This window comes from Haliaeetus leucocephalus, unplaced genomic scaffold (genome assembly GCF_000737465.1).
Source record: "Haliaeetus leucocephalus isolate CR32 unplaced genomic scaffold, Haliaeetus_leucocephalus-4.0 Scaffold536, whole genome shotgun sequence".
Classification (NCBI taxonomy): domain Eukaryota; kingdom Metazoa; phylum Chordata; class Aves; order Accipitriformes; family Accipitridae; genus Haliaeetus; species Haliaeetus leucocephalus.
The window spans coordinates 6,595,967-6,661,337 of NW_010972972.1; the positions used below are offsets into that span (position 1 = coordinate 6,595,967).

General features: G+C 45.9%; 3 protein-coding genes across 7 annotated transcripts in view; 2 read left to right on the plus strand and 1 right to left on the minus strand.

The window, feature by feature from the left end:
- Positions 1–3,784: 3,784 nt before the first annotated feature.
- KCNE3 (potassium voltage-gated channel, Isk-related family, member 3) lies at positions 3,785–4,093 on the plus strand. The gene has a single exon (XM_010576663.1). The coding sequence runs from the start codon at positions 3,785–3,787 to the stop codon at positions 4,091–4,093; it is 309 nt and encodes a 102-aa protein (XP_010574965.1).
- Positions 4,094–15,222: 11,129 nt separating this feature from the next.
- PGM2L1 (phosphoglucomutase 2-like 1) lies at positions 15,223–56,477 on the plus strand. Of its 5 annotated transcripts, XM_010576665.1 has the most exons (16): positions 15,224–15,296; positions 15,396–15,611; positions 23,749–23,886; positions 29,547–29,714; positions 36,784–36,890; positions 39,095–39,179; positions 40,164–40,247; positions 41,857–42,050; positions 42,984–43,173; positions 43,411–43,508; positions 44,315–44,495; positions 46,099–46,192; positions 47,392–47,521; positions 48,869–49,058; positions 49,588–49,721; positions 52,037–56,477. In XM_010576665.1, the coding sequence occupies exons 2-16, from the start codon at positions 15,501–15,503 to the stop codon at positions 52,137–52,139; spliced, it is 2,007 nt and encodes a 668-aa protein (XP_010574967.1). In that variant the 5' UTR covers positions 15,224–15,296; positions 15,396–15,500; the 3' UTR covers positions 52,140–56,477. The 5 variants fall into 5 exon arrangements, with proteins under 5 accessions (XP_010574966.1, XP_010574970.1, XP_010574967.1 ...); XM_010576664.1 differs by having other exon boundaries at positions 15,223–15,611; XM_010576666.1 differs by lacking the exons at positions 15,224–15,296; positions 15,396–15,611 and adding an exon at positions 23,634–23,648.
- Positions 56,478–65,102: 8,625 nt separating this feature from the next.
- The window catches only part of TPBGL (trophoblast glycoprotein-like), a gene marked incomplete at its 5' end in the record, with an annotated part of 839 nt that continues 570 nt past the window's right edge, over positions 65,103–65,371 (minus strand). The window contains one exon of the mRNA XM_010576759.1: positions 65,103–65,357. Within this exon, the coding sequence (XP_010575061.1) occupies positions 65,103–65,357 (255 nt within the window). The remainder of the gene's footprint in view (positions 65,358–65,371) is intronic.

Sequence of the window (65,371 nt, forward strand, 5' to 3'; positions counted from 1 at the left end):
GTGCTGTTCCCCTTCGGGCCAGGCAGACCCCGCACCTCAGCCCCACATCCCGCACCCCTTCCTGGAGTCCTGCACCCCCAGACGGGCTCTGCAGCCTGGGCTCGGAGCGGGGATCCTGCAGCCCGGACCCCCCTTTGCACACACTTGAAACCCCGGCGGTGGGAGGTGCTGGGGGACGCAGGGCTGCGGTGGAGGGAGCTGGAGATGCTGCACCCCACCTGCCCCGAATTCGGGGAGTCTGCCTGTGGGTTAGGGGTTTTCCCTGGCAGAAGCGGGGAGCACGGCATGCAGTGGGGTTTATAGTGGCCTGAGCAGCACAGCCACTAAATATCTCACGCCGGGACATCCCTGGGGATGGGTGCTGATGGGTGGATGCTTTGGCCCCCCTAGGGGTGCACTGCGGGAACCACATCACCTCCCACGGGCTGGCACTGAACTGCTGCACCGACCTCACCTGGTTCGACCACATCGTCCCCTGCGGGCTGGAAGGGAAAGGTGTCACCTCGCTGAGCCGTGAGCTGGGGCGGCACATCACCGTCGACCACGTCCTCGAGCCCTTCCTCGATTCCTTCCAGGAGGTGTTCGACTGCACCTTGGTCTTTTCGGAAGACCCTGGGGACTAGGAGAACCAACGGCACCTCCGCTGGGTGTTTCGGCAAATCCTTGGTGTGGCTGACGAACAGCAAAGACAAGAGCTCTCGTGCCTTTGCCTATAGATGGTGTGTGAACAGTGACACAGAGGTTCGGGCTGTTGCTTAAGCATCCATACCGCCATCGGGGTGGCTTTCCCCAGCCCCGCGGGTCTCCATCCCTTGGCTGAGACCTCCAAGGGTACCAGTACCACGTCCCCGTCGCTCGCTGGGGAAATGGCCAAACAGGCACTTTTGTGTGGTTTTTTTCTACCTCCCCCCGCCAAAATCTGAAATTTGGGTGAATGCTCGCACACCCTTTGGACAAGAGGAAGAGGGATCATTGCTGCGTAAAAAGAGGCAGGTTTTCTATAAAGAGAGTTGCTGGGAACTTTGGCTGCTGATCCTTTGCTTGTTTATTTACCCCCAGACTTTATGAATAACGACCTTTTTCTCGCCCTGTGCCCAGAGAAATCCTCGCACTGCAAAAATCCTCACCATGGTGTCAGGGCGGGTGGAAAATTGCTGATAAGAGGCTGTAAACGGTGGTTGAAAGGCCACCAGTGCGATGCCGACACGGTGGGAAAGCGGGAGGAGGAGGGGAAGGGGTTGGGGTGCCCGAGGAGAGGAGCTGCAGCCATCCCAGACCCCGTGGGACCACGCAGCGTGGGATTGAGTGTCCGGGCTGGGCAATGATGACCTGCTTCTGCTGGGTCCGTGGTGCTGGAGGAGATGTCACGGGTCTGTGCAGGCGGCATCAGCTCCTCTGAAATGGCTGTCCTGGCCGTGCAGCATCCGTGTGGGCTCGCAGCAACCGTCCCGGGTGAAGGGACATGGCCACCCTGGGGTCCCGATGGCAGTGGGGTCCGTGCCCATCAATGCAAACCTATAGGTAGACACATATAAACTTGATTTTAATCAACAGGTTTCTCAAGGGGTAAGAAGCCAACCCGAGGCTGAGCTCCCCAGAGCTGCCTGCCACCCCTCGGGGATGCTTGCGGCTCTCCCGTTGCATGGGCAGGAGGGGCAGCACCCAGTCTGGGCTCCCCGAAACCTTGCCCTGTTGGTGCGTGGCACGTCCACAGCCATTTCTGAGTCACCCCGGTTGCTGGCAGACCCGAAGCCTGTGTCGGAGTCACTGACCATGGGCGGTTGGGAGCAGCCCCACAGGCAGACAGATGCTTTGGGGTCAGGAGAAATGGAAAATGGCAAATAAAGTCCCCACGCCCTGCTCAGAGCAGGACCTGACCCCCACCTGCAGCTCCCCCCCCACTGCTCCAGGCCTTCTTTCTGCCCCACAAGCTTTGGGGTACCTCTGCCGCTGCGCAGTGCTGGTGGGTCCCCATGAGCCACCCATGGGTGCCTGCCCGTGGGCACCCACCCCACAGCCCCCAGGGGTTTTGTGCTGGGAGCAATGGGGCTGGAAGGGCCATGGTGGGGGGGGCTTTGGGGGGGGAAATCCTATTTCATGGAGCCAGCTCAGCTCTGGGAAGGGATGGTGAGCAGGGACGAAGGCACCCCAGGCAGGCTTGGTGCTTGGTGCGAGGGCTTGGGGACAGCAGGGACGGACGGAGGAGGGACAGGAAAGCATGACCGGCAGCGTGTGCCAAGAGGGAAACGCAGGGTCCGGCTCTCCTGACCCCATAAGGCCTCTAGTATCCGGCCAGGGCGAGGGGGCTGTGGTGGGACCTGTGGGGTTGGGCACAGGCTGGTGGCCCGTGTCGGGGCTGGGTGGCTTTGGCAGGTGGCTCTGCCCCGGGAAGGGGAGGAGGCTGTGCGGCACTCCCAGCCCAGCCGGCATCCCTCGCCACCGCCCCGCGATGCTCCAGTCCCGGCTCAGCCTGGCAGCAGCACAGGCAGGGAGGGCACCCCGGGTGAGTGCGATCCCCCCTTCCCACCTCCCCAGTCCTCCCTTTCCCTCTCTGTTCCTATCCCCCCCCAACGCGAGGTTCCCCCCATGCCGCAGCCCATCTGTGCATCCCCTCCTGGATAAATCCAGATCTTGCCCTAAATCTCCCAAATTCAGCCTCCTCCTGCTTCAAACTTGTCTCTAAGTCGGGAAGACAGCCGGGTCCGAGTCCATCCCTGTGGGCTCATGGCTGCTCAGCCCCTTCCTCCTCCTTGCTGCTGGGGTCTCGTCCTGGGAAATGCACCTTGGGTTTGGGGTGACCTTTTTTGGGGGGGGGGGGGGTCAGCTGCCGGGGCATGAGGCAGAGCTGCCAGTGCTGCAGGCACGGGGTGCTCGGGAGCAGGGGGGGACGGGGTGGCTACCCTGGGGGATTTAACACTGGACAACAGTGGTTTGTGGGGCCGGTGTGTCCCGAAGGATGGCACACGTGGGGGACCGTGTTCCCGTGTCCCTTCCCGGCCAGCACCTGCTCCAAGGCCCTGGCAAGACACGAGGGTATGTGAGGGCACATGGGGGTCCAGGGTGGGCTGGCAGAGGGGCACTGTGAGGGGGGTCAGAGGGGGTCTGGGACCCATGGGGAGAAAGTCCCCAGGGGGGTTTTAGGGCAGTGACCCCTTGGGATGGGTCCACAGGGGTGTGTGGGGAGCTGCGCCCCTCTGCCAGGGCAGTTGCGGCTCCTGGCCCTGGGCTAGGACCAACGGGGAGAAAAGGGGGTCCCTGCTCACCTGGGGGGGACCTGGCCTGGAGCGAGTGGGGTTGATGCATGGCAGGATCAGTCCCGGAGCTGTTATTTAGGGTGGGGGACCCCAGACAGCCCCCCCAGGGTCCCTTGGGTGCTGGCTCTGCACCTGGAAGGGTGCAAGATGCAGGTGGTGCCCACCATCACCATGCATCCCTGTGGGGAGCAGGCTTTGAACAAAACCATCCTGGCACCCTGGGACAGCTGTGTCCCCGCATTGTCCCCAGCCCCAGGGAAGAGATGGGGGCAGGCAGCTGCCCCGAAGGTCTGGGTGCTTTATTCCCTCCATGGAGGAGTGAAATGTGGGGAGAAGTCTGCCACGAATGCAAAGGGTTTGGGTACCCCTGCTCCTACCCTTGCTGTGTGGCAGAGGAGACACTTCAAGGATCATTGTGGGGTCATCGCTGGGTCCGGCGGGACATCCCTGGCATTGTCCCGGAGGCACTGCTACCACGAGGGCAGCCCCAGCTGAGCCTCCTTGTCCTTCCCCACAGCCTGGAGGAGGACATGGAGGAGGACAACCGGACAGAGACCTGGCACCGAAGCCTCCAGGCAGTGCTTAATGCCTTGAACCAGACACTGCATGGGGTCATCCTCTGTCCCACTGACCGCCCCGCCACCATCGCACGCAACGCCAGCACCCACACCAGCCATCCCGGCCGCAATGACAACGCCTACATGTACATCCTCTTCGTCATGACGCTTTTTGCCGTCACGGTGGGGAGCCTCATCCTGGGCTACACCCGCTCCCGCAAAGTGGACAAGCGCAGCGACCCGTACCACGTCTACATCAAGAACAGGGTCTCCATGATCTGAGCCCGGTCCCGACACCTTGGTCCCCGGGAGCTGGTGGGTTTGGGGTCACGTCGCTGCTGCGCATCCCACTGCTTGCAGGATGGGGCAGAGCTGCTGGCCAGCCTGGCCCCAAAACTGCTGGGAAACTGCCCCCCCACCCCCCGTACTCCCATGGAGGTGCTCAGCCCCAGTGTGAGCAGCGTGGGGACATCCTAGCTGGGCCACAGCTCCCGTCTGGCAGGAGCTGGCAGGGTGCGACCCGTGGGCAGGTCCCGGTTCCGCACACCCACCTCGGCTGAGCCCTGTGGGGGATGGGGATGGCAGAGGCAGCTTCTTTCCCACCGTGGCCTGCCAAGGCTGGCAGGGGTCTTCAAGGAGAAAAATTTACCATTTCCCTGCTCAGATCAGCCAGCGTTGACCTCCGTGGGCTCCCAGCAGCTTCGTGACATGGACTAGTGGGCTTTTCTGGTGCTAAAACCCTGTAATTTTTGAGCTGGGCTGGGCCCCGCTTTTCTGGCGGGGAATTAAAGGAGGTGGTGGTTTCCAGTGGGGTTGCGTTTGCTTCTTCTCCAAGCAAAGTGCTCTCTTGGTGCCGGGGGCAACCTGTAGGGCACCCCTGCATGCTGGTGCCCTGCCCTGGCTGCCAGAGCCCAGGGGATGCGGTGAGGGCTAAACCTGCTCCCTGTGTGCTGCCGAGGTGGCATCAAGGGCAACTCCTTGGTGACATCGCAGCCTTCATCCCAGGACACGAGATGCTTCCTCCCCGCTGCCATCCAGGGAGCATCGCTTGAGCCACGGGCACACGCTGCGAGCATGGCCCAAGCCTGGCCGGAGGCATCTGGCTCTGCATGTCCCCAAAGGTCTCTCCGGGCTCCGGACGGTGATGCCGGAGTTTTTCCTGCTTCCTTCCTGCTGTCGGCTGTAGCTTTGGCCTTTTGTACCGCAGGTCCCAAATGTGTTTTCCACGGGGCAAGGGCGCAGCGGCGGACGGGAAGGGGATGTTCTCGGGTGCTGCTGGGGTCCTTGGCTTCAGCTCTGCTGTTAAGCTGGCTGGGTTTGGGACTGGCCTGTGGCGTGGCTGGTGTCCAGGACAGTAAACGTCCCCGTCTTTCAAAACAGGCTGTGGGGCAGCATCGGTGACCCAGTCCCTCGCACGTCTTAACCTGTTAATAATGGCATAATTAATATCTTTAATTGCAGCTAGATTAGCTGGCCCATAGGGGCCTTTCCGCCTGCATTCAGAGGTTAAACAAGGCTGCGATGCCTGAGCCCAAACAGTGACGCCAAACCCTAATCCAAAAAATAATACTGGATGTGAGCTTGTTTGGGGTAGGGCTGGAAACCTTGGCACCGGAGGCACTAGGATGGCAGCAGCTCAGCGACCAATTCCTGATTTCCCATGCCCTCGGCTTGGGCACAGAACCCAAGGCAAGGAGTTTTGGGGAGCCCTCGGGGGCTGCCTGCTTTGGGGCTGAGCCCGCTGTCAGTTCTGAGCCGGGCATGAGGTGCCGGTTGGGCTTTCTGGGAACATGGGAGCAAATGCCACCAACGTCCCCCGGCACTCTGCCCAAGCAGGAAGTAGCTCAAGAGGCTTCACTGTGTTTGTCTTGTGGTTGCAGCGCTGGGAAAGGAAAATAAACCCTTTATCTGCAAATAATTCAGGGGAATTGGGCCAGGTGGGGACAGCCGAGACAGCAACAATCCGCCGGGTTGGTTTGTGCAAGCACATACCATGCTTGGGTTTTCTCCACTTTCGCGGTGTTTGTCCTCCTCTAATTCCGGCTCCTCCGGGGGGATGAGCTGCAGAGCAGCCACTCACACCAGGGCCAGGATGGGGGTGATGGGAAGGGTGCTGAATGGTGAGTGTGGTACCCCAAACCTCCCCGGTGATGTGGTCTTGCCTCTCCTGATGGCCACTGGTCCTCCTGGGACAGGGGGTGGCTGGGGTGGATCTGGTGACCCCAGAGTCTCTTCTGCTGCTGTGACCCTTGGGAACAACTCTGTTACAGGGTGGCATGTCATAAAAATTGAAAAAAATGCTGCTTTTCTCTAATCCAGACAACCCTAAAGGGCAAAAAACCCCTCCTGCAAGATGTAGCTGCTGCAGTGATCATGATTCACCTGATTTCTGATCTGTCACCAGCTCCTCCTGTCTGTCCCTGCAGTTAAATTCGGACCAGAGCCCGCGGCAGGGCTGGGGGGATGCCCTGGGTGCCCCCAGCTCTGGGGCCTCTCTGGCTGGATGCCACCAGGCTGGGTGACAAGGTGCCAGTGCCACCTTGTGGCAGCTGCCTCGGGGTGCCCCCGCCACGGGCATCTGCTCCTTCCCCTTGGCACCCTGGGTTCTCCGGGGCCACAGCAGCCAGGCTTGTCCCTTCAGGACCCACAGCTCCAGGCTGGATGGTGTCCCCTTGGGACTCAACGTCTCTGGGTCAGCTTGATGAGCTCAGCCTCCCAAAATGGGTTTGCTTCAGCTGCTGGAGGAAGGGTTTCGAGACTGATTAGGTACTCATCCCAGAGTTCAGAGATTCCTCGTCAAAGCCGATGGGGCTCTGGCCTCGGTCCCTGTGCTGCAGCCCCAGGAGCAGATGATTTCTGGGTAACACTCATGTGGTTTGTTTTAACAGCAAGGAGATGCACTCAGGTGCACAGAGAGAAGAGCTGGGGAAGCACTGGCTTTGGCTGAATCACTAAACCCAACCATGCAAATCATAGCTGACTACATTTGGGTTTTAAGCAATGAAGCTAGAAAAAAAATAGAGTTCATGCGAGGCCAATTTATTTAAGATTTTTTTCCTTGGCACGCAGCAATGAATCACGGGTGAGACAATGTCTGTAGCAGTTTGCCCGGTACTTGGAAAAGGATCTTGAAATGTTGTGTGTATGGGAAGTTCAGGCTGACCTTGGCTGGGAGGATTGTCAGAGCAATGGGAATTGTGGAGGTCTGTTCCTGGACCTGCTTCGATGCTGGGCATTTCGATAAGAACTGTGCAAGGTGAAACGGTAGCAGTGCAGTGACTGATAGCAATGGTATCGCCGAGCAATGCCAGCAGGTATCAGTGAATGTTTAGCTAACAGCATGAGGTGCCTCCAGCAGTTTGTACTATACTGGTTTTGACTATGTGGCACAGCAGGACTGAGGTGTGGGAAGGTGTGTTCAAGGGGAGCTGCTTCTCCAAGACAGCAGTCAGTGCTCGGTGGGAATCGGGTGCTGCTGATGGGGCAGGCATGCAGGAGAGTAGTGGGCTGCTGGTCTGGGAAGGGCACGCTGCTCTCCTATCAGGTGTGCTGAGCCAGGCTCACACAAACGAATGCTTATTTGCAGCCTGTGGTAGACAGGGGTCATGATGGGGAAAGTTAATCTTGGGAAACATTAAAAAAAAAGGGGGGGGAGGGAAGGGGAAAGCACTCCCAGTTCATGGCAGGGCAGAGAAATGCTGGACGAGCATCCCCTGCACTGCAGCAGATGGATGCAGGACAAGCATCTTCCATGTTGCAGCGGGGGGTTCCCTGGTACATTCCTGGGGTAACTTCCCCAGGTCCCTCTTGCCCTCCCTGTCAGCTGTTCTTGCTGGTTATGCCAGTTGTGCTGGCTGGAGCACGCTGTGATCTGCGGCAGATGCTGCAGCACGATTTGGCTGATAGGTTTGGTGCATAGATACTGCTGGGTGATGTTTATTTGCTAATTAAATGACTGCTAGCTACTAAGGAGTCTTAATGAGCTCTATTTGTCCTATGTATAGAGTACAACTAAATGCTACAAAGCAAGGGGTGGACAAAGCTGGGGAGAGGATTAAGGGCAGTTCGTGTATCAGTGGCAATCGCTACCCACAAGAAATTGGACAAGAAGCTGTAACGGTGTCCTGGCTGCGCAGGTGCAAGGCTGTGGGGCTCAGTGCTGCAGGTGTTGGATGGAAACTCTGCGGCACAGCTCACAGCATCCTACGGAAACACGACTGGTTTCAAGCAGTGACATTACTTATTCATTATTACCTATCTTCCTCTGGAGGGAGAGTAGAGGTGATGTCCTCCTGCGAGGTAACACAATCAGCCCTGCTGAGAGATGGGGTTGGCCATTCCCTGTGCTATCTTAAAAGGATTTTCTGGGAGGTCATGAGGTCATTATTACGGGAAGGGGGCTGCTCCTGGACACACAAGCTTTTGCTTCAGGTCAGAAACCCTCACTGTCCGAAACACATCCATTTCTTCTAAATACATCAGTTCCTCTGACTAGAGACACAGCCTGTTCCTACAACCTGCCTTGCTGACAGCCCTGCGGCATCACAGCTGGAGCAATACCCTTGTTCAGAGGGACGAGAGAAACAAAAGTGACTTAAACCAAAGAACCTGACCTGTTTGGAAGCTCTGCAGGAATTGCCATGCAGGGTCAGTCGCTTGGAAGTCCTCCGTGGGCCTTTTCCTCTGTTTTCTATCATCCTGCTGCAATGGATGTCTGTCTGAGTCGCCTCTCTCACACCGGGCTGGTGTCAGATGCTTTACATAAAGATGTGGGAAACCAAATAAATTACGTGCAGGCATGAAAAACATTTATTCTGCCCCTCTCAATTTTCTGCCTGTCTGAGCTAGCCCCCTCCAGCCCCTCTGTGAGGTCGAGTTTGCGTGCTGCTGGCAGTGCGGGATGCATCTCTGCACCCGTTCCTGACGGCTTTTCTCCAGGGAATGCTCAGCACAAAACCCACCTCTGACACGTCCCTCTTCCCTAAAGCCGCTCTGATGTTTCCTGCTGCAGTGTTTTTCACTCATAGCCCTCCGTAAAGCAGCGCTGGGCACCTAATCCAGACAAGTCTTGCCCGCTCTTGCCTAACCCAGATAAGTCATTTTACAAGCTTTTTTTTTTAAAGCATACAGTGGAAAAATGCAGTGTTCAGGAGACTTTGGTGTTCTGAGCCTCTGTGCAGAGCACCATCTCCTTTCCCTGGCATCTGGTACCATGGTGACCTGCATGTGCGATGGCACAGCTGCTCGTGCACTCCCAAATTGGCACCGAGAGCTGCCAAATTAATTAGCGGAGGAGCCCTCAGCAGGCAGAATCTGGGTTTGGGGGCTACATTGGACCCTCTCTACATGAGACATGGCCCTGGCCTCCTTTGCACCGCAGCTGTTCCAGCAACGCAGGTCTGTCTGTCTCCCCTTTTCCTGCTCATTTTTTTCCTTTTCCTCCACTGTTCTCATACAGGTGAGGGGAAAGGGAGACCTGGGGTCAGTCCAGCTGAAGGATGATCTGCACATGCTGGCAATAAGCTATAGCAATGTTATCAAAGGTCTGGTCATAAAATAACTGTTGGGACTGTGCAATCATGGGACAGTTCAGTTCAGCCTGACTGCCCTAGGGGTACCTACAAAACCTGCACCATGTGGTAAGAAAAAGCAGCATTTCTTAATAAAGATCAAAGCATCATTTATTTTTCCTGACAATCAGAAAATCCCAGACACCCAGGATCTCATGTACTCTCCTTGCAGAAAGTTTTCGGCACAAATTTTCTCAGCTCTACACAACTTACCTTGTACTTTGGGATTGAGGGGATAAATTGGGGTGAAAAGCCTGGTCCATACTTCTTTCTTGTTCTCTCACCAGAGGAAATGGACCCATCACATCTCTTTTCTGCAGATGGATGCGGCTGGTGGACAACTGCTCAGCAGAACACGCGTGTGGGCTATTAATACCTAGAGGGGAGGATTAAAAATAACCAGGTCTGTGTTTGGTTTCTGGTTTGCAAAGGACAGGCATTGATATACGAGGGGACTGGTGACCGAAGCCAGCTTCCCTGGGGTGCTGAGGCCCCAGCAAGCGGGAAGCGCTGAAATTTCCCCCAGTGAAATAGCAGCCCTGGAAGGAGCCCATGCCCCAATCTAACGGAGGATGTGGAGAGCTGAATCAGTGCTTACTCCAGAGGGGTGCTGGGGATGGGGATGCTCACTGTGGCTTTCCCACACCTACTCCTGGTACACTAACCCACTCTCCTACTCGGCCTCAGCAAATACCATCACCCCTACACGCAGTAGTTGATTAAGACCTAGATTAAATGCTTAGTCACCAGAGCCTATAAAATGGTTTTTATCAGCTAGGACAAAAGATTAGGGTGGGAAGAGGTGATGAGCCTGAGTTCCTCTCCGCTTGCTCGCTCAGGGCTGCTGCCTCGGACACATGCCCGCTGGCAGAATTGGACTTGTAGTGTGTTTTTGGCTCCAAGCTGCCTGTTACGAAAGATCTCATCAGCAGCATTTGCCAGCTGTGGTGGGGCCCGCAAACTGGAAAGCTGAGACTGTGGCAATGGTGAGGAGAGCTGCTCTTTGCCCTCTCTTTGGGCTGAGAGTGGGGGTTTTTCCAGCAGCTCTGAGTTACATGTTACATACTGCTTTTAAAGCATAGGTATTTAGGGTGTTATGCTCCCGAGGAAGCCAAGGAGTGTGTTGTCAGTGCAGGGGGGTGCAGGATCAGGCCTTCCCAGGGCTGACATCGTAAAGCGCCAAGCCAGCGGCAGCTGCAGAATTTGAAAGCCATTTCCTAATCCTGGTAGTCCCTGCTGCATCCTTCCCACCTTGCCAGTGTGCTCCCTTTCTTCGTGCTCTGCCTGCAGAGCGCCTGCGCTTCTTCAGGACAAAGCACTTCATCTGCGTTGACCCCAGATCAGATTAAAAATGGCATTCAGGCCCAAAAAGGCAACCGCCCCTCCCCATGCAGCATGTTATCAACTGGCAGGGATGTCATTACTGGATGCGTTTAGAGTTGCACTGCCTTTCTGGCAACACACTACTCTGAGAGAGGGAAATGAAGGGAGTCGCTGTGTTATTACCAGGTAACCCAAGAGGCACAGAAGAACAGGGTGTTCAGGATACATAGATAATAAAACAAAAGTTGTGCTGTGGAGCGAGGGCGTGCATAGTGCCTTCTGAGAGGCTCGGCAGTGAGCTGCAAGGATGCACTGGGTTCATCCAGCATGGCCCTGGCTCACTGCAGAAACCAGGGGCAGAAAACCAACCTGGAATATCATGGGAGCCCTGGGCCGTTTGCAGGCAATCCGGAATAAACGGTGTGCGGTAAAATTGCCATGGAAACACTGTACCGGCTGGGTTCAGCCCCGAGGCTCTCCAGCACAGGGCTGGACAGAGCTGTGCTATCGACAGAGCTAATCTGGTTTCTTGTGGGTGAGGATTTGGTCTGCGGTACCAGATGACTGAGGATGCTAATGTGACTGTAAGATGTTTTTAATTCTGATGTGCGGTGACATCACGGTATGCTTAGCCCTTCTTTTGTGGAAAAAAACATTAAACACATTGGTAAGAACAAAATATGTGCATCACTGTTCATACTGAGACACTGCAAACCCAACCCTGCCAGGAGGACAGATACATTTAACCATGTAAAGGAGAATGGATATGCTCTTTACCCCCGCATGGCATAAACGCAAATCCCAAACAAGAGCTATGTGTTATTAACGAGTCTCTATTAACTTACATGCTTTTGTTTACATTAGAGGAAAACTAATTTTGGGGGCACAGACAGTTATCTGCCATTTCATAGTTGCAATTATGCTGCATGTGGGAGCTCTGGGTTTCATAACAGCGACAGAGAGAGCAGGGCCTTTCCCTGAAAGCAGCAGCAATGCATGCACATAGTCATACATATGCATATGTGGATGCACATGCTCGTTTTGGCTAGGAAGAAGTCATTCACCCCCCATCTGAGCCCCGCCATGGTCCCCGCTGGCTCTGGCAGCTCCCAGCACAAGAGCTGGCGGCTGCCAGCAGCCTGTCAGCCCTTCTCCTCCCAGCCTGGCTCGTAGTCATCGCTGGCACTGTGGCCTCTCCCATGGGTTTTAGCCCCCAGACTGTTTGCTGCTGCTCAGTTTGGTCTGAGCATGCTGTGCCTCAATTAGGCGAAATGATACGTGAGGTTGAAAACTTAGAAATGTTGGCTTTCCTTCACTTGCAGATTAATTTCCTATTTTCTGGCTTTCCTCCACAGCCATAAGGACTGGAAATTTTGTCATTAGTAACAGATGATGAATATAGAGATTTCTGCTGGCAACATGTATGGCCAGTGAGTGTGGGGAGGCTCTGCAATCACCCCAAAGTGCCCCGGAGAGCCGTGATTTGCCAGGTCCCAGTGCAGCGCACTCCAGAGTCATACCAGCTTCTTCGCTATTGCTCTCTGCGACAGCACGAAAGCAGATGGGACTCAGTTTAACTTTCCTGTAGCAACATAATCAGCTTTAAAAATTCTTCTGGTGGCTGATTAATCCTCAAATACATTGGACTTAGTTGTCATCTCCCATGAGGTCAGTGTTTTCTCCAGGCCAACACAGCAAATCTCCATAAGCATGATCTAAGCCATATCACCTATAATCTTTTTATATGATTGCCCTGCTCTGGAGTTGCTCGGGCTGCCTGGCATCTGCGATATGTACTGGGTGCCTCGGAGCTAGTTAACCAATGTCCTCTCACAGGGAAATATTTGGAAGCCAGATTGTCACTCTCTGACTCCGGATGCATTGGCAAGATCCCGAGAAATTTCAAACCCTCCACGCTGTGGTTATTCCTAGTAAAGACATAACAGGAGGAGGCTTTTATCCTCTATGAGGCTGTTTTAGCTGTTCTTCAGGGAAATAATCATGGAGGAGCATTGACATTTGAGAGAATGATAATTCTCCTATCTAGATATCTGAAGGGAAAACCCCGCTTTTAGTCATGGCTATGTAGCTGAATGCTGATAACGCAGGGTGTGGGCACAGCTGCTGCTGTCCTGCATGAAACCACTTAATGAGGTTCAAGCTTTCACGTACAGAAAGAGCCTGCCTGCTCCTCAGAAGAATTTAAAGCTTTCATTAAGCACATAGGGGAAAAAAAGGAGGCAAGAATTGAAGCATTTGAAGTATGAAATTTCCTTTTAATATCTCTTACTGCCTTTCCAAATAGCTACAGAGTTTTTGTAAGAAACGCTCTTTGGAGAGGTATTTAACACGGCCATTGTCCTTTTTTTGAGGGGAAAACAAAGGTTTTATGGGCTGGAGCTCCTATTATGCTGGGCTCTGGCCTCCTTTCCTTGAAGACAAAACACAAAGGAGGAGAAAAGAGCAGCAAAGGTATGAAAAGCAGGTGCTGTGCCGCTTGCTGACTCTCAGGTGCAAATTCACTGCAGGAGTCACACTTGTCAGCTATTCTGAGATCTGGAGAAATGTGCCAGCATCTTGCTGTTTGGGACATGGTTTTAATCAGACTGCTGGGCTCAGGATGGCATCAGCACTGCTACAGATGCCACCTCTTTATGCGGAGATGTACAAGAAAGAGAAAAAATAAGGATGGGAGAGGAAGCAACATGGGGGGTAGGTGGCAATGGGTACAGAAGCCCATGGGGTGAAGCCAGAACTGGTGGGAAGTGTGGAGCTGCGTAGTCCTCGAGGGTTGGGCTGGCAGGGTCACCTCTGACTCGTGGTCCTGCAAGGCCCACCACATGGCAGCTCTGGTTGTAGGGCCCTTCCCTACCGTCCCGCAGGCTCACTCCTTTTCTGAGCATCAGTACCAAAGGATGGATCCCCCAAATCCATCTGGAGATGGGAATATCCCACTCACTCACTGTTTGAGTCCTCTATTATGCCTGATTTCCTCACTCGAGCTTTATCAGTCTCCAGACTCTTCTCCTTCTATATCAGAAACAACCTTAGGAGAGTCCTTTAGTGATAACAGAAGACTTATGTTGACTTACTTCTTTCTTATCTTTATCTTCTGTTGACTTCTATCAGTAATTTACTGTAATAGACCAGTTTAAAGGTTCATTTCCCCACACCCAAGTCAGACCTCTGGACTGGAGAATTTGTTTATGTCTGCAGCCAAGAGGTCCCTTCAGGACACTGACTTGCAAGCTTTGAAGGGGAGAGGTATTAAGCTGAGATTTCTAAGCTTTCTTATGATGCATGGTTCCCTTCTGTATTTACAGTTTTCAACAACATCCTTTGCTACACTGCTTGGGTACCCCAAACCGCCTCCCCACATCTTTGCCATCCCTCCATTGCATCTTCGTCTGCATTCAGTCTCTCTTTCCACCTCCCCCAGGAGCCTGTGCCGCTCACAGCCCTGGTGCTTTGTTCCTCCCTTCATGTCCAGCGTCCCCTGGGCAGCAGTCCCACTGCCCTCTGCCCACCTTCCCGAAGCCTCGCATCCCTCTGCAGTGCCTGCTGTCACTATGGCAACCTCTGCAAGGATGCTCTGCAGGGTGAGGATGCGCTGTGGGATGAGGATGCGCTGCGGGATGTGGTCACTGCCGCGGCCTTCTGCTCGGGGACAGTCGATTCAATTAGAACCGAAGCAGCTTTGGGAGGGGAGGTGGGGGGGTTACTATTTTCCTCCTAACAGCAACTGAATTGCTGCTGAAGCCCGTCTGGAAACGCTTCTGAACAACGAGCTCGTCCCCCGGGGTAGCACCGTTTCCGTTATCCTTTCGGAGGGAACAGATGATGCACTTGGCAGCATGAAGGCTGCCTCGGAGGCTGAAGGAGGAGCACAACCAGGGAGGTTGTTAGCTTTTCCTCATACAGATCACCCAGGAGGCAGAGAGCGCCTGTGTAGTGGGGCAATAAGAGACACACTGTACATTTTTTTTTCTGCATCAAGCTAAAGGAGAGAGCCTCCACCCAGCCCTCTTTGCCTCTACCCTGACCCTGCTCAGGCCTCCTGATGTCCAGGCGCTCTGTGACACTGATGGCCGACGGCTGCCCGCCCGTGCAGCCAGCACCGCCACCCCGGGGAGCCCGGGGCGAGGGCAGGACGGAGCCAGGCTCTCTCCTGAGGGGAGAGACGTGGCTACGGGAGAGGGTGTTCGGCGGGAGAAGCCGGGCCCCCCTCAGCCGGGCCGACTGAGGGAAGCCAAGCCGCTGCGTCCTGAGCCCTGTCCGCTTCCCCTCACCCTGAGGCGAACTAGGCGCGCCGCAAGGCCTGCCGGGAGTCGTAGTTCCTCCTCCGCCCGTCAGCCCCTCTCCTCTGCAGCCCGCGGCGGCGCTCGGACTACATTTCCCGTCATGCATTGCCGCTCTGCCCGGCCGCCTTGGAGTGGTCGAGGCGTGATTGGCGGAGCCGCGGCGGGGGGGCGGGGCCGCGGGGTTGTTGTCGAGCGGCGGCTGGCGGGCGGCGCTTGGGCGCGGCGGGAGGGTGGGCGTCTGGGCCGTTGCCGGCTGAGGCGGCGATCGCCGTTACTCGGCGTTGAGCTGAGGTAAACAGCGGCCGCGGCGGGGAGCACCGGGCGCCCATCCCCTCCGCCGAGGCACCGGCCCGCCTCGCCTCCTCTCGCTCTTCCCTTCCCTTCCCTCAGGCGATGCGCGTTGCCGCGGCGGGCGTCGCGAAGTGAAGAAGCGAAGCCGGCGCCCCCGCCGTCGTTGTTCCCCGTTTCTACCCCGCGACGCCCGCGGACGCCGACATGGGCGAGTGCGGAGCCCCCGGGGACGTCAACTCCAACGTCCTCATCGCCCGCAGCACCGGCGACGCGCAGCTCGACAAGGCGGTGTGGCAGTGGCTGAGCTGGGACAAGGTGGGTGTGTGGCGGGGAACGGAGGCGGCGGGAGCAGCCCCCCCCACCAGCCCCGGTGGGGGCTTCTCCGCCTTCCCAAGGTTGTTTTGTCATCGGTCCCATCGCGTATGCCGTCTGCTTCCCATCCTGCCCGGTGCTTTCTCCCTCCCCGCGGTCCTCCGCGTTCCCTCGGCGGGGCCCTTTCCCCCGGGGATTGGGGGTGGCAGGTGCCCTTTGAAAAAAGAGCAGTCTGGATCCGGCCAGGTCCCCGAAGGCAGCCGTGACCGAGAAATTCTTAACCTGTCAGAGGGGGAAGGTGAGGTATGCGGCCATCCAGGGGCTGTACCTGACGAAGGGATGGTATGATGTCATCCTGCTGGCACATGGAGTACGGCACCTGCTTCGTGTTGCTACCGCTTCTTCATTAAGACAGAAACGTGCATCTTGTGAAATCGGATTTAAGGAAGGACTATTTAATGGCTTAAAATGCAGCTAGAGTCAAATGGCGTAATTTAGTTTTACTTAGCTTCCTGAATTTAACACCCTCCCCAGGAAAGAAACAGGCTCCAGAGCTCTAAGTTCTGGCATGCTTCTTTCCTTTTCAGCTCCAGCAGGGTGTGAAGAGGACTGCAGGCTTGGTTAGTTCTGATTAAACCATCCAAAGCAAATTTGGGGCCATAATAATATGGTATTGGAGGTTATTTTGCTTAACTCGTTGTTGAAAGGGTTACTTTCTTTTCAGCTGGTTTATCCAAACATCATGGCCTGTGCTTTAAAAAAAAAAAACACATCTTGGAGTTGGGGGAGGGTAAGCTACCAGTGGTTTAGGTTTCTGTCTGTGGCTCTTTCTTTTTTTTTTCTTTTCACTCTAATGAGAGTGATTGTCAATGTGTTTATACCATTTCCTCTTTAGTTTCATCCTGTCAGGATCAAAGTAGGAGTGCTACAAGTAAATTCTATGTGACGGCCCTTGGATGAGCTTTTCGCTACTTGGAAATAGGCTCTTTTCTTTCATTTTTGCAGGATTTGACACTTGCGCTCTGCACATTCTATGCTCAGAGCTGCTGTTGTGAAACTATCTGGGAATACTAGCATGGGGGAGGGAAGGAGTGGAAAAGTGAAATAACATTCCTGATAATACCCTTCATAACCCAGACTGAATTCCAGTAAATGGTTTTGGGGTTTGTATATAACCTCTTGTTAGTGTATTGAAAGGTGTTTGTTTGTTTTTTTAACAGGTTAATAAATGCTTATCCTAAAAATGTATGAAGTAGGAGAACTTACACTTTTTAATGTTAAGGTTACTGGGGAAAAATATTTTGATTAAAACCAGCAACAGTGAAATATTACTGTTTCTATAGCTCCTTCTGAGGCCAAAATTAACCAATAAAATATGAACTGAAGAGTCAGTTTGATTGCACCTGTTTACCCTCGCTTCCCTAGGTGATAATCATGACCTTTCCTACAAGGCTGCTTGAATTTATTACTTTGAGAGATTTCAGAGAGGGTTCCTGTGAATTTTGAAAACTCAAAATCACCTGGAGAAGGTGGACTCAGTGCTTCTGCAGGACTGGGGGCTGCACAGGTGGTTCAGAAGCACTTGCAGTTCCTCTGTTGAGGATGTAAACAAAAGAAGTGAAGGTGTTGTGGGATGGGAAGCTGAGGAGAAACCAGCAAGTACAGCATGAGGAGGGATTATTTGTCTGATGCCCTCGTATTTCACCAGGAACCTAGGAAATGAGTTCTCTGTAGGTTTGCTGCTTATCAAGCAGCTTGACAAGGAGCTGTCTCTGTCTTGCCCCTTCCCCACCCCCCAGCTTCCTGAGCCGTAGGGACTTTTGCTGCCTCTGATCAAGGAAAAAAATCTATGCACTACATTCACAGCTGTATTTAGCTGTGGGGAGCTTTTGTCCTCTAACTTAATTGAAAATTACTTGCTGTAATTAATTCTTAGAGTTGTGCTATTCAACCTTTTTGATTTGGGTATACATGGTAACCTCTTTTAAAACTGTAACTGATTACGGGCTGGGGTGTGTGTGGGTGGAGGGGACCTGACCATATGATGATCTTTCTGCTTTCCTCCTCTGTCTCAGCAGTTTTGTGCATCTTTATTAATGCTTCTAACAACTGGCTTAAAGGAGGCTCACTAACTAAATCTCCCTCCTTTCCCATTCTCTTGCCTTAATTGCTGTGTGTTTACTTTTGTCTTTGAGACAGGCTTGGAGGCACAAGGCACCCACCTTTTGTTTGGTCCTCATTGGTAAACTATGTCAACAATTAGTTATTGTTCTGTATTTTCTCCCTTTAATTTCTCTTCATCCACTAACTTTCCTATTGTACTTCCACATCTGCCTTGAGTCTCCTAAAGGAGTCTGGCTTGTGTAGAAAGCTGTGATCAGAGCAGTTGTCTCCAAGAAAACTGCTTCTCTTTAGAGCAAATGTTACAATTTTGGACCTTGGTTGCAGTAATGATTTTATGTGCTTGTCTTAAATGGCTTTATAGAGTGGCAAGAATGTGCCATGCAGAGCGTGGCACGAAAATGAGGTGTGCTCAGTACAGTAGCTGAGGGTTTGTTGTATGTGGCAGCAGAGGAGGTTTTGGTGTAAGTCTGAGAGTCAGATACTGGCTCAGCAGCTGGTGGGAGAGAACAGTATGATCAAGATCCTGATCTACTTAATCAAAAGCCTGGTTCCAAAGAAAGGTTCACAGCTTTGCCTGAAAGTTGGAGTAGATAACAGGTACCCGCTTGCTTTCCCTCAGTAAGTCCTCACTCTGTAAAAATGAAGCCTAAGCTTAAGGTGTTGGCTGCTGGTTTATTAATTAGCCCTGTAGGATTGCTGACAAGACTCGTCTGGGCATGCTCAGTGTAGTGTAGCTTTGCCCATCTTCTATAAAGATACGGAGGAGTGTTTGTACACAAACTGTTCCTGGGCTGCTGCTGTTGTGGTGGAGTGTACCTGGGAGAAGGGGATGTTTTATGGTTATTACAAAGGCACTGTTAGAACACCACATGGGGAGAAAAACTCGAATTAGTTCTCCAGGAGCTGTTTGTGCAGGCCCCTTTCACTGTACTCTCATTTTATTTTACTAATTCACAGACTCATTGTCAGTGCACAAATGTAGCATGGATAGCTTCCTACTTGCTAACAAGGTGGCTTGGTTGGTTTTAGGGCTTTTTTGGAGTGCTCCTCAGTGTTCTTTTAATTTTTGTGACTTTTAAGATGTGTTTCAAGGGGCAATGGACTTGGTAGTTAAAGACTAATAACCTGCTCTTGCCATTCAACTTGCAATATTTTTTACTTATTAAGACTTCTAAGTGAATTTTTAAGAATAAAAATGTGAAAATAAAGTCTAGGAATTGGCCACAAGTGAGAAGATAAGTTCTTCAAAATTACATGTATGCATTGCAAGCTCTAACATTAAAACATGGAAGATAAAGTGGTGAATTATTGAAATAGTTCATTCTGGGTTGAGCGAGGCACAAAACCTGTATTGATACAACTAATGCTACTGAGAGTGCGTAAACAACTTTGTGAAATGGGGGAAGCTTTGAAATAACCCAAGTGCTGTGCTTTAGTGCCTGTTCTAATTCATTAAAGTACATTAAGTCCATGAGGCTAGTCTTGAAACTTATACGTCATGGCATTACTGTCTGTATTGATAAATAAACTGTATTGCTGTTTGTTGTCATGGAGGTGTAAAAGGGTATCGCTCTTCTGTGTTTACGCACTAACTTTCGGATATCAGAAATAAGACTTGAGCATTGGCTTGCTTTGTATAATTTGGAACTTCCCTTTGCTAGGTACCTCTGAGTTCGTACATGTAAATATTCTGTGTGGTGTAGGATCTTTTGTGATTTTTTTAACTGCTGGTCTAAACATATTTGGTTGGTTTAATGATTTAAAAGTGTTTTGAGAAATGAATGGTTCTTATTCTGCATCAGATCATAATGAGAGAATTGCAGAAAGAAGGTAGTCCTACCCTTCCTCACTGTTGTACTTCCCCCTTGCTACCTGCCTGAGCTAGAACAATATTCATGCAGTTGTTCAGGGAATGGATCCAGGGTGGTGGGGGAAGGGAGTGGATTTGTTATTGATCAGACTCACTGCAGCTGCATAAATGTTATTTCTTTCCTGACACAAGAAAGGAGCCAGTGTGTTAGTGGGAGCAGTCTGGGAAGCTGTGAATGGCCTCCTTCAGCAGCAGTGAGCTATAAAGCATTACTACAATAAGTGTCAATCCAGTTTATTTAAAAAGACATGTGGAATTGGTTGTAAAAAAAAAAAAGCACTTAAGTAAGGTTTTTTTGTTTCTTGTTTTGTATTGGGCCAATATAAAAGAGGTGGCTTGTCTGCTGGCCTGTGCAGCTGGCTCCTGGGGAGCCCTGCAGCACCCAGCCCTGGTGCCTTCCACCCACTCAGGTTCCTATGTGCAGCCCTCTGATTTATTCATAGGTACCCTTTATGTATGTATATTTATATGTGTGTGCATATCACATATATATACACACACACTTATTTAAAGATGCATAAATATAAGGAAACAAGGACAGCAAGGAACAACCCCAAAAGGTTACCAAAAAAGACAGCACAGACTGGAAGAACCAGCCAGTGGGTTCATGAATCAGAAACTTTATTTTGAGGAACTTTATGTACTTAAGATGGGTGGTGGGGAAGGTACTCTGTTCATGGCTGTGGGGATTCTCTAGCTGCTGGTAGGGCTGTAGAGGGGTACAGAGATAGAGGGTGGTGATGAGGTTACTTTTGTCTGTGGCTGTGGGGAGCTTCTGTAAGACAATGACAGGGTATGGAGGTGGAGGAATACAGAGCTGGTGGGTGATGTGGAGATCCCTTTGTCCTTAGCTGTGTGGAGCTTCCAGATACCTGTAGATCCATGATGGGGTGTGGACGTGGAGGGTGGTAGGGTACAGAGATGGTTGGTGGTGTGGTGCTCCCTTTGTCCATGACTGATGGGCTTCTAGCTACCTGTGGGACCATAATGGGGTGTGGAGATGGAGGGATGGTGCAGAAATCCTTTTGTCCTCAGCTGTGGGGAGCTTCCAGCTGTGTGTAGGTCCATGATGCTGTACAGGCTGGGGCTGTGTGTTTCCTTATTCTTAGGTCAATGTCCTTGTAGAAAGGTGCAGTGCACTCTGGCTGAGTAGTGGAGCCTCTGGTCTGGTTATGTCCACATCTGGGGCTGCAGCTGTCAAAGAGGTGTACATGTACCCCAAGTGGGTTGTCAGAGACAAGGGGTGTTCTGTAGGGAAACTTCTGCCTCTCAAGTACAGTACCTACAGCCATATGTAGAGGCTGTGATTTGCTCTACCATCACCTTTCCCTCTCCCACTGCGGTAACTAGCCTGAGTAACTGCTTGCCTGCAGTTACCCAACTGATTTTAACATAAAAATGTTGGTGTGGTTGCTGACTAGAAAACAAGCCTTTCTTGCTTCACAAGAGGAAATAACCTACAGTTTTCGAGAAATTGTAAATGAGATCTTGATGCAGGTGCCACTGCTCGTCTTAAGTTGTGTATGTAAGGTGACTAGCTATGCCATGGACAATGCTCCATTTCTCTTCATTAGGAGTTCCTACAAATAGATACTCTGGTGTGTTTGGATCTTAGGAACTGACCTTGACTTTACTTGGAAAAAAAAGCTTAAAACAATTGCTGATTAAAAACCAAAGGCTGGCTGGCAAAGCTTGATGCACTTAATTTGTGGCTGTTAAATTTGCTGAATTCTAAGCAAATTTGAGACTTATTTTTTTCTTCTCCCAGGCTACATATGCAAAGAGTGTCTGCAAAACAAAAAATGAATTGCTATGAGAGTTGTAAACTGCCACTTATTTTGACAGGGTATTAACTTTGAAACCTAACTCTGGCAGTAAGTACACATTAACAATGTGATTGGGAGTGAAAGAACCAGTGAGAAATATTCAACTAATGCCTTTGTAGTTTAATTCTCCAGTTGTCTCAGATTATGTATCCTGATGAGCTACAAAGAAAGTGTAATTCTTTATCGGTAGGTAACTGTGCAGTACATGTAAAACTGAAGATGAAGTGTAACACTGAATTCAGCAGAGAATATATTTTTTTTTGTCTAATAAAACCTCAAGCCTTTCTTAAACATGTTGATGTTGCAGTCTCAACTGCTATGCTGGACTGCTGCAGGACATGACCCTACAGTTCTCCCCTACATCTGATTCTGGCACTAACTTTGAACAACTACTTATAAAAATTATATCTCACATCCCCAGCAGGCTCATCCTTCCCTCTTCTTAAAAGCCATTATAATCACTTTAAACTCCACAGGACCACTAATATAGGTTATGTGAAGTTCCTGAGTGAGAACTGAAGTCAGAAACAACACAGGTAACTTGCAAAAAACATTTTATAGGAAAGTAGTGCTAGCTTTCTAGAGATGGCATGTATATATATTAGTGTAATAATTTTATAGGAAAAAAATAATGCAGAACTTATTTTTTTCTGGTGTGCACATAAGTGGCAGAACTATGTTTAGACTCTTACCTGTGCAGCAGCCTGTCTGTCTCTGTCCCAGATGTTTCTTATTTCCATTTCTTTGTGGCTGAATCTGAAGGGGAGGTTCTGATGGTCTCATTCTCTCTCCTCCCAGCTTGTTAGTAATGCAAAACCCTGCTCTCTTTGAGAATGAGAGGACTCCCTGAATGTACTTGGTAGAGTCTACTTGAAATGGGATGGGAAAACATCGCCTGACCTCTGGTTGCTCTTTACGTCCCATGTATCAAACAGCAAGCCTCAAAGCTATTTAAAAATTAAGAATGCTTCACAAATTTAATCTTAATGGTAGATTAATGTCTCTGAGGGCACTAACATCACGTCTGTAGGTGCTGCCAGATTGGGAAGTAGACAGTTGGGGGCAGAGCTGCTATTCGGGGGGAAGTAGACAGGTGAGGGGAATGGACCAGCAGGGACATTCAAGTTAAACTCAGTGAGGACAGGCTGCACTTGAGAAAGAGGGACTCTCTATGGCAATGGAAGCTGGGGCTGGGCCCTGCTGAAAAGGCCCTGGGAGTCTCTGTAGGCAGCATGCTGAACAGGAGCCAACGGCCTCCCCTGGCAGCGGAGGAGGTTGACAGCATCACAGGCTGTTGTGGGGAAGGAATTCTCTCCCTTTGCTCAGCATTTGTTAGCCCACATCCAGATACCGCATCTGGTTTTCAGCCCCCCAGGTACAAGACAGGTATTGACAAACTGGTGCAAGTTCAACAGAGGGGCTCCAAGATGGCTGGGGGGCTGGAGCACTTGCCCAGTGAGGTGAGACAGGGAACTGGTGCTGTTTTTCTTACTTATCCTCTCCCTGCTGGACCAAGGGGAAAGCCACAGTCAGAAACCCAACTCTAGCCCAGCCACCAGCCAGAGGCACCTTCTTTCCTTCCCTGTCCCTTTTCTGGCCCCAACAGTGTACACTCAGGTAGCATGAGCCTCTTCTTCCAGGGCCCTCCCGGCTGCTGTCACCTTATCTGCTGTCTCCTTGCATATTGCTGGCAGTGACCAGGACCCCTTCCCCACCCGGAGCAGGAGGAACAGCATCTGTTGCCTCTTGATTGCTGCCTTGTCCTGCCTGCTGACCTACATATATATATATATATATATATATGTGTGTGTGTGTGTGTGCCCAGCTGCAAGGGGTGGAGCCCTGTGGCGTGGTGCTGCTTGTCGGATGCATGGAAAGCTGTTTGGCTGGCAGCAGAGGTCTCCCCATCCCTGCAGGATGTGGGTCTGTGTGTGGGTCTCACCTCCCTCTCTAGTGCTGCCCTCTTCCCTGCCCTCTTTGCCTTTGGAAGGTTGGTCTCTGTGGGCTTGAAGGACCCTGCTCTCTGCCAGATGCTTTTTCCACCAGTAAGTAATCCTCTGAAAGCCAGAAGCAGCATGGGGCTCGAAGCCTTTCAAGAGTCTGTCTCCCCTTTCTTTGGGGAGAGTCAGTGCTGCTTCTGCCAGACATCCTGCCCTGTCCTGGGCTCAGGCCTGTGCACATGCGTTCCTATTGCAGCATGCAGACCCTGCTAAAGCCATGGTACTGAAATGGACTCAGCCTCTTCTTTTCCCCCTTCCCTAACCACTTCCTAGTGTGGGATAGCAACTGCAGCCTAGTTACTGGGATATTCCCTGCTCAGCTTCACAGGGCAATGAAGGAGAAACCAGTGCTTGGCAGTCAGCCACTGAACCTCTTGGGGTATCCCTACCAGACAAGTCACCAGTGCATCTGGAACGGCTGGGGGACCCTAGGAAAGACCACGAGTCACGTTGGTGGGGTAAGGCTGCAGGCACTGAGCTCACCACAGCACCTTTGCCCTTGGATCGCACCCTCTGTGCCTCCAACAGTGATGCTGTGCTTGCTGGCAGGCACAGCAGCTGGGGTCCCTACACTGACCTGCATTCCCTGAGCTGCGCTGCTGTCTGCGAGTGCTTTAGCTGCTCTTCCACAAAGTCTTGTTGGCCAGCAGCGCAGAGGTTTGGAGTGTTTGGTGGGTATTGAAATAAATGCTCTTTTCATATCTCTGACATTTGCATACTGCTTGACTTCAGACAAAGCACTGAATTCTGTGGGCTCTTCAAATCACTAAATCCATGAGAAGAATTTGAATTGCTTTGTTAGAGCCATTAGGGATGCAAGCATATTTTTAGATCATTGCTTTTATTAAGAAATTACTAGTTTTGTATGAAACAGCCTAGTTATTTCTACTTAGGACAGGAAGCTTTAGGCAGTCTTGTGTTGTTATTTTTTTTAAGGGTACTAAAAATAATGTCCAAACACTGTAGTTGATAATCTCCAAGGAACTTACCTTTTGCTTATGCTAGGCTTCTGCGTTGTGATTAACGGAGCTTACTGACGTACTAATCCAGGCAGCGGTTAACAGTGGGCATTTCAGTTGTTCCGAGTTTGTATTTCTAAGCTAATTGAGTTTGGTGTTAACACTATGCTGCTGCCTTGCTTGCCTTCAGAAGCTTGAGAAATTCTCTTCTAAGCAGTGATCTGTTACAGTTTTTTTTGAATACATCAATGAACTACTTAAAGCTGCTAGTAAGCCTCTCGCCTCAATGTCACATAATTGCATCCATAGGTGGGATTGATGATATTTCCTTGGAACTTAGAAATACAATGGGATGCTGCATAGCTTGACTAATCTGATATACCCTCCTAGTGCCTCTTGCTTCACATGACAGGAAAGTTAGTGTTGACAGAGAGAGTGAGTGTGCAATGATACTAATGACTTCAGATAATGTACTTTGCATAAAGGCATACTAGACTTTCTTCTTCGTAATCCCAGTCTCTAATGTTAAAGTCTGTTCTGTGTTTTAACATTACAACTGTTCCGCTTTGACAAATGAACCTTTGTTAAGAGCTACTGTGAAACTTTCAGAGGTTTTACTTCATTTCATAACTGTAAAGCAAAACAGCAAAAAACTTGTTTTTTGAAAATTTGCAATAGGGTTAAATGTCAACAGTGGAAGCTATCATTATCTTTTAGTCCCACCTGACTGCAGTGCCTTTTGAAATTCTCAGTTTAGTATGGTAAATGGTGTTCATACTCAAGCAGTATGTTTCAAGAAGCTAAACTGGTCCATAGGCTTTGAAGCTCCAACTCCGGGGGCGGGGAGGGGGTGGAGAAATGCAGTAAGGATTGTGCCATGGATGGTTGTGATAACAGCTGTCTTGAGATCAGTCTTCTAATGCTATTGATGCGTAAGCCAGAGTGTGAGACAGATCATCACCACATCTGAATTTATACCAAGTCTCATAAAATTCCTTCTTTTTGTTGCCCCAGGACTTTCAGGTGATATGTGGAAAGCTTTGATATTTTCTTCTTTTTCACCTTTTTTCTCTTTCCTTCTTTTCTGACTGCAGGAGATTTTAGCTAACTGAGCGCAGCCTGAGCAAATTAAGATGTTATTTGGATGCTATTTTGGCTGACTCATTTTTGTTCCCTAGGAAATAAATAAGGTAGCTTCAATCAAAAACGCATGTTAATCTATTTGTAAAATAAATGTTTGTGCTATTGCTTCAGGAAAGTCTTGCCTTAGTTTTGCAAAACTCCAGACCATAAACTGTGTAGTGTACTACATGTTACTTTATTTTTGCAGGCAAGCAATACAGCATATCCTAAGAAGCCATTAAAGATGCTGTGTAATTTAATAACCTTATTTTAAAGCAAAATTATGTATTGAATTATGATAGTGTGAAATGAGGTTTTCATGTACTCTTGCCTCAGACTCTTTTCAGATGAGTCATTTGTTTTCTGGTTGACTGCCTATGAACTGCTAAAAGAGAAGCTTTCACTTCTGGGATTTAATATTTGTTGTGCCCCGTTGTTGTTGTTTTATTCTTAAGCTTTTTTTTAAGCTGTGTTGTGAGTAATGGCTTGCTCTGGTTGCAGAGCCATCTGAGACCCTGAACAATAACGGCTTGCCTTTTTATTTTACGGCACAAAGAAATTAAAATTTATTTTAAATTCACATGTCTCATCCTGCTAGTGTTCAAGATCTGTTGTCAAGCTGTGGAAATAGTTTCAGATTTTTCAACAAGTTTTATGCAGTATTTTTTTCCTAATGAAAGTGTGCAGCTTGTACCATTGTGCTTTCCCCAGCATTTTTCAAATCCTCCTGAAGAACCTCCCTCTGTGCAGAGCATGTTTCCCAATGCTGCAGAGCCTGCCTTGTGGCAGGCAGTGTGGGAGCTGAAGCTGGCTGACCTCTATTTTAAATGTCAGGGGTGCTTCACCCTTGCCTTTCAGATTCCATTTGCCTTTTTTAACCCTTCCTTAGGACCCTGCTTGAAGCAGTGCTGTTCTAGAGAAGCACTTGTGCAGCCTGAGCTGTACTGTTACACAGCTGTTGTCATTGTTTTTTACAGCTGTGTATCGATTGCCTTCTACACTGTTTGTGTTGTTGGCAAGCCTGACTGGGTTGTGCTGTGTTTATAGGATCTGTGAAGTGTCTTGTCCAAACTAGATGTCAGTAGACAGGCTGAGTTTCTTGATGACCAAATGACTTCACTGAACCTTCAAAATCCCTGTGTTTATAAAATGTGGGTACTTATTGATCCACTTCTTTCAAAACAGCATCCTATCGGTAAAGTGCTCCCTGTTAGTACATGTTGTAAAAAGACAGACGTGGATATTCTTCTATCATTGTTTTTCTTTGTCAAACTGGACTTGCCTTCTCTTGCTTTCCCCCAGGTCTCCCCAGGCATGTCCAGGATAGTGTGGTTGGTATTACCATGACTATCTAATTCTAATCATCATAGGTAATTAATTTTGAAGTTTCCCTATTTTGTCTTATTGTTTCCCAGCCTCAATATCAGTTGAGGGTGCAGAATAACTATGAAGAACAAATTGTGTGTGTGCGTTTTGTACACTTGGAAGTTCATAGCTTCAATGGTGATGCAAGTGTAGGAAAATACTGAATGAGCAGAGGGAGATTTCAATAATCAGTGTCTCTTACCCACCCTCCTACATAACATACTGTGCACTGGATAGGATTGACTTTAAAACACTCATATGATTGTAAAATTTCCTACCTTAAGGTAAATATTCAAATTAAGCCTTTCAGAGATGTGTATAATCACTCCCTCAGCTGAACTATGAATGAGAATAAACGTCTTCTCTATACATGGACATGACAAACACATTCTTTCGTAATTGCAATGACTCTGTGTAAAATGGAGTGGGTTTCAGATCAGAAGAATTGCTTCTTACTGTTCTATTTAGCCAAGCTTTTTCCTTGTCAGGTGGCCATTCATTTTAGTTGTGGGTTTTAGATGATAAAGGCATGTGATGACAACATTTTTTTTAAAATGTTTTGTCCTGATTTGTCTGGTGTTTGTACCCCTTTTGTGGTACAAGCAGCCTTCCTGTGCAGATCAGGAACTCCCTAAGCAGCAAAGACTGAGATCGCCCTTGCATCTTTGTCCAGCTTCCCGCCATGATTGTGCTGTCCTTATGCCTTTTTTGCAGCCCAGAAAGCCAACCGTGTCCTGGGCTGCATCACCAGCAGCGTGGCCAGCAGGTCGAGGGAGGGGATTCTGCCCCTCTGCTCTGATCGGGTGAGACCCCACCCGCAGTTCTGCGTCCAGCTCTGGGGTCCTCAGCACAGGAGAGACAGGGACCTGTTGGAGTGGGTCCAGAGGGGGGACACAAAAAACGATCAGAGGGCTGGAACACCTCTGCTGTGAGGACAGGCTGAGAGAGCTGGGGTTGTTCAGCCTGGAGGGAGACCTTACTGCAGCCTTTCAGTACCTAAAGGAGGCCTACAAGAAAGCCAGAGGGGCTTTTTACAAGGGCATGTAGTGATAGGACAAAGGATAATGGCTTTAAACTGAAATAGGGCAGGTTTAGATTAGATATTGGGAAGAAATTCTTTACTGTGAGGGTGGTGAGGCACTGGCAGAGGTTGCCCAGAGAGGTTGTGGCTGCCCCATCCCTGGCAGTGTTCAAGGCCAGGTTGGATGGGGCTTTGGGCAACCTGGTCTAGTGGAAGGTGTCGCTGCCCATGGCAGGGGGGTTGGAATGAGATGGTCTTTAAGGTCCCTTCCAACCCAAACCATTCTGTGATTTTTCTAGGCATCTGCTGACAGTTGCTGTCAGAGTGCTGGACTAACCAGCCCTTTGGTCTGACTGGGTATTGCCTCTTTCAGGTAACGGCAGAGCAGCCGATGAGCAAGTCCCTGCTGCGATACACACTATACAAACACCAGCATGTAACTGCAGGGAGCTTTCAATTGTAATAAGCTGTGCAGGTGTAGGTGAAGTGGTGTAACAGTTGGCTAATAATGATACCAGAAAGGGAGAATGTCTCTGGCTCTTCCATATGAACCATAACACTGTTTATATATTGATATACATAAATTAACTGACATGGTATTTTGATTTTAAATATTTCCTCTGAGTATGTTGGTGGGTGTATGTTTTCCTGGTTTTGGTGGCAAATCATAAAGCAACTGCTATCTTTGTGTTCTCTAAGGCCAACAATAATGTTTCACTGACATGAGTACTGCTTTTGGGAGCAGAATTTTTTTTTTCTTCAGAAAGGTGCTAGCTGTTAAAGATACATCCAGTGACTTCTTTGGAGAATTCTTTGTTTAGTGGCTGTATCATGTACTATGTGAAATGCCTTCTTTCTGAACTTTTAAGTAATTGGGGAATTTTTTTAATTCTCTGGGTTTTACTGACAAGATTCTTGAGACCTTTCTAAGTACAGTTAAAAATCTAAGTTTGGAGAGTAGGGCAATTGGCTGTTACAATGATGCATGTAATACTTACCTTCGGGAACAGGACTTTTTTTTAACCCATTCATATCCAGTGTAGGTATTGAGAAGCGAAGGTGTGAAAAATGGCTGGGATTTTCTGACAGAAATACCTATCTTTATTTGAGAGTTTGCGATAAATAGGGGCTTTGACTCTCTTGTACCCACTTCACTAAAGATTAATGTATCTTGAAAAGACAAGCTTTATTTTTTGTTTTACAATGTCAGCTTTATTTTAATGTGCGTGTTTACAGACCTTCCTTGCAGGTGGGGAGGAAGGAAATACTGCTTTGAAGTTAGGATTTTTTTCTGTCTTCCAGCAGCACAGATCGAGAATTAACTTGTGCTATGTGCCTTGGAAAAACCTGTTCTGAAGTCTGTGCTCCTCAGTTATGGGCTTCATGTAGCTGGAAAGTGTATTAATGACTAGGCAAACACATCAGCGTATCAATGGCAGCAAGAGCTCTTGAATCTTTTATAAATAAGGATGATACAGAAAAGAATACAGTAGAAATGAGTTACAATGAAGGCTAGTTTGTGCAGACAGGCATTTTATAGGATAGGAAGAACTTGTTGCACTGCAGAACTAGGAGTTATTTAAAAACAATGAGCATATAGTTCAGATCCTGATTTCAAGAACTAAATTAAGACCTTAATCTTCTTTTGCAGAACCAAAAAACAAAAGAACAGATTGAAAGCTTGTTACAGAATGGAAAACATAAAGAGTTACGGGATCGTCTCTGCTGCAGGCTGACCTTTGGGACTGCTGGGCTTCGCTCTGCTATGGGAGCAGGCTTTTGCTACATTAATGATCTTACGGTGATCCAGTCAACACAGGTAAGCTGAATAGTTGCATAGGAGACAACTGAATGGTTTCACAGTAAATGTTTGGGTCATACAGTGTACCACTGAAATACAAGCAGCCATTCAACAGTAGAGTGATAATGTGAAATGTTTAGTGCTGAAAGAAAATAAAGTGGCTTGAGCAGGTTTAATTGGACATCCTAGGAGGCAGAATATAATCACTTCCACTGGAATTTGGCCAGTAGTTAAAAGTCTATTATACTGCTCTGTAGTTGGAAATCATTATCTGTCATAAGAACTTTTAGTATCTGTCAAACTAAACAAAAAACCCCAAGAAAACCCCAAAAGCAAACCCACCACCAATGAAACAAGCCTTTTCTTTCATTTTTAGCCAAAATTGTGAATAACTATACAAAAATAGCAGGTGTTGCTAAGAAAATGAACAGGAAGTAAGATGAAAAAGCAAATATAGAATGACTGTGAAGAATATCTGTATTGTAAATTGTTTAACTTCTGGGGAATCCTTCCAGTAACACTTGGTTGTGTTACCTACAACTGGATTGGGTAGCTTTAGAAAATGTTGTGGTTAAGTGCACTGGCATTGCTGTAGCTCTGTCTTTTAGCTCTTCACACTTTTTTAAGTGGAGAAGCAAGAAAATAATTTGAGATACAATACGTAACATAAAATTTGCAGTTTGAGAGTTTAAGTTTGTATCAGAGAGGTCGATGATTCATGGTTTATCTATTATTTAGTATTTGTGTATTTGGGTTAGAGATATTATAGAATTATTTGCTAAGAAAACATTGTAAACAGATGTTGATCTTTTTGAGGCTAGTTCTTTGAAGTTTGGAGTATTTTGGGATGGACATCTTGATTTGAATACGGGCAGGGAGATTGTGGAACTTAGATGTAGCTCTTGACTGCCATTTTGACAGTTGTATGTTGTTGTTGAAAGCGTCTGATGGGATGAGTGTGCATGTGGGGTAAAGTTTTGGTCAGGGAGGCTTTAGTCATAATTTCCTGCTCCTCTGCCAGAGATTAGGCTCCTCTTGGTGATGGCACTGGATACATATTTAGAAGGGCACAAGAGCTGGTACATGGAATTGAGGAGCTGGATAGGGGCTGCCATGGGGACACGAATGATACCAGTGCTGAGGTGGGGAAGGCTGGTGGCAGGGACTCCTCACTTCTGACACATCTTGCTGTTTAAGTTAACAACCAGAAATACAATTTTCTGGACTTGTTTCTTCAATATCTTTTACCTTCCTTTTTTTCTCTGTTGATTTTGGTCTTGCATGCCAGAAGAGGTTTGGAAAATGATCAGACTCTTCTCTGTTTCCCCCCCCGCTTCTCTGTCAGACAATGTTAATGATTTGTATGTGTGTCGATTGTCTGAATGAATCAACCTATTGATTAATATAAGGCTTAATCATATCTGTTTTTCTTTGAAGTGCTGTTTTGTTCAAGGGCAGATGATACAATCTTTCTCAAAGAACTTGGTCCCCAGTTGTCTCACTTCTTTCCCCACCTTTTTGATAAACACCTTTGGAAGGAACAGTTGATATTAGTCTAGTTCTTGATCCAAAGTGATCCATGCTTCTCTTCTATATTGCTCTCTCATAGTGGTTTTGTTCTTAAATTTGCTTATTGTACAGTAGCAGGGTGCTTTTCAGCTGATGTGTTCCTCTATCAATTTTTCCCCTGAACAAGGAGATTAAATAACTACTCTTCACAACTAAACCTCATAAGAAGTTAATTCAGAGTACATCTGAAACTGCTTTGATATTATCAAGACTTTGAGCATGTGAAAGAAGAGTCTGAATTTGAACATTGATTTATCTAGGGTTGTAGTCTTGTTAAACTATCATTCCTGACTTTGATAGTCATTCTTGCACATATTTTATTATGGTAAATATTATCCAAAAAGCAGTGGGATTCTTAATGTGCAAAATACAGCTTTCTCTCACCCCAGTAAAGGTAGTGGGCAGCAAGGAAAGAGAAGTGTTGAATCCTTTTTCAAAAGAGTAGCATTAGTCAGAAAATGGATGTTCCGGATTTCCCTCCCTTATGAACATCTAAAATACAAATGGGTTTGGACTGTGTATATTAAATATATTTAAACATCTTATCTGTCCCCACCTTTAGTCTTGACTATTGAAAATATAATGAACTGGTATATTTGTAACTATTTTACTTGGAACATTCCTAAAAATTTTTCATTATGACAAACCTACCAAATCTTATCTAATTTGTCAAGTACTTTTTTATAAGTGGAGATGCAGCAATATGATAAAAGGTGTTTTACTGCGTGATTTACAAAAGGTTGATAAAGTCTCTCATTTAATACCATGTACTTAAACATTTTTAAATAGTTGTCTCTTTGCAGGTTAATGCTCTGATAGAAAGTCCCTCAGTAGACATGACTGAAATAATTTATTTTCTGTTGGCTCAGGGTAAAGTGATGTGCTTAAAACTTGGAACAGCTGGGACTCTAAGCTGTTTGACATACTGCTAATGTCTGACTTGTACAACTGGAGCCCAAACTCTTGTGGTGAAACCAAATTCCAATAGCTGTTTATATAGGCTTTGAAAAGGAGAGAAATAATGTGTTGGAGCTCATTGGTAGGGTTTGCAACCCAGCCTTGTATCTGACTGTTTTTTCGCTTCAGTATCATCTTGGGTCTAACAAAGTTTTCTTTACATTTCTAATCTGTAAACTGGACATATCTTAGAAATAAAGGAATCCTCATTCTACCCTTACTGATCTGAGTATACCAAACTCATCTGCTACAAATACTGTAATGGTATGAACAAAGCTTACTAATGTGGTACAGGTGGTCTTGACTGATCCAGTGGGAATGAGTTGAAGAGATTAAGAAAAAAAGTTTAAAAACTAGTAGTTTGTTGCCAGTGGTGGAATTGTTAAGAGTAGCAAAGTTGCTTTCAACAAGTCCTCTTTTCTTTGAAGCAGAGTAAACAATTGATAATGCAGAGGAAGTTAATAATAGTTGTTTTATTTTTTGGCCTGTGTAGTCTGAATTTGGAGTTGCTCAAGCCCTGAGCGACTGAATGTTACATGCTGCCTTTGTGTTTTCAGTCTTATGAAAGCGTGACTGAACTTGGATCGGGTGACTGATACGCATTCTTGGCAGAAAGTGAAAAGTTTCATTTTGGTCAGCAGGGAATGTGTTTGCAAGTTCAATTTCATGGACATCACTGGCTTCTGAAAGTAACAAACTGGGTTGTATTCATTTGCTTCCTCTGTGGAGCTTCTATTTTTAGCTGTTTATTAAAGCTATATATCAAGTTAGGAAAAGCAATCTCTGGGAAGCAGATTAGAACTTGTTTCTGAAGTAAACTGCATCAGATTTAATCTCTTTGAGTATTCTTGTTTCAGAAGCTAATGACGTAAACGGTTTTGCTGAACCTAATCTGAAAATGGGTAACTGTGTCTCTCTATTTGTCCTTACCTGCTACAGGAATAAATGGCCATTCAAAAAAGTAGACTTCAGTGTAATAAAATTTCCTTCAATTAAAATAAACCTTGGTTAAGTTGCATGCTTAAGCGTGTGCTGTGTTATTCATTTGCATAATTATAATGATGTCATGAAAAGTCAGATCCAGAAAGGTACAGAATATCCGGAAGTTGCTTTTGACTCTTCTGAGGATTGTTGGTATGTAACCTAAGCATAAAGCCTAGATTTTCCTGCTCAAGTATTGCTTCTGTCCTGCTGAGCCAGTTGCTGCTGTTAGTAGGTAAGTAACCCACCACTGACCTCCATAATGACAAAACCAGTCATCTTTGCATCATTGCTGTGAGTTTCCTGTGCCTATATAAGCAAAGCTAAAGAAAATAGTTGAAAGATTTAAATACTGGGCTTCATAAAGCTGTTACTATCTCTCTTCATTTCATCAACCAAAAATATTTCCATCCCATTCTTGATACCATCACTTCCCCTCACTTCTCTTTTGAATTTCATCATAAGGGACTGGACATGCAAGAGGATTATTTAAAACATGGCAGTAGAAGCAGACTAGATCTGTCTGTGAATCTTATATAGGGAAATCACCTGAACTGTGCAGTGGTATAAATACTTATAATACTTCAGTTTTAGACCCACTGAGGTGGTTATACATTTGTATGCTGACACTTGCTAATAAGTTATTAATTATCACCAAGTATGCAATGGCAAGTTGTTGACTTGGATATCTTCAATTTAGAAGCAGTAGCTATCCCAGGAAAAATTAGATGGGGACACTATCAAAAACTGAGTCTTGTAAAAAGGAAGTAGAAGTTCTTTAAATTTCTTCAAGAAAGAACTTATCCCAAGATGTGTTGGAGTTACTAACTAATTGCTGCCTGAGAAGGGGAGAATATCTGGAAAAAAATAGGTGTGAACTTGAGTAGAGGGTTCAGATAGTGGAGAGACTCTGCATTCACTTCCTCTCACTGTCATTATTTATTTTTGTTTCCTGCAGCTTTAATAAAGGTATTTGGATAGTAAACAAGTCCAGTAGGGCTGGACTAATTTCAGCTGTGGGATCCTTTGCTAAGCTTAAGGTATTTTGTTCTCGTACTTCATATTGCGTTGTCTTAATTTTAAGCAAAACTTCTCCATGGCAGAAAGTAAAGACGTTCCTATTTTCATTCATATGAAGTCCTTGATATCTGTCAGTGAAGCTGGTTTTAAGATGATGTCCGAGGAAAAATCTTGCCTCACCCTTGAGTAGAGTGTTACTTAGATTGTAGTGGCAGCCAGGAGCTGCCAAAAATGCTCAGGCAGAAATAGCTGGGATGAGGTGCAGGGGAGAAAGTACAGAAGATCAAATCTACTAAAAAAAATTTAAATATAAAAAAATCAATATAGACCCTGACTTTGCAACGGAAGTAAATCAGCTCTTCTGTGTTTGAGGAATGGAGGGAATAGGAAGCTGGGAGATGTATAAGGGTGCAGCCATTAGAGCCAAAAAGCCAAACCAGCTATGATGGTTGTCATTGGGAAGTAAGGGGTGAGGAAGAAATTTGATGCGCAGAATCCTAGAGATGCTAAGGTTGCCAGAACATTCAAGGGATGCCTCTGCTGTTGAGGGAAAGCTCCTGGGGGGTAGGTGTGAAATAGAAATCTTGTGTAACACTTTTTCAAATGTAAAGAGTGTTTTGTCATTTGTAATGTATTGACTTTCTTGTGTGGACAGGAGTGTTAGTTGTTCTATCTGAACTTACCTTGATTCATGCTGCTTCTGAAAAAGTTTATATGCCTCTGTTTTCTGCTTCTAATTAGTACCAGTTTGTCTAATAGGGTCCTGCTTCTTCTGTAAATCTTTTTTTTGGTGCAGTTTCTTGATGTTTGATGAACTAGTACAGATAAAAAAAACTCTGCAATGTCCTCTGATCTCAAGATATCACTATCCTAAATAAGGATCTGTTGATAAGAAATCTGTTGCTCATCCCTTTAAATGTTAGTCAATCTGTTCAAGTCAAACTTGAACAAGTTTTTCCCATTCCTCTGTCTTGTATCTATTTACAACTGTGAATGAAATTTCTTGAAGTTATCAGGGTGATGGGAACATGTTTGTGTATCAACATGTTTCAGTTCAGTGTGAAGGTGACTTCAGTGGGTGATCATGCCATGGCACAGCTCCCAGTTTCATCAGTATTCAAAGATTTTTATTTATTTTACAAGTTTTTCTCTCTCTCTGAATCCCTCTATAGAAGCACTACATCTGTGGCTGAAATGGTTCTCCAAAGAGATGCCAATATCCACTTGTTCATATTTGAAGTATATTCTTTGGTGGAAAGAATTAACCATTAAAACCATTTGAAAAATTGAGCTCAGCTGAATTTCATGGGTAGAAGTCAGGCTAACTTTCCAATTGAGAGATTGCTTATTAGTGATATCGAGTCAGATTCAGATAAGGACGCTGCAGAGAATTGCACTTAATACTGCAGGAAAAATCTGTTTAATTCTAGTATGAAACACTCCCACCCCTTCTATAAAGAGGAAGCTTGTGCCCTTGTGAGAGGTAGCCATTTTAAGATAAGCTCGGCTATGGTAAGTTCACAGTGCTGTGTTTGTGTTAGGGAAGGCTGCTTTCTGATTGTGGTGAACTGTAGCCTCTGGAAACTTCCATTAACAATAGTGCTTCCATCTTTTTGTCTAAAACTGCTGATCCATCCTGGGTTGTTTCAGTGATGGATCTCCAGAGAGATTCTAACTGGGGAATGAATGGATGTGAAGGCCACAGGGAAGGTGAAGCTGGAATACCATGTAATGCACTATTTCAAAGAGTGCCTATCTTTTCTTTTTTTGAAAAGAAGGGGTGGCTGACTGAGAGGCTGTTTTTCTTCTGTGTATGTTTCAGTGCATATTTCTCCTCACCTGCAGTGTGTCTTAAAAGTTTACTCCCTTTATCTGCTTCCCTTTCTTTTCCCTGCACGGGAGCATTCTCTGATATCTTGCCATTGGAAATGTTCTGCCTTGATGTATAGAAGACAGCTTGTATTTATGCTATTTTATCTGCATAGTATATAAATTGAGGACTCTAATCTCTCTACCTGGAGCAGGTCACTAGTAATAAACTTTTTATTTGAAAAAGTGGGAAAGGATGAAGCATCCTTTTAATGCAAATTTAGAACTAACATTTTGGAACCAATGCTGAAAAGGTGTCTGACTTATGCTGTGAACACAAAGATAAAGACTAGCACTAGCCTTATATTGCCTGAGTGGATGGACTTTCAAAAAATGGATTTTTCTCAATCGGGTCTTTAAGATGATTGTTTGAATACATAAAAGCACAGTATGGATTGAAAACAAGTGTTTGCTGCTTGAGGATTTTGCTGGCTTGAGCTTTCTTTTTATGCTGTTTGGTCATTTATTGTTGTACCGCTTTTATTTCCCACAGCTGTTTCTCTGCTTGCTTTCTTTCTTTCTGTGAATACTTCGGGGAAAAATAAATACACTGCTTTTGTGAATATCATTATTGATGATTTTGCCTACTGACATTATACATCCTATGTGAAAGATCATTTTTAATGTTTGTGTGTGCTGCACTAGAGCTAATTCTTTGCTACTTTTTTTCTTTCTTTTTTTTTCTTTCCAGGGGATCTACAAGTATCTTGAGAGGTGTTTTTCAGACTTTAAGCAGAGAGGCTTTGTTGTTGGATATGACACACGAGGTCAGGTGACCAGCAACTGCAGCAGTAAGAAGTATGAGTATTGATTACATTTGCAAGACTAGAAATTAAATTGTGGCTTTAAATGCATTCTGTTCTATCAGAATATTTTTGTCATGAACTGCACACACTCTTTCCCCTCCCTTAGTCCATTTAAATAGTAACGGAGAGAGGCATGGACTAAAGCCTTTATAATACCAATTGCCAGCAAATGTGGAATGTAAGGCTAGTCACATCACCAAAGAATTTACAGTCTAAATGCACAAGAACACATTAGGCAGACATTAAGAAGTTGATATGCCTGGAGAGAAATTTGAATGTGAAGGTAAATTCGGAATACTAACATCTAGCTTGAAATCACTAAATGTTAATGCACTATTATTAACGCTGTTGTTCTCTTGTATTATGCATCTGATTTAAGCTTGCTTGGGGGAGAAGATTTCTACCTGCAGCCTATTGTAACCCGGTATATTGGTACCCTTATGCTAGTCTGTGATTTCAGTGTGTTTCCACATTGGGAATATCTTACCTGGAATGCTTAAAATGTAAACTTTCAGTGATGCCAAATTGTGCTCTTTGCAAGGAAAGGGGATCTGTAAAAGAACTGCTTTCTGAATTCTATAAGCAATCCTAATCCTGTCTCATTTGAGGAGCGAAACACATCTTGTAATGATATGCTTTACAAAAAAGCCAACCCAGTGGGTAATTATTATTTAGTTAATGAGTGGTTAATTGTAGTTAATGTAGTTGTTCTAGTTAATTGTTGTAATTAATGTAGGTTTTTATTTATTTTATTTTTGTCAACATTTAATATTCTAGGGATGTAAGTTCTTGGTATAATAGAGCACAAAATCTAGTGACTGTCTTGTAAGAGTTTCTCCATTCCCCTGAAGTTTGCCTCTCCACGCCTTCCTGTCTGGTCTTCAGATGTGTGGCACATTATCCACCAGGCTTTGGCATAAGGGTTTTAAACTCCTCTGTTACACTGTGTTTGCAAGGCTTCTACCCAAATTGTCTGGGTTATGCAAGCTTAAAAATGTGGAAATGTAAGAAAAACATTCCTTTTCAGCCACACAAAACTTGGAATTCAGACTTGATGACAGTGCAGTTGTTTCATGTGTCAAAGGAGCAAATCAGTTCTCAACTGCATGTTTCTTTTGCCCCCTTGGAATGGCACACAATTACAGTAGTGATAAAATCAAATTGAACCTCCCCAAAAGAGTGTTTTCAATTGGATCAGTGTGCTTATCCAGCACTATGTGAGCAGGAGCACCCCTTTCTTTGCATCAGTTCCAGTGCCAAGGGAGATGGCAGACCGTCTGGCTGTATTCCGTAATTAAGTTGACGTAAACCATTGTGATACACAAGCAAAATTTCAGTAGCTTCAGCTAAGCTGAGATCTCAAACTCTTACGTGGTTTCAGGTTACATTTGATAGGTGCTATAGTGAAATTTTGAGTAGCTGAAATTTAAGACTACAGTATACTACTCACCATGGGAAATAAGGAAGCAAGTACTAATGCTTGTCTGTAAAAGCAAGTGAGCAAAGCAAACTTACACTATTCAATCTCTCATCTGTTTTGACTCTGAGACTTCCCATTAATTGCTGAGCTGTGTGTACCTGACTCGAACAGTTTCATATCAAACAGTTACCTGAAAAGAGAATGAGTCTCCCTGCTGCTTGAAAGGAAAAGTTTATAATAAAGGCAAGGTTTAAAAACATGGGTGCTGTTACTGTTTCTAAACTTTCTGGAATAAGAGTGGGCTAGTTTGCAGACATATATTTTTAGGAATAGATCGGCTTCATGGATATTGTCTGAAGCTGCTGAACAGGGCTGGCAGACAAGCTTTGCTGTGTGAAATACTGAATCCTTTTCCAAACCTGCTGTTGCAGACATCTGGCACTTTAAACTTTCTGGGAGATTTGTCCTTCATTCAAGGACAGAACCAATGTCATACTAGTAGGTTCTGTATCTCTGTTTTTTATATCCCTGGTTTATTTAGGTGGTTGACCGTCCCTTGTGTTCTTCAAGCAATGAATAAAAGAGCTGTGTCAGATTCTACAGCCTGAAAACTATTAAATTGACTGTGCAAACTGTAGGATACTACTCTCGGTGTAAGCCAAAAAATAATAGAGGGATTTAAGAAAAGTGAAATAAAGGTTACAGTAATGCCATATGGCTATTGAATTGTCATGGGCAGTTGGGTTGACTGAATGTTTTCTTTTTCACATTGGCAGACTTGCAAAGCTCACTGCAGCAGTCCTACTGGCTAAAGATGTACCTGTATACTTCTTTTCCACGTACGTCCCTACACCATTTGTGGTGAGTCATCTTTTCTTTTATATTGTTGAACCATGCCATTAAGGGAATATTTGAAAGCTTACTAAAAATGTGAACTAGCAATTTTCTTCTCAAATTCCATTATTTAAACAGAAAAATAGAAGCTGCTTGGTACACTTGGCTCTTCAAGGAGGCTGTAACAAGAATGTCACTGAATTCTTCTGTGTGCAGATAGTCAGTAAAATCACATTTCACCCTAGGCTGCTATGCGAGGGCAGTAGTTATTGCAGTCCAGGCTTTGCTGTATTAGTTACAGGTGAAGCATTCTGTTCTTCTTTTATCCTGTGCTTAAACACCCAGGTGTTTAATAAGGGTCAGATATGATATTTATGTGTGTGAGAATACATACACATACATAGGGACTGCATGTTTTTGGACATAAGACTTACACTGCTTGAAGTAGGGGCAATCCTTAATTTCTTCTACTTTTAATATATCAAAACCCAGAGCTTTCTATTCTACTCACAGAAGCTTTTTCTTGCAGGGTTTTAAATCTTTGTTTTCTATTCTGTAAGCTTTTCTAGTGTGCTGTGTATGCTGTGGATCTTGTTTTGAGGGGACGACTGAAAGGACTGGATGCTCTTTAGCTGGAAATACCTGTAGCTTGTTTTTCAACAAGCCTTTTGGTGAATTCCTTCATTCTGTTTCAACTTGTTTTCTCTTTCTCAAATACTAGTGTAATTTGAGTGTAGACTTTCTTTAGTTGACCTGTTAACAATTGTGTTTATGTAATTGGTAAATAGAATAATGTTTCTATGCAACAGAATAGAACAAGCTTTCTCTCTATTACTAGCTACAGGAAACAGAATGATGAGCATTCATGTATACAATTTTCAAATAAGCGAGTAAAGCATTAAGACCCACTTCTCTTGTAGCATCTTATTTCACAACTGACATAATATAATGTTATTTATGCCAGCTGCAGAACTCTTGGGTAAACCAACATTTCTGGGTTTCCTTTGTTAGCCCTATGCTGTTCAGCAGCTCAAAGCTGTGGCTGGTGTGATGATCACAGCATCCCATAACCGGAAGGAGGACAACGGATACAAGGTAAGGCTTGAACTTGAAGTTCGTAGCATGTCACAGCCAGCTGCTTACCAGTATTACCTATGTGCCTTTGGCATTTGGCTGCTTCTGGAGCACACGTTTGTGTGTGCTAGAAGAAGTGATTTCAAGTAACTCATTCTTCTGTAATGGGAATTACACACGCTTTCTTCTGTGACTAGAACTTAAGACCGTGCTGCTTGTGTATCTTGAGCACAAGTCTGTTGTGACTGTTCCATGGTGTCTAATCAGCAGCTGAGGAAATGCTTAAGGAGTGTATTGTGTTCACTTCTTAGTTTTAAACTCATTTTTAAGTCTAAGCTAGAACTTGGGTGAATTAGTCCATACAGTACGTAACTGTCCTGGAGATGGTGATGGTTTGAGAGTTGATTAATAAAACTTTGTAGTAGTGTGTTGCTCCCTGTAAGGTTGGTTTTTTGGGGCATTGAGAGAGGTGGGTGGCTTCATTTTGAAAGCTTGGAACAGTATAACCACCCATAATAGCAAATGCTGCTTATGCGGTATTGTAACATGGTATTTCCTTTCTAAACTTTATAAGAATCTGAACTAAACTCTAAACTTTAACTAAACTTGGCATTCTAGAAGCTTAGTAACAGGTCAGTGAGTAATGGCAATAATAGGAGAACCAGTCTTACTCTGCACAGAGATAACTCTTGGAGGTGATTGTACTGCACTTGTCCTCTGTGGAAGAAGTTGTAAAGTACTTCACCAGCCTTTACTTTTGCTTAGCTATAGCAATGAATAAGAAAATAAGCCACATCAGTTTTCCAGTTGCTTCATTTATCAAGAAGCTACTATGTTTTTGTCTTCTGATACAAAGCATTTCACTTTTGTCAAGATACTGTTTCTTCTAGTCTTTCACAAGAATTGTTTTATCTTTCACTATTTCCCCTGTGAATTGAGCAGCTTCTGAAGGTTTTGGACAATTTTATCCAAACTTGACAAACCCATAGTTTTGAAGATGCTGAGTACCTATGGGTTTCATGAAAGCCAGTGGACAAGAAAAGAGAGATTGGTCTGAGTAGAAAGTCTGCACTGTGAACTCAACCATGCTATTGGAAACAAACTGTGGGAAAACCGTCATCTAAATAATTCTTTAACAAAGACTTTTTATAGTTCAGGATTTGATAACGTTTCCAGCTGAAAGATTACAATTGTTCAGTTACGGAAAAACATGGACCTTGGCACGCTGCTTATCTCTTTTTGTTTTGATTTCAAAAACAAGTTGTGCTTCTTTTTCAAAAGGAATGCCAGACTATGTAGAAGGTAATCTTTTTCTTCTGTTACAGTTTGCACAACACTCTCAAATGTAAGTGCCCAGTTTTGTTTTCTCACGTCTGAATGATTTCAGTCATAATAGTTAAATACCAGCTTTTCTGAAAATAGGTCGTGTTGCTGAGTAGCTGTCATTACATAACTGAAATCATAAACTGTGATTCCAAATGACTTTTGAGAATCAAGCCAGTCTGATGCTAGCCTTTTCTGTATGACTTCAAGAAGCAGGAAGCATGCAGAATCATATAAGTAAAAGAGTTTATCAAGTTAATAATATTTGTAAATAAACTGTGTCTTGTTTTCCTTAAACTTATACCAGGTTTATTGGGAAAATGGAGCACAGATCACCTCTCCTCATGATAAGGAAATTATAAAATGTATAGAAGAGTGCGTTGAACCATGGAATGGCTCTTGGAATGAGAACCTGGTAGACACCAGTCCCATTAGACAGGATCCTCTGAAGAAAATTTGTGATTGTTACATGGAGGATCTGAAAAAGATCTGTTATCATAGGTATTGTATAAATCAAAATGTACTTAAATTGTGGGGGTTTTTTTAAGTAAGCTCTGGGTTACCTGTAGAAAACTGACTGCTGACAGATAGACTTCAGTAATAAAGCATGTGATGCTGCTATACATAAACGTTTTTGATTTGGGTATAGGGATCAGTCTGTCTTCCAAAATTTTAACAGTTTTGGAGCTGCCTGTAATGATTTTTATCATCACAAATCAGTTGATTTCTGCTGTTGCGGTTCACAGAAGCAAGTGCTGCACTCTGCTACCGACATCACTATCTGGTTGAGGCCGTTGCTCTGTGCTCTTCGTGGTGGGAATAATTTTTGGCCATCTCTGTACTCTCTCACCCCATCCATTCTCTGATATGTCACTAAATTAGATCGTCACCATCATTAGGACTAAATCATGCTTTTTGACAATAAAGCAGCCTGCCTTTGGACACTAGGCTACAGTAAAGCACCCTGATGTGAGCCGTTTGATGCAAATGAGTATGCTGAAAGTTCTGAATAAAATGCAGAAATTCAGAGTAAAGGTGAGGTGTAGATGCATAGGATAGAGGCGAGAAGATGAAGTTTAAAGGTTAGATGCGACAGAAGACAAATAAAAGGAGGAGGATGAATAATGTAGGTAGAGTAGAGCCAGAGTAAGATCTTCAGGGTGGTGGAAGAGCTCGAGTTTGATGCAGAAATTAGCAGTTCATTCTTGGGAGACTTTCAGCTGATTCAGCAGATGGTAAATTTCTCATTTTCCAGGAGAAGCACCTTTAAACCAGCAATTTCTATTGAAAGTCCAAATGAGAGCTTGGTTTGAAATTAATGCAGAAACCAGCAGAATAGGACAAAGTATAATTGCATTTTTCTTTTGCTTTGCCACGTGAAAGTAGTCTTGTTAGCTAAGTAAAGGCTTACTGAAATTCTTTTTTCCTTCTCAGGGAGCTAAATGTGCAAACAAATTTGAAGTTTGTTCATACCTCTTTTCATGGAGTTGGACATGACTACGTGCAGTTGGCTTTCAAAGCATTTGGCTTTCAGCCCCCCATTCCAGTACCTGAACAAAAAGATCCAGATCCAGACTTCTCTACTGTCAAATGCCCAAATCCTGAAGAAGGAGAATCTGTGCTGGTATTCTTGTTTCTACTTTATCAGATTTCTATGAGCTTTCCTGTGTTTGGATATGATACTATGTTGAAAAACAAATCGAGGAAGAGAGCAGGGAGTATGGGGCTTTCAGCTGTGTTTAATACAGTGGGCAATCCATATGAGACTTTCTTTCACTGCATGTTATATAAAGTAGGAAGACTGGGGGTTTATTTGCTCTTGTGATCTTATTTTTTTTTCCCCACCCTCTTCTCCCGCTAGGAGTTGTCATTGAGACTTGCAGAGAAAGAAAATGCTAAAGTAGTAGTGGCTACTGATCCAGATGCAGATAGACTAGCAGTGGCAGAGCATCAGGAAAAGTAAGTGACGGGACCTTTTATTCTATCTCTTTCTGCAGAAGACGTAGTGAAAATTGCAGAATGTCCCCAAATGGTAGACAGGCACACACCTTTAACCCACTCTTTCGTGTTGGAACTTAGCTATTTGGGTATTTTTCTTGCTAGCTTCATCTTTTGGTATAGCTCCACCTGAAAGAATGTATTTTAAATAAAATCAGTTAACTCAGAAAAGATTAAATACTTACCAGTGTTACAGTAAATGGCCAAGTAAAACTTAACTGAAAAATTGAGTGGTTACTAAAGACAGTAAAATCTTGTTACTGTTTTTTCCACTTCTTTTAGGCAAACAAATTCTGCCTTGGGACAGTTAACTGTTGTGGGCTTTTTTGGGTGTTTTTTGTTTGGGGTTCCTTTTTCCTCTGGTTTCTTCATATTGAATAGAAATTATTTTTCTTCCACTAACAGGCCAAAATTCTGATCGTTGTGTAAGTAACTGTCTATAATGCGCAGTTGTGCAGGCATTGCCTGACTGCAATATATAGACTGCTATACTTCTGTTTGATACATTAAAAAGACCTAAACTGTTTTAAAGCTGACAGTAAGGATACTTAAGTGGTATCTTTGCTATCTAACAGAATGCACTGGGCTTGTAAATCACTGATACGTGATAAATGTGGAGTCCTGTTAGTACAGTGGCTTTGTATAGAGCAGCTTGTCAGTAGTGTGCTCAGATTCCTGTTGTTCTAGTGACTGCAGAAACATCTTCCCCTGAGTGGATGCTCCTGGGAAACCTGAAAGAGCTCTTACATTTTCTATCCTGTTTGCAGTGGCTGCTGGAAGGTGTTCACTGGCAACGAGCTAGCAGCTTTGTTTGGGTGGTGGATGTTTTCTTGCTGGAAGGAAAACTGCTCTGAAGATGCTGATGTGAAGAATGTTTACATGTTAGCGACCACAGTCTCCTCAAAAATTTTGAGGGCAATTGCACTTAAAGAGGGATTTCACTTTGAAGTAAGTGTAGTTTTTATGATGTCGTCTTGGCAGAGTAAAATCTGATTGCCATGTTCTCTATCTAGCCGCTCCACTTATGACTTTACAAAATGAAAACCACAGGTGATTTCCAGTCTTTTGGCTGGGAGTTTCTATGCATTCCAACTTGCAGAGAATGCTACTTTACCTAGACAAGCCTGACTTCAGCATCTGCAGTTTCTCAATGCATGTTACAGTGAATGCAGACTGCGAGATCAACTTATGCAAAGCTGCAAGGAGGCTGTAACAGGTGATGCAAATTAAAAGCTAAAATATGTATAATAGAAATGCCTTTGTCTCAGTTATTTTCCTAGAGATAAATTATTCTGTGTGAGAGAATGAAAGTGTGTGCAGCTTGGTGTGTTTACTACAAAAATGGAGTATGTTTTGATGGATTTGTAACAAACACAGGTTACACAATGTTCTTTTGGGTGCCCAGATCACTAGTATGTTTTAAATTTGGTTTTACTTCAAATTGTCAGACAGAGGAACTCTTATGTTCAGATGTTTAATGTGGTTTCATTAAGGACTTGCTAAAAAAGAAAATGGGGGGTGCCCCCGCAGATTGACAGTTATTATTTTAGTTCCTGCATTCAGATTAAGTATTTGCTCTGATTTGAGACTGTTGGATGTTAGCCATAAGAGATGCAAGTGCTCTGAAGCTTAGCACAAACATGCAAAGGTCTGGGTCTTGTTTAATATGTCTTAATTAAATCCATGTGCTAGGAAAAAATATTTTGCCAAACAGTGAGGAATTAAAAAATAAAATTGAAAGCAACTCTGAAAACCATTTTCAGTGACTGTCCTGATATGCTTAATTGGGTTGGATGTCACTGCCTTGTAGTGAATTTCATTATCTTACTAAATACTGTCTTTTTTTTTCTTTTGGTCTGGGAAGGGATACATTTGACTAAAAAAAAAAGCTAGGAGTTTACAGAACCCCTGGGTCTCCTCTAAAAGCTTCCCCTCTTTGTACCTTCCTTCTCTCCAAGGAGGACTGTTTCTAAGCTTTTGACTGCTTTTGCATGGTTTGAAGAGCACAAGCAGTGTTCTTCCCTCCCATTACTCAAAATTGCTGTTTATATTTCTCTAACTTTTCCTCTTGAATAACTTCATACTGTTGTCTCATCTGATAAGCACCATGGAAGATCTTATCTGATCTCAGAGAACCACAGTCTCAAGCATGCTTACTCCTTGATTTGATATTTACGCACTAGCTGAGTATTCACTAGTAAAATGCTATCTGGTGACTCTTTACCTTAGATTCATAATCTAAGCTGAAGATATGAGTTGTCTAATGTTTGTGTTTACTGTCCATATTCTGTCAGTTATTTAGATTTAAATTCAGGGAAATTATTTCAAGAAAATCAGAAAAATGTCCTTAAGCTTTAGTGTTTTGACTCTGCGGCAGTCTTTCCCATTTACCTTAAAATTCAAAAAAGTGCATCATCATTTTTTACCCTTATTTTTTTGTTGTTGTCTGAAGCATCCCAGAAGTAAAAGGAGTAGTGGCTACATTTTCTTCTTGACTTGAAACTAAATAGAAAATGTGTATCTAATGCACTCTCTTTTTTTTCTGTTTCAGGAAACACTCCCTGGTTTTAAATGGATTGGAAGTAGAGTAAAAGATCTCCTTGATAATGGAAAAGTAGTTCTCTTTGCATTTGAGGAGTCTATTGGTATGTATGTTAATATCACTTTAAAATGTTGAGAACTGTGTGGGGGAAATGTGACTAAAAAGGAGTGGTTTTAGTTATGAAACAAAACACAAAAGTACTTTATTTTTGTTCTTGTTAGTTATTAGTGTTGGTATTTTGCTCTCATCATATCAACTTGCCAACTATCAGAATACATGATACACAAATCTCTGATTCTGGTATTGTGCTTGTACAATTTCCTCATACAAACCTGTTCTGGTACAGGTTGAAAGTCCTGAGATGCCAGAGCCAAACTGCTGTTGCTTTGTGGCCTTTTAGGTGAGATCAAGCATAGGATCTGTTCTTAAGCAGTTTAATATCTTACAGGTCCTCTCTGTGAGGACTCACTATTAATGACTATGTGGAACTGGAAGGTGGCTTGCTTTGGTCATGCTGTCCATCGCACCAGTGCTGCAGTTCCTCCAGGAGCTGTATACTGTCCCCTCATACTTCAGAACAATATGTGAGGAATCCAAATGTGCAGGAAGAGCATTGAATACCTTATGGAAGTGTGTGAATAGTCCTGCTGACCTTTCCTTGAGCACTCTATCTTGGTAATCTTGCTGATGCCACTTACCTGTAGACAACTCTGTAGCGAGCATTTTGGCTATAGGAATTCTCCACTTCTTAGGATAAATGGCAGCTTTCTGGGACAGCATGTTCACATATAATATGGCATTTGAAAATGAAGCATGCAGTGAAGAGGGTGTGTGCTTATGCCAGTTTCATTCATAAAACTAAAGAAGCTTTTAACCATAAGGAATTAAGATCTTGCTCATGCATCCCTTCAGAAAGAAGGCATCTTGGAAGTACTGTGGAGCAGTGGTTTTTGAGTTACCAAGGCTGTATCTGTATGGGTTCCTTTGGTTCAGATTAGTGGCAAGACTCTTTGTGATATCGGTGTGCTTGCACAAAACCAGCAGACTTATGTTTAGCACCGTACTATGAGAGATCTCATCAGAGAGCAGATGTTATCAATCTGTAATTAATTTATTATCTTTCCAGCCCTGTAACCCCTAAGTCAGTTAGGTTTCTTAGGAAAGGGGAATGCATATGCAGTAATAAAAACAGCTTACATGTATTGGCCAACTTTCTTTTACAGGAAGAAGGTTAAAACTTCAAATAAAGTAGTGTAATAGTATGTCAGATTATTTTTCCATGATCAATTTTTTTATTTCTAGGCTTCATGTGTGGCACATCAGTGTTGGATAAAGATGGTGTAAGTGCAGCTGTAGTTATAGCTGAAATGGCAACCTACCTGGAGGGCAAGAACCTAACACTAGCACAGAAACTCATTGAGATATATGAAACGTAAGTTGTATTTTTCACTAGTATGTTCTACTTAACTATTTTGGAGCTGGGAATAATCTAGTAAATATTTTTAATGTGTCCCTCAGATGTTTTCTCATTGTAAGTTGTTTTTTCTGATGCTAAGATGGACTACAGTCTTGAGTATTACAGATACCCCTTGAACACCCTATCTCCCAAAGGACTAAAGAGGCCCTTTCTATCATGTGCCTGCAATAAATTCTGAGAGAGTAGAATTTTGCATATGGATCCACCAGGACAAACTTTTCTATTTGATTCATGCTATGTTACTTCTCTTATCTTCTGATGGGTAGCTATATCTTAGTTGTGGTCTGTGTGCTTCTCTTTAAACACTTACTATTTTCACTTAAACACAGTCTGGGGATTGTTAGAAGATCATGCGCTGTTCTTGCAGAGACTTGTAATAGAACAGAGGTTAAAGGAATGGCCTGTGTTCAATAGCTATGGACGCAATTCACGGCAAGAAAATGAGGAACATGCTTATGTCGGAATTAAGTCACATACTGTGATAAGCCCAGTTCATCAGCCAAAGTTTAACAGAACGGGTGGCACAGTTACAGCAAATTGTATATGCCATTCCTTTTCCTGCTGGCCCAGCAGAAGGACAGACTGTGGCCCTTAGAAACTTGGAATGAGGAACCACAAACGATGGTCAGCATTTATCTCTTTATGGCACTCGGGAATTTATGCTGTCATATGCAAACTGTAGCAAAAACAGTTCTGCACAGCTGGATTGAAAAAGTGTCAATGATAGTGATAATAGAAGGATTCATCTTCCAGTCACATTTCATTTTTTAAGCTGCAGAGAAAAGGGTCTCTGCAGGATGAGGAATGGGTGGAATATAGTGAAGAACAACTTAAATTTCAATGTGCAAACGTGGTTGCTACACTGAGTACTTGCATTAGGTCTGATTAGGGATAGTGGTTTTAACTTGGATTAAATAATCAGTTACCTTCCTCAGAAGCTGTTGAAATAACCTGTTGTTGTCTGCCATAGCCATGCAAGCAGCCACAATTTTTCATGGTGTCGGAATAAAGCAGCATATTAATTTCCTGAGGGCTACCAAGGCTGTACCTAGCCAAATGGTTGGTGTTTATTTCTTTGGAACTGAAACCTTTGCTTGAATTTAAAAATAGCTTAGGTTGATCTGAGTAATGCAGTGAAATCTGCTTCAAAGTCCAAACATTTGTCACAGCTGTGGAAACAGATACTTAGAGACAACTGCATTCTTTTTCTGCTATTGCTTTTCCAAACAGGGACTTTCTTTAGATACCAAATGTGCAGGGAACTTCTGAATCTTGTGACTGAAAATGTTAATCTGCTTGTAGGTATGGATATCACATATCAAAGACTTCCTATTTCTTGTGCTATGATCCTCCTACTATCAAAAGGATATTTGAGAAACTTCGGAACTTTGATGCCCCTCAGGCTTATCCAAAATGTTGTGGTATTTACAATATATTACATGTACGAGATATTACCACTGGCTATGACAGCAGCCAGCCGAATAAGAAATCGGTGAGTTACAAAGTATTTTTGCAGGAGAGGTTCCGTTTTTGAAGACACTGAAAGTTAAATACACCAAAAACTACGCAGAAAGACGTACTATGTCAACTAAGATGGCAGTATAATTACCATCATCTATTAAAACTGCTTAATAACATTTACTGGAGAGGAAACTGCTTAAATGTGAAATGGCTTGGCTATTATTGAATATTTTGATATAACAATGAATGAACTTTATTAGTTGGAGTGAGCTTGATGCTCCTGCAACTCTTAAGCTGTCTAGCAGGCATCCAGCTGTTGGAATTCCAATGGGAGTAAGGGGCAGTCCTGTTATCCTGAAATACTGAGTCTGGTCTAGGTGATAGGCACTGTCAGGCTGAAATGACTTGTCTAGTCTGTTGCATTGGCTGGTGGATGTATACTGCAGGGGATTTCAGCATGTTTATTTAGCTTTGTATGTACTGAATGTTGTACTAAAAAAAAAAATCCTACTTTCGTGTTGGGGTGTTGTGTAATAGATTGTTGTTGTTTGTTTATGTAGGTGCTGCCAGTGAGTAAAAGCAGTCAGATGATCACTTTTACATTTCAAAATGGTTGTGTTGCCACCCTTCGGACAAGTGGAACAGAACCAAAGATCAAGTACTACGCAGAGATGTGTGCGCTGCCCGAACAGAGGTCAGTAGCAGGTCTGCATGCACACATTGCAAGATGCCTTTTAGGCTGAAAGGTCAGTAAGAAGGAATTGATTCCCTGCCTGGTGGGGATTCCTCTGCTGTCTGTCTCCTTGGAGACCTGAGCCTCAGCTGACCATTACAGCCTGTTAAACTGGCCAGAATGATGCACATTCCTGCTCATAAGGGATCCCCTCTGTAGTGGATAAGACAAAGAATTGAATTTTCAGCATCTGCTGCAGTAAGACTTCTTTTATTAAACCAATTTCTTGTTCACTTAAAATTAAAAAGTGACAAAACTGTGCTGCTGCTGGCAAGTATGCTTAAACCCAGGTGGATTCCTCTTGCATTTGGGAATCTGCTGTGTTGCTCTAAGCTACTGGATAGTAACTAGAGGTTTTTCCCCTTTTGACAGCCACCTGGAATGAGCTTCTTCCAGTTTAGAAGGGGTAAAAAAAATATAGGGTATGTTTACACCATTGGAATCGGGAGCGTGAATGAGGAGCCTAGGTTCTCAGTCTAGCTAACAGAGAAGCAGGCCCTTGAACTGGATTCCTAACCTAAATTGCATGAGTACCTTTCCTTTTAGACTCAAGTCCCAACATTCCTGTGGAGTAGAGAATTGAAAATAACATAAAGAGGCCTCTGATTTGGTATTTACTTTACCTATTGGCAGGAATTCAGGGTGAGCATATTTTTGTCACTGAATGTTTTGGTCAGATTTAGGTAGTCAGTGGATAGTGAGTGGTAGATTGCCTTTGTGAAATGTGCACATGAGGGGATACACAGATCCATGCCTAGACAGCTTTCCACAGGTTGCTGAAATATTCTTTAAAACATCTTTTTTTGCTACATGAAGTGCATTAACACAGGTATGGCCCATCTTTTGAATCATATTTTCAAATTATTCTGAACTGACCATGGAATAACAGCAGGTCAGAGAAGTGGTAGGAGTTCTACATCCCCATTTTCTGAATGGCAGCTCTTGCCAGAAGCTTGTATTTATTTGGTCAGAGAGCTTTCTGATTGTCTGGCATATGAATGCACTTCTCTGTTACATGGGTATGGAAATTCTCACTTCAGTTAAAACATGCTTCCATAAACCTGGGAGTGGGCAAGGTACCATTTGGTGTAAGCGCTGAAGAAAAGGTAGGATATAGTTGAGGCAAACAACTGCACCAACAAGGAAGAAATAAATGCTAGAAATACTGTCCTTAACCTAATCTTAACATAAGTGAAGGCCAGACAAGTAAGAGTAGCGGGGAGAGATACAAAGTACCTGAGGATGCTCTGATGCATTATTTGGGCTTCTGTTCATTCTGGTAAGTCAGAAAAATACATCAGCCTTTAATTTTAATAATACCTATGGTTAATGGCAGTTATTATCTGGAACATGAAATTGAAAAGCTTTCAAGCTTCCCTGGTTCAAGGCATAAAATGGTCTGTAGGAACCTCAAAAGGCATTCCTCTCTATAATAGGTTTGCAAATATTTCTCTGAGTTGCTGTTTATTGATTATTCTTAAAAGCTGAACATCAGGAAAGTCAGTTTTATTGCAGCATTTTTGGGCGTTTTCTTGAAAAGGAAGTGGTGACCTGAAGGGCAATGCTACATTGCCAGTTCCACAAATAAGCAAAGCAAATGTAAATAAGCCTGTTTTGCCTATTCTGTTAAAACCAGACTGAGTTTCTTTCCCTCCAGTGAGACTTCTAGGGTAGGAGAGGGATTATGCATTTTTAAAAGAGCATTGCAATGCGTTAGTGTTTGTGCATGTGGATGTTATCTTTTTACTCAAATGAATGTCTGGGCATTTAAATAGGGAAAGGGTCAGTATATTACAGTGTCCTCTTGTGAGCTGTGATGCTTTGCCTGATTACCCAGTCCCCCTGAATTGCACTTTAGTCAAAATACAATCAGATGCCCTACATGGGCATCTGGACACCATGTAGAGAAGAATATAGGGTATCTACCTCTTCTATTAGTAGCTTATTCTTACTTTTTAATCCATTTACAGTCTGTGTCTGACCAGCCTTGCATCGTTTTTGCAGTTATTAGTTCTTGTGTCCCCTCTGTTAGCCTAGAGCCCTCTAGTGGTGATTATTTTTTTCTTTAATTTAACTAAATTAATTTAAATTAATATTGCAATAGCCCCTACTGAAAAGTAGCTTGTTAAAGCAAGCAGGTTGGAGTCTTTACGTGTTGATGCTGGTAGGAAACCTAACAGAGCTAGTTCATCACGATCAGATCTTGCTTTTTATTTCTTTTTAATAGATGCTTGGTGTTTATTAAACCTCTTGACTTGGTATTGTTCTCTTTCTAGTGACAGAAGTATGCTAGAAGAAGAACTTCAGAAGCTTATTGAAGCTTTGATTGAGAATTTCCTTGAACCTGGTAAGAATGGACTGATCTGGCGCTCTGCTTAGGTCTCCTGTAACTGGTGTTCAAAGAAGTCACCGCCTGCACTGCGTCATGTGAAACAAAGGAACCAAGAACAGAACTCAGTTTAATACCTGTGTGTGTATGTGTGTTAAACAGCTACATTTTTATTCTATAAAGAAGAAGCATTCTTTTGTCAGGCTTTTCACCAAAGTCTGGGCTAGAAAATTGGCATAAGGAGAGGAAGTAAGGGAAAAGGGTGGAATTTATTATTATAATTTTCTGTCCTTTTGACCAAAAGACTCATTAACCTGCACCAATGCAAATGAACTGCCCTAGTAGGTTTAAGGCAGCTAGCTGATCTTAGCCACTAGATCTTGCCTTGACTAATTTCAGGTACTCAATACCTTTTGTGTGAAAAGGTTTTTAAAATGGGGTAGTTGCAGTGCTTGAAAGAAGTGATCACTGCAAAAAAGCCTGCTTCTTCCTAGCTGTTGTGCGTGAATGTAGGTATCATTGTCACCAGTCTTAATTTCCAAAAATGTTGAAGTAGAGTTCAGTGCTTAGCATTTCTTGTTTAGGCAAGTTGTTCAATATGACATTTTTCAGCTACTTAAGTATCCTTCTGTTGTTAAAGGTGCTCTTGGTGCATTGTATCTTTCCTGTGTGTATCTTAAAATATTTACTTGACAGTGAAACAATAGTGGCAACACGTGCAGTTCCACTTGCAGTCTGTGTTTTGAATTATGTAGTGCCTTTCCAAGGCTTCCAGAGGAGTATAAACTTGTTCATTCCTTGGTTAAATTGCCCATGCTAAGTACCATAGGCCTTGTAACCATTTTTTTTATCCTGCGTCTCCAAAGGGTCGTAAGCTTTTTTTTTTTCAATAAAGGTTTCAGAAATTCAGTAACTTTGAATGGGAAATTCCAGCTAGTGACTCTTTTGGTTTTGATAGCTTGAATTCATACTGTCTGTGTACTTAAAAAAAAAAAAAAAAAGGAAGGGGGGAAAGTGGAGGTGTGACACTGACACCATTGGTTAGTTTTTTTAGTTACTAAATCATGATTTTTTTTGTCATCTAAGCTAATTTCTGTTAGAATAGCAAAATTTCTGTTTGCAAATACTGTTTATCTTCTAGGGCAAATTTTTAACATCTTCCCATTATCTGTTTCCTACCATTGCTTGAGTAGAAAGTGATACTGTTAATCACTTTTCCCAAAAAATAGACTGATACAGAAATTCTCAGGTAGATATCTAGGATTTCAGAAAATAAAAGCTGTGTTTTGGCAGAGAAAAGTTGTGGAAGATACTTTAACTGAAACAACACTTCAAGAAAAATTGCATATTGATTAACTGAGAATAATACTTGTTAATGTGTGCTACAAAATTGTTAATCTTCAGAATAAAGTCAGTGATGTTCTGGACACCTCCCTGCTATCACTTTATGGTAATTAAATAAAAGAAAGAGATAAGACTGGACACTTAGCAGTATTGAAGGTTATGTGAAAAGACCCTAAGATGCACTTAAGTTAAAGCCATTGTTTTGCCACTATTGTTAAATCTCTAGATTTGTCCTCCATCTTATTATACCCTTACAGCTTGATGCCATAGGATTGTGCAGAGTGTTGTTGTATGTGTTGCATCTAGATGGCTTTAAAGAGCACCAAGGTTTCCGTGTCTGTGCGGGTATTGGGTATTTCATGCTGACAGAAGCTTTGCACTATAACCGTAGATAAGTATTTTGCTGTATATGAATGTACATGTACTGCAGAAGGTCTGTGTTGCACAAATTCTTATTTGCCACTGATTCTTATTTATTTTTTAAGTTAAGAGAAAATATTTCCAAATTGTTCTGCAATTGAGTGAAATGTATCTAATGCCAAAAAACTTTTTTTTCTTGATTGTACATTTGACTGATGTGGTGGGGAAAATGGGTGAAAGCATTTACACTTAGAGTATACTCACGTTATTGTACAGCACTGGGTAGGTCTCAGAAGGTGTGAAGGCATTTCTGACTGCTGCTTTGTCTTCAGTTTTCATGAAAAAATGCAGATCTGGATCCCAACTGCACTGAATTTGAAGAAGGTCTTGACATTTGTTCCACTGGCAGCAGATTAAAGCCTTAGGCGTTTTGGATTTTGTTTTTAAATGGCCTACTAGTAGTACAGAAGAGAGTACTTGGAATATAATTCTGAACAAAGGTAAACACTGTAAAAAGTGTAGAGTATGTGATGAGGCCAGCTGTGTGTATATTGTAGCAGGTAGCATTAGGAGTTATGTCTTGTGAGTTATGTTTGTGCTCCTACAGAGAGCAGGAATCTGCAATTTCCTTCAGAGAGATCTGCTTTATATCAGTAGGCAAGTGTTATAAATGCAGTATGGAAGAAAATAGTGATTATGTTTTCAAATCAGCATTCTTAGAAGTTGGTAACTGTTCATAGTCTGAATATCTTTAAAAAAAAATGCGAGGAGTTAAGTATCTGGGATTCTTCTCGTCGATAGATTTGAGCAGTAAGTTATAGATGTTGTAGTGCTTTTGGAATGACAGCAACAGGCACAATGTGTTGAATGTATTCTAAGGGTGTAATAACTATTGCTGTTTTTAAACTGCTGCTACTGTTATTTTCCTACTGTATTTGAACTGTTTGATATATTTATACTGTTCCATTTGTGGAACTCCTCCTTTATTTCCTCCCTCTGATCTTGCTTCCCTTACTTCTGTTACTGTGAAGGACTGTAATTCTCTTACTTCATCACCCTGTAACTTTGTTATACCTCGTGTTAGAGTTTGTTGGGCTTGTGCACAACCTTCTTTCAGTTGTCGGTTGTTCTTTACTACTTTTCAGATAAGAACAAAGGCTTTTCAAACTTGAGTAGGAAGCAGATAATAGATCAAAGTATGCTGTGGATGGTGTTTACTAGGCGCTTCCAGTTAAAATATGCCTCTTCAAAGGCTAGTCTACAGCAAGTCACTTGCTTTAAACTGCAATCATACAGCCAATGATTTGTTTTTAGCATTTGATAAAATTAGGAAGGCTTGGTTTTGTCTCTTCCTTTTTTGATGTGACAGACTTAATCTCTGTCTTACTCAGCTATATGGTAAAGTTGTGTTTCTGTGGGCCTGGGATAGGACCTTTGTAAGTACAGGAGACTTGCCAGGCCAGGTTGAATATCTACGATACAGACCTTGTAGCTGAATTTTTTCTTCTAGTTATGATACAGCATGCAGTCTGTGGATTAAATAGCTTCAAGTGCTCTTCATGTCTCCTCCTGCATCTCTAAAGGATGCTTCCTGCTATGGCATGAGTGAACCACAGACTCTTGTGTGGAAGAGAAGGAGGGAACGTGTGTAACATGAGAAAGTTTGACTGGAAGCTTCAAGCACAACTCTAGCTATAGGCCAACATAGCACAGCCCTGGCTTTGTTTGCTGTTGGCGTGGTGTCCTGTTCAGGTGGCAAGCCGGTTCTGTTTCACTTGCCCTTCCCTCCACTTGCATCCCCAGCAGGTTTCCCTGGGGCTGCAGGAGAACTAGGAGCTTGCTTGAGTACGTCTCCTCATTTTCTTAATTTTAAATACCCAGCTCTTCCTTCTGAGGAGGGGAAATACTCACATCATCCACAGAGTAAATTAAGAATTAAAATTCTGTGTGTTCCTGTTTCAGGCATTGAGGTGAGTTACAACATGCTGTACACACTGCCTGGGGCTCCTATACCTGCCTTGGGCAGTTCTTGACTGATCTCAAGCTGTTGCTGTATCTTTGCTTGGAGGATACCTGCAGCTTGAAATTTCTGGCATTATTCCCTGATTTAGCAGTACTCAGGTAGCACTTTGTCCCCTTCTCTGCCTGGCTCCTGAAGTATTAGGGATTTCAGCTCCTGTTTTATTAAAGGGAGTGTGTTTGTGTGAAACTATCAGGGTATTGAGGGAGAAGCCACAAGGTGGAATGATGGTTTTGGTCATTTGGGGCAGGGTGGGATGTGTGGTCTGCTTTAGAAAGCACTTGGATGTTCTCTTTAATGTAAAAACTAATATTGTCATCACTTTGTTTTGTCTTTCCCACCCCTTTTTGCCCTCTTCTCCCCACAAGTAAGAGAGGGGGGGCTCTTTGCATGGTGATGCCTGGGTGGTTAGAGTCCATCTTGATAACGAGGACATTTTCCATCCTCCCTCGCCCTTTGCGCGCTCAAGAGGAGCTTTGTACGAGGTGATTGAAGTATCTGAAGTTGCATCGTTCTCCTTGTCTACAATCCTGGGGAGTTCTGGAGCTGTACTCTTGTTTACCCGATGTCTGTTCTGTAAAACTAGGGCATATTACAAATACAGAGTGAGAATTTGCACTTTTCTGAAGAATTTTTGTGTGTATTGCTATGTGGATTTAGCTGAATGAAGTGTTATAAGTAATAAAATATTCTCTTCGTAGTAGCAATCCTTCATGTTTCTTCGGTGGTCTTTAGTCAAACACTATTGCCCCAAAAACTGAGCTGGTGGATAACTGTTTCTGACCGAGTGTAGGAGGAATATTGACCATGTGCCCACTCAGATACCTAATGCCTGAGGAACAACAGCGTTTCCTGAAGAAACTGTTCAGAGCCTCATCCTTCTGGTGGTGATGCTAAATGAGATCTGTTTCCCAGGGGCTCAGCACCAAGGACTGATGGGCTTATTTGTGACCTGAAGTCACCACTGATGCCACCATGGAGCAGGTGGGAAGGGAGTTGGATGTTTGGGGCCGTAGGACAGGTGGGCACAAGCCAGAACGAGGAGAGGCTGGAGTTTTGGGGGTGAATTTGCTTCAGGAAAAGCAACAGTCTGGAAGGGAGCTGGGGAGGGGAGCGAGAGGGTCTGTTTGTGAGCCCGTGGTAGGGAAAAGGGGAGCGGGTGAAAGAGGAGCAGCTGCTGTTGCAGGTGAGCTGGGGTGGGCACTGTGCAGGTGGGAGTGGGTCTAGAGCAGAGGGTCCAACCCGGGCCTGATGCTCACCCAAAAGAAAGGTTTCAGCTCCATATAGAAAGTCCCACGAGGAAAGTTGGTGAGGGAGAGGGACTATCCTCTTGCTGGTCCCTCTCTACTCAGGAGATCACCCTCTGCTCAGGATTTTATGGGGTTTTTATGCCCACTGTTAGACTCAGATGAGTTGATTTCACCCCAGCTTGGCTTTAATATTTTAAGGCTACTTTAAAGCATTGTTAAGGTTGATGTAAGATGGTTCCTGGGGGTGCAGCAGCATGTCCAGGAGAGTTCCCGCATCCCTTCAGTGATGGCTGCAGGCTCCATCCCTGGGGGCGTCTGCATGTGAACTGTTGGGTTTTTTTTTTCCTTGCCAAGGCTGAAGGGCCCCCCCCTGCTCCAGATCAGAGCTCCCCTCCTCCTCCCAGCTCACCAGAATTAGCTCTGAATTATCCCTTGGTGCTTTCCAGGGAGAGATTTAACCATACCCCTGTTATGGAGGCTCATGCAATCAAATTCAACAGGTGTTAGAAGTCAGATTTATTCCTCAGTAAGCCTTCAGACTGGTTGTTAAATGAAAAAAAAAAAACCCACCCAAAACCAAACAGTAGAAGGACGTGGAGATGGAGGGCTTTATTCGGGCTGGGGGTGAGGGGAGCAGCGGTGTCACCCACGGACACGGCAGGGCAGGGACCGGGTTTGGGGGGGGACACAGGACCCGGACGGGCTCCACCGTCTGTAATTGCAGGAACCGGCGCTGGATGTCACCGTGAGCCCGTACAGAGGGACGGAGCCCCGGGGGGGGGCTGCAGCTGCCTGGCTGCACCCCTCTGAAGGTGCGGGGACAGCCGGGGGAAGGGCTGGGGACCCCCCGGGCTTGGGGCTGGGGTGCGGAGCAGCGGGGGGGGAGAGGAGGACCCTGGGACCAGGCTCTGCTGCCATTATCCCGGCTGAACTGGAACGTTTCTTCCAGGAACGGCATCACCCAGCCTTCTCCAAGGTACGTGGGAGCGGTTTGGGGGACCGGAGCATCGCGTGGAGGTTCCGGGGGTCCATCCATGTTACTGGTCCAGCACTGGGACCCCGGGACATCAGACTGGGAGCAGCCACGGTCACTGGAGGCTGGTGAGTCCTGGCAGACAGCGATGCCTGGCTTCACATTCAGGTCTTGTCAATTTAAATGTTAATTTAGTAACTAAATTAATTACTGATATGCCAAGCCCAGCCCACATGGCCTGTCCCTTGGGCTCAGCTCTCTGGCAGCTCACGAAACATCTCTGGAGCCTGTGTCTCGTGGTTTTCTCCTGCTGGTTGGGTCCATCTCACCATGGGAGGACATGGCTGGTGGCCCGGCTGCTGGTGGGGGCTGTGGGCTGGTGTCCGTGTCAGGGCAGCAAGAAGCGATGAGGGTTGCTGCTTCCCATCACGTTATGAGGAAAGCTAATGAATAATTTCTATGTGCGCGCAGCAATGTATGGAGCATACCAGAGCACCAGAAGTCCCTTCAAAGGGCTTGGGGTTGGAGCAGGACTGGCAGCCCTCAAAACCTAGTCCCTGGGGTCAAGGGGAGGCCTTCAACTGTGCTGTTCCCCAAAAGGGAAACTGAGGCACAGAGCAAGAAGGAAACACTACCCGAAAGCCCAGCGGTACAGCCAAATACTCAGTCCATGTCCACTGAGCCACCAGCTCTGGTCCATGGGTGACGTACCCTGCTTATGGGTCACTGACCGGTGGGATACGGCGTGCTTGGCAAAGAGGCGGCAGCGATGCTTCTCCCTTGGTGCCAACGCCACACCAGGCATGGGCAGCTCTCGCTCCTGCCGAGCAGGGAGGGATGAAGCAGGAGGTGAATCCCACAGGACCATTGCTGCAACCTCGGCTCCCCCCAGCCTTCAGGGTGCTTACCCTAGTGGCACGATGTCAGGCAGCGATTGCTGCACCGCAGGGGTGTCCCCTTGTTCTGTAAGGGACAGGGAGCTGGGTAGGACCAAGCTGAGCTCCTGGGGTGCTCATGGTCCCCAGGTCCTCTCCTTTCCTAAGCCTGAGCTATCTGCCAGATAGATCCAAGTGGTGTATGGAAACCCACCTCTAAGGCTGCCAGTTTGGACCATCCTGAAGGGAAGGGCTGCCCTTCAGCTCTGGAAACCTGTCCCATGGGGATGGAAAGGGGCTGATCCTGCCCATGCAGAGCAGCATCTCCATGGCTTTGGGATGCAGGTTCTCCAGTGGCACATCAGAGATGATCTGGGTTCCTCTTCACGAAGAACGTGGAAACCTCCCCCAAAAGGGCATCACAGAAAGGTCCTTCTCAGGGGCTTCCTTCGAAGCAGGGAGGTTTGTGCAAGTTGTACCATGATGGGGAGGGAATGGAGCTGTGAGCAGATGTAACGTGGCAGCATTACTGAGGCCTGGGCCAAGGGCTGGGGCCAGCCCCACTGGTGTAAAATTGCAGGAGGGGGAAGGACCAGAGAGAGGGAACTGGTTTGGTCTCTATCCGAGCTGAGGATGTGTCCTCTGAGGCTGAGGAGCCTGAACAATTAGAAGTGATGAAGATCATCTAAAAATAGTAATTGTAAATGTCAGGCTGGTGAGTGCTTGGGAAACGTGCTGGGAGGATGGAGCGGCTCTGTGCCCGTGCATCCTTATGCAGGATGAGGGACCAATACTTACCTGCCCTGGGTTGATCCTGCTCACCCTGGCTCTCTGAGAGCCCCCCCAAAGCCCCAGAAACTGGCTGACATGGATCACCTTGGACAGCCATGGCCAGAGGCATTTTCTGTGCTGCTTTATCCTGACAGGAGCTGCAGAAGATCCCAGCCCTGCTTCGGGTGGAAGGTGGGGTGGGAAGAGATAGGCTTTGGGGCTGACACCAGTCCCTCAACATAAATTCTTTCTCAGTGGCTTTTGATAGGGGAAAACTTCAGCGAAGACCCCCCGTTGCCCACAGTAAGCACCATGGGATGATCCCAGCCCCGCAAGTTGGGTGATGTGCTGCCGAAATCACCTAAAAGATGCTCTGCTCCCCACTCTTCAAGCAAACGATGGGAGTCTGGTGGCACAGGAACACCCAGCAGACACGTTACCCTCTTCGTTGCCTCCACCCCTGCCAGCTTCTCCCCCCCATCCCCAGAATCCCACCTGTCCCCAGTGTGCCAAAAACTTGCTTAAAACAGCTGGGAAAGCAGGTTTATTTTGAAAAAAAAATAATAATCCAGATTGGGGCAGATTAGTGGAAACATGTCCTTCCCCATCTGCCCAGGCTGTGCGGTGCCAACTCCCTGCAGGGCTGAAGACATGCGATGAGGTGAAAAACCACCCCAAGGAGGACGAGGTGGCCCCATTCTGGGGACCTGTGTGGCAGGGAGGGCATGAGGTCATGGGGCTGCAGCCCGAGCTACTGGGGTTCAGACCCTTTTTGGGGGTGTGGGGAACTACCTCCCCTCCATCCCAGCTCTGACCAGTCCTAGGTGCCCTGCCTGCCCATCCCTGCCTCTCCAGGTCCCGGATCTGCCTGTCCCTTGCCCATCCTGTGCCTGTCCGTCCCTGCCTCAGCATCCTTGCCCTGCCTACCTCTGTCTGTCCCAGCCCATACAAGCCCTGCCTGTCCCTCTCCTGCCTGTCCCTGCCACCCCGGGGGTTGGCACACCACTGTTCTTGCTGGGGGCTTTGACCTGCCACCCTGTACCCTGGCTGCGTCCCCCCAGCCCCTCTCCCCCAGGACAGGTCCCCAGCCCCCTCCCTGCCACTGAGGGCTCATCGCTGTCCTGAGTGGGTCAGTGCTCAGCCGCACCAGGAGCCCCCGTCCCCCAGTATTATCCCAACACAGCTAATGAGAAGCACTTACAGATAAATAGGTGGGATCCTATTTAATTGTGACTTTTTTTGGCAAGGTGCAGGGGTCACCTCTGAGCCAGAGGAAGGACAAACAGAGAGGGCACTTCCCAGGCTTGGAGGTTCCAGAGCTGCCCAGAGTTTTAAGTGAACCCTGCCGAGGTTTTAAATCCATTTCTGTGGTTTTTTTTCTCTCAAATCCTTTCCTGCTATCAGGAACTTAGCCCTGCTTGCTTTGTGCCTCGGTTTCCCCAATGCATGAGGGTGACAGCTCCCACTTGCACTTCCTAAAGGAATAAATGAAAAGCAGAGGGTTTCTTCCTTCCTCCGGAGGTGGTTGGGTTAATCCCTGCTAACAGAGGAGGAGGATGAAGGAGCCTGGAGTGAAGCTTCACAGGGTTGAAGACACTTGGGCAGAATTACTTCTTATTAATTCTGTGTGTTTTTGGAAGGGGGAGGCAGCCAGTGGCTGACTTTCTTCCCTGCCCAAGTGCTGGGGTGTCGCAGCCCCACGGTCAGCAGGGATGAGGATGATGCTCCAGCCCAGTTATTTCCACTTGACAAATCCTGACAAACTTCCACCAAACTTGAGGAAAAATGCTTCTTAAAGCACACCTGGGATGCCCTGGTCCAGCAACACAAGCACCTAAAACCCACAAGGACGTGTGCAGGGGGAGGATGGATGCAGGTAGGGCAGGCAGCGTTGCCTGGCCCAACTCCCTCTGTACCCACGTCCACCTCCTCGGCTAAATCTCACTGCTTGCCTCTTGGCCGGATCGGCCCAAGAAACAGCAGAGGTCTTTGGGATATAAGGAAGGAAAAGCAGATCTGAAAGACCATGCTGGGTTGGAAAGCACTGGCAGCTTATAAGCATCTCATATGCGGGGCATATAAATAGACATTTTGGGGTTTTTTCCCCTCTTTTTCTGTGACAAGCCACTGCAGAGGGCTCTGAGCATCCTTTGCTTGATTCACACCACAGATGCTGTTTATATCCTGCATTTCATTTGGCTCAAGGAGCTGTCAGGGTAACTTTCCACTTGGGTGGCAGATTGCTGCCAAAGTCTCGGGGTGCTGGGAAGTTCTCGTCGTCCGCTGAGCCCTTCATGGAAAGGGACCGCACAGAAATGTGATGGCAGCTGGGTTTCTCTAAACGTGCAGCTGTCTTTGGGAACCCAAAAAGCACATTTTGAGTCTCGGCTTGATGACAAGTCTTGGTTTCACTAATCCAGAGGTTCCCTAATCCTGCTGATTTGTCATGCTTGGGGTATGCGCCATGCAGAATAATATTAACGTTAACAAGCCACAAGAATTACGCTCCTGCAGCTGGCTATCTACCCAACCACCCACATCTGACCGCTCGCACGTCACCTTTGCTGGGCTGACGGGGCTTTGCCTCCCTGGAGGGAGTCGGAGCACGCAGCCCGGGGTCTTGGTGCACCCAGTGAGGATGGGGAACGCGATGCTCCGAACCTCCCGCTGCTCAGTGCCAAAAGGAGGAATGTCCTCATCCCTGGGGACCAAAAGCCACTGCATCCCTCCCTTTGGCCTCAGAAAAAGCTGGAGCAACCGGCTGCCCACGCCAGCTAACCCCTTTGCCAAAGGGCTTCGGGGCCAGGATGTGTTTGGCCACTTTTCTGTCTGCTTGGAGGCAATTTCCTTCCTATCATCTATCACCAGGCACCGGCAGCTGCTGCCAGGCGGATGCTGCGTTCCCTGGTCCAACAACCACCCATCTGCCTGCAAAGCCCTCCAGGCACTTCTCCTCGCTGCAAGATGTTAAATCTCACCAGGACTTCCCAGCACTGTACCCACGAACTGATGCTGCTCCGGTGGAGTCACAGCCCAGGACGCCCCACGATGCTCAGCAACATTTGCTCCCAGCACAGTGTGCTCTGCCAGATGTGGCTGCCAGATATGCAAATCCACCCCGTTGCCCTTTCTCTTGCTCAGGGGCTGCGTTTTGGCTGCACGCAGGTGGGAAATGGAGGGAGGAGGTAGGAAAGTGGATGAGGTTGAGGGGCAGGCTGAGATTTCTCCCCCATAAACCTGCCCAGTAACTCATTGCATGGGGTGGTGAGGTGGGACCAGAGCTCACAAGCTCCTAGGATGAGGAGAAAACCTCAGGAAAAGGTCCCCAAAATGCAACAAGTTTCTGTCAGAGCAACTCATCTCCAATGAGCTGAGCTGTGGGGGGGTCTCTGGGCCTTCACCGGGAACTGGGGCAGAGCCAGGACCTGGCTCCAGTGGGGAACCAGCTCCCTGCTCAGCAGGACAAGCCCAGAGCACCCAGGAAACTCATTTTGACTCCTAGTGCCATATCCCTACCTAAATACAGCCCAGGCACACAGCTCTGCACCAGCTCCCCTTTCCGGGCTTGTCTACTTTGATACTGGGCTTTGCAAGGGGAGGAAATGCAAAGGGGGAAAATGCAAAGGAGCCTGCACCAGGTCGCATCCTTCCTGGGGCCTCCAGGAATGCCTGGGATGGAAATAACTGTGCTTTCCCCCAGCAGAACTTTCCACCCAGTACAGGAGCTGAATACACACATGCAGGCTCAGGGGACCATAAATCCCCAAAAATTCTTATTTACAAACCCAGCATGCTGGGTACCTGCCGCTCCCTGCGTCAAGGATCCCAAAGCACCAGGCAAACACCGGTGCTGGTCCCAGTGCGGCTGCAGGGCAGCAAGGATGCAGCCCTGGTCCTCACCTCTGCCTGGCTTGCCCGTATCAGCCTCCCGGTACAGAGAAAGGCAAACACAGATGTATCAAAATGCAACAATTAAGTTTTCAGCCCGGCACTGAGATTCAGCATTTTAAGCTTAATTTTGGGAAATGTTGTGAGTCACAGCCCTGCGCAGCCTCTCCCCACATCTATAGATGCTCAGCGCTCCAGTGTCTCATGAATTAGGTACCAGAACTCCTAGGAGATAAAAACTGCTTTAGAGACCTATTACCTGGATAATTTTCCTGAGTCTCTGCCCTGCTACCAGGGAAGGATCAGGACCAACAGAGCCTGAGCTCAATGCACAATGCAAAACCTCTCTGCATCCCTGGCCACCAAACCAGCCCAGGAAAAGAAGTTTCTAAGCACCAGCAAAACTACAGAGGAGCCCACAGCTGCCTTCCTCCGGCAAACCAACAGTGATAACATCACCTCAGCCAAGTGGATATTCAGAAATCATTGCAAGAAGCTTGATACAAAATAGACAATAGAGTGGATGCAGCTTTCAATATATTTGCTCTAGGATATAGTAACAGGCACGGTTCTAAAGCAAACACGGGCGAGTGAACTAGGTCGAGAGCTTTTGCTTCACTCATTTTGAATTACAAAGTGCTGAGACAGCCTAGTCTAGGATATATTTTAGAGTCAGAAAAGGGCTGCCCCCGCATGCCCTGGGGAACATGCACGCAGCCGGCAGAGGCGTTTCCTACACAGCTGCATCATTTTGTGCCTGGAAAGAGCTGGAAATGTCATCGAACAGAACCAAATGGATAAATGGGCTCGGAAAAGCACATCGCTTCTCAAGGGGAGCGGCAGGACAGTGAGTTTTCCTCTGTGTTTGGAGCAAAAAAAAAAAAAAAAGAAAAAAAAAGAAATCAAGTTTTGCATCTGTCAAATAGAAATCTAATAGGAAAGAGAGCTGTACATGGTCAAAGTCAAGTCCAGGCTCCAGGAACATCCAGGAGGACAGTTTCAGGTATTGCCCGCTGCTTCCCGGGACGTGCCAAGCAAACACTCACGTGCGTGCGGTGCCGAGCCCCGCCGGCAGCGTGGCATCCCGCAGTCCGCCGAAGAAACCTGCCGCTGGAGAGGAGGCGCGGGAAGCAGCTCATAATCCTCCCGGGAACATCGGGGCTCTGCGTGCTGGCATCCCGCGGGGCTGATCCGATGCGATTCCCCCTGCCCGTGGGCACTGGGATGGGGCGGGGGGGGAACGGATCCAGCCTGGTCCCCTGTGGGAATCAGCGCTACAGGGTCGATTAGGGCACGGGCAGGGAGAGCCGGTCTGGAGCCCTCCGGGGAGGGCGCACCCCACTCTGAAGCACTCCAGCACCCATCCCCGAGGCCGGCTCGTCCTCAGAAACTAATTTTTGGCGGTGCCATGGTGAGGCGATGGGAACGGGGCTGGGGCGAGGTGGATGCCGGGAGCGGAGGCGTCGAGGGGCGGCATGGCGGGCGGATGCCGGGGATGCCGGAGGGGCGAGGGCGGGATGCTGCGGGTGCCGTCAGAGGCCGGGGGTGCCGATGGCGCTGGTGCAGCGGGGATCGGCGTCCTGCTCGTAGCGGTAGTGGTAGCCCTCCATCTGGTCGCGACAAGCCTCGCGGAGGTTGTGGAGCCAACGCTTGATGCCGCGGCGGTTCAGGTAGAGCACCATGAGGAAGACGATGCCGATGAGGGCCAACACGATGCCGAAGAAGACGTAAGAAGCCGTCTCCAGCCGACCGGGCTCGCCGCCCTCGGCGGCCGCGCACGCCAGCCCCTCGGGCCGCAGGC

Coding starts and splice junctions, on each gene's coding strand:
- KCNE3 (XM_010576663.1), top strand. CDS start 3,785: ATGGAGGAGGACAACCGGACAGAGACCTGGCACCGAAGCCTCCAGGCA.
- PGM2L1 (XM_010576664.1), top strand. CDS start 15,501: ATGGGCGAGTGCGGAGCCCCCGGGGACGTCAACTCCAACGTCCTCATC. Junction 43,174..43,410: donor AAGAAGGAGAATCTGTGCTG/GTATTCTTGTTT, acceptor TTCTCCCGCTAG/GAGTTGTCATTGAGACTTGC. Junction 49,059..49,587: donor GCCAGCCGAATAAGAAATCG/GTGAGTTACAAA, acceptor TTGTTTATGTAG/GTGCTGCCAGTGAGTAAAAG.